Source organism: Coptis chinensis, chromosome 8 (genome assembly GCF_015680905.1).
Source record: "Coptis chinensis isolate HL-2020 chromosome 8, ASM1568090v1, whole genome shotgun sequence".
In the NCBI taxonomy this organism is placed as follows: domain Eukaryota; kingdom Viridiplantae; phylum Streptophyta; class Magnoliopsida; order Ranunculales; family Ranunculaceae; genus Coptis; species Coptis chinensis.
The window spans coordinates 63,685,979-63,758,067 of NC_141463.1; the positions used below are offsets into that span (position 1 = coordinate 63,685,979).

At 37.5% G+C, this 72,089-nt stretch overlaps 2 protein-coding genes, 1 long non-coding RNA gene and 1 pseudogene across 3 annotated transcripts in view; all 4 read right to left on the minus strand.

Moving 5' to 3' along the window:
- Positions 1-38,708: 38,708 nt before the first annotated feature.
- Positions 38,709-41,912, minus strand: LOC147482383 (uncharacterized). The gene is made up of 8 exons (XR_015204413.1): positions 41,785-41,912; positions 41,179-41,310; positions 40,812-41,091; positions 40,642-40,731; positions 40,102-40,553; positions 39,698-40,016; positions 39,352-39,574; positions 38,709-38,963 (listed from the first exon to the last, which is right to left on the minus strand). It is a non-coding gene; the product is annotated as an uncharacterized LOC147482383 (long non-coding RNA).
- A 6,813-nt stretch (positions 41,913-48,725) lies between these two features.
- Positions 48,726-59,199, minus strand: LOC147482384 (pentatricopeptide repeat-containing protein At3g09040, mitochondrial-like; annotated as a pseudogene).
- A 4,514-nt stretch (positions 59,200-63,713) lies between these two features.
- LOC147482385 (uncharacterized) lies at positions 63,714-64,986 on the minus strand. The gene is made up of 4 exons (XM_086579300.1): positions 64,722-64,986; positions 64,415-64,611; positions 64,154-64,321; positions 63,714-64,064 (listed from the first exon to the last, which is right to left on the minus strand). The coding sequence occupies exons 1-4, from the start codon at positions 64,984-64,986 to the stop codon at positions 63,714-63,716; spliced, it is 981 nt and encodes a 326-aa protein (XP_086435426.1).
- A 2,473-nt stretch (positions 64,987-67,459) lies between these two features.
- LOC147482386 (uncharacterized) overlaps positions 67,460-72,089 on the minus strand; it is a 5,320-nt gene continuing 690 nt past the window's right edge. The window contains exons 2-4 of the mRNA XM_086577138.1: positions 69,548-69,686; positions 68,817-68,950; positions 67,460-68,706 (exon numbers count right to left, since the gene is read on the minus strand). Coding sequence (XP_086433264.1) covers positions 67,620-68,706; positions 68,817-68,950; positions 69,548-69,686 — 1,360 coding nt within the window. The 3' untranslated portion in view covers positions 67,460-67,619. The remainder of the gene's footprint in view (positions 68,707-68,816; positions 68,951-69,547; positions 69,687-72,089) is intronic.

The window sequence follows — 72,089 nt, forward strand, 5'->3', positions numbered from 1 at the left end:
AAAGAGATAAGAATTTTTTTGACACAAACAAACACAGTCATCGTAGGACTCAATCTCTTCATTCATAAAAAAAACATTCTCTCTCACAACAAGGAACTACGTTAAAACTTGATCCCTAGATAATATATCTTGGGTACGTAGGTAGCCATTATCTTGGTTCGGTTTCATCTCCCCCAACATCAAATTCCTCTGTTTCTTAGTGCATTCTTTACAATTGCTCTCGTTGTGTTGAAGCAGGTTATTGCCAAAATATTTACTTTTACCTGTAATCACCTGCCGAATTATGAAGACACATTTCCCACAGTTTTCAGCCACTTTTAACGATTGGGTTAAGGTAGATTCCATATGTCCTGTGAACAAAATCATTCGTTCATTAAGGTTTTGGGCATGGTGTGGACGCGTGGACGCTCTTTGATAACCCGAAAAAACTCAATTAGATTACTCTAACCTTATTCTTACGGTATCAATGATTTATTTCCTACTCTCACATATATATTCATGCAATATATAGAGTACGGAATCGTTCCACTCTTAACTCTCAAGACTTAAACAAATTCAACTAATCAAACCCAAAGAACAATGGTGAGAGTGATGTGTTATATGAAATATCTATTCTATGATTATACTACGGATTCAATTTATACTAACAAGATATAATAATTAAACTACAGAAATACTAACTAGACTCTATGATAAGGAATTAGGGGGATTGAATCCGCTTTAACTCTACTTAATCTACTAACAAAGAACTGTCGCACTCAAATTGAAATGTTATCGCATAACAATTGGTAAATCTAATCCCTAACTATTCATGGCAATCTCTACCAAATAATAACTAGCATGTGAAGTATTAAACCCATTCTCATGGTGAACTAATTACTTCTAGAATTGAATAGATTATGAGGGCCTAATTCTACTAACAAAATCAAGTCTTCATCAAGGCTTCCTCAACCCTCTAATGGAGGGTTAGCCTAGAGTCATTAAACTATCATTTCTCATGAAATCTAAACAAGACATAATATAAAGATTTGAACTTTACTTGTTTAAACTCAATTCAAACTACTCATGCAATAATTGAATTAAACTAATAATGACAAGTAATTGAATCTAAGGATTTAAGCTAATAAGTAAAGAAATTGAACAAGATTATCAAGAACACTAATTTATTTATCTAATGAAATCAATAACAATAATTTAATACTGAATTTAAGGCAAGAATAAAAACTAATTAATTAATCTAAAACTAGATCTAGAACTAAGGTTTAATGGCTACTTTTCTTATTCTAACCTAATTTATTTTCTAACCTAACTATCTACCATTAACAAAGAGCTAAGCTTTTGTTTTATACATCCAGATCCAAAATCGTGCATGGGCTTGGAGCCATGTTTTGGGCCAGAGAATCAGGCCCAAAACCCAATTCTTTCAGTCCAAAAAGGCCTCTTCAGCTGCAGTTGACTTCGACAGACTTTTCGTCCACTTTTTCTCCTCTGATTGGGCCAAGGCTTAAACCATTAGAAAGCTCTTTCCGAGCCGGTCGTTTTGACGTAAGGTAGGCCCAATTCCGAGGTCTGAGTCCAAAGATATGGTCTTCGGAAGTTATGTTGACTTTGTGCACTGTTTCTGCCTGCGTGGACTTTGACTTTTCATCTTTTGACCGGGCTTTACAGAGGCTTTGTCTTCTTGAATCTTGGCCTTTAATCACAAAACTCCTTAGCATCCGACCTTTGCTTCTTTATCTCGCTAAAGTGGCACATTTCTGCACATAATGGACTTTGAAGCCCTAATATATAAAACACGTAATCGGTATTAACTCTTACTTATTATTCACATAATTGGTCTAAAAAATGCGATTGTTAAGGGGTTAAAACTACAGTTTTGGGCTCTTATCAAACCACCCCCAAACAGCATTTTGCTTGTCCTCAAGCAAATATGAGAAATTAGAATAAGTGACCAAAAATGGAGTTCTATCTACTCTCGTTTCGCTGAGTGCGATTGCATTGACCATATGCAACAAGGCCTTAAACCACTAGGAATTCCCTAGTGGGCGAGTTATAACCTCGTGAGAGTTTTTCGATGAAGGTACTCACAAACTTCATCTATACTACAACGACTAAGAAATAAAACTATTGTTTCCTCATTCATGTCTCAACTATCTATACATCTCACTAGCAAATGAATAAGAATAACCAAGTCAAAAACCTAAACTAATATATTCATAATAATCAATCATCTATGATACAAATATAGATACTATGAGTAATACTATGAAATGCCTAGCGGGTTAAGTTTAGAAAACTTCGAATAAGCGTCTTTAAGTAGGTCCTCACATAAATGTCAAGACAAAAATCACTCGATTTTTCCGCTCAAGTTTTCGCTACTCCGGTGTCTTGGTGGGCACACTTTACCTTACAATCTCAAAGACAAATAAGGGAAGCCGGAGTCGATCAAACACATCTGCCACTTACTATCACACTAACCTATTCCTAATTGAGCTAGAGGTCTTTTATTAGGTGTTGGGGGATTAGGAGATGGTTTAAGAAGGAAGGAAATGGATATTCAAAAGGACAAGTCCGAGATAATAGAGTCTTCATATTATGTAACTTAGAAAACCTTCTTATTTTCTTTTGCTTCTATACTTTGTTTCCATCCTTAGCCATATTTTTCTTTTTTTCTTTTCTTTGGCTTTTGACTCCCTTTTATTCTATTTTTGGAGTTTTATTTATTTCTATTTTTTTTTCTTTTCCTTGGATGGAAACTTCTTTTCTTTTAAAGCATCTAACTAATTTTTTGTTTACACGGGTTTTCTCTTCTTCTTTCTTCACTCATTCTATTCTCGGACTTATTCTAAATTGGGTAGGTTGATTTTTTTTTTTTTTATTTTGTTTTGTTTTTGTAACGAGGGTAAAGGAATTGTGGTTTATGGAAGGCTAAAGAAAGGCTCGGAGGGGACTAGCGGAAAATAATTCATAGGTTTGAATTTACGGCTATATCGATCCAAAGAGGGCCTAAATTCTCGCTTAGGATATGGCATAGTGATCAAGCAAGTGGGGCGTGTGATTTCTCTATCCGGATTTTACTTCTCCCTTGTGTCATTTCTTAAATGTTTAATTTCATATAAGGCTTTAGGCTATATTCTCCACGAGGATTTGTAGAATAAGTACTCTAGCCTAGATTTTAGAAACTTACTTGCTAACAATCATAGATACTCATGTAATATATTTATAGATAGATGCAAAGATTATTACCTACATATTAACCTAAGTTTCTAACAATTATTCTGATGCAAAAGCTATGTGAGACATCTAGATTGTTAAGAGCATAGAGAAAGAAAACAATACCAATATTCCTAAGTGTATAGCATAAACTTATTTATTTATATTTTTGAAATTTTTAACTTGAAAACAAATGCATATTATACATTTCTATATCCTAACAGATGCCTTAATTACACGTGTTTCTATGCCCCCCAAACAAGAAGCATGCTTTGTCCTCAAAGCATTTAAATAAAGAGGGTAGAAAAATACCATGGAAACGCGTGAAATTCTGGAACATCTGCAAAACAAGGTTAGAACATACTAATATAGGAAATACAAAAACTGACGCAACTCTATAAGAGTTACACCCATTATGGGGTTAGCAGAATTAAATTGCTTGGGACATAAGCAGACACTAACTGAAATTAAAAACTTACCTCCACTCCAGCGTTTACTCGTCATCCTCCTCTTCTATAAAGAAGTGAGGTTCCTTCGCGTTCAGCCATGCCATGATAATTTGCCAAGCTTGCCGCCATTTATCATCTACGGATGCTAACCTGTTAAACGCCACTTGGTCGGATGGGGTGTAAGGTGCAACCTGATGAGGTTGTATCCTCCACCCTTGCCAAGTCATTGCACGGAAAGATCGAATAATAGAATTGGTGGGTCTCACAATGTCGACTCCAACCCAAATTGGTGAAACGGGCACAAAAACAGGGAAGAAACATAGTATAATACGGCAAACTAATATAGGCATAAGAAGATACTTATGCCTCATGCTATGGGCTCGTGCTAAACTAGACATCAAGGTTCTGGGAAGGTCATGGCACATACGTCCGCGGGCTAAAAGCAAGGAAGACGCTGCAAGTGGCATCATTCACAGAAAAGAAAAAAAACAACATTCCCCTAAAATGTTTAGCATGATCCAAAACATAACAGTTCCAATGTTCATGGACAGGCTACCAAGGGCGACGTTATATTCCCCTTGGTCCTCGATACGGAAAATGCCTGCCCCATAAGCCTCATGCAAAAAGTCATAAGTGTAGATATGCATATTATCTACCCAATAGCATCATGGGTAATGTATTTCAGCGGGCATGGCAAGTCCAAGAACAAATGCTAGCAAGAACCATAAAAGGTTCCCACCTACGTGTGTGATCACCTCGCGAAACCAAGCACCATAAGTAGTGCTTTGAAACAAATCTTCGAAAGACTGTTCCGGTATCAATGTAGGAGATGTCATCTCAAAATTACGCTCTGGAATAGCTATGAATGATCTGGAAACTACCCGTGAAAACTGGAATTTTTCTGGTCCAGGAAGTCGAGGCCTTGAAAGTCGCTCGATAGAAAAAGCGGCTCAAGTTTTTAAATTCCAGTGTTTGGCGGTCGCTTCGGCTTGGCGCGGGCGCTCTAGGTCCGATAGATGAGGGTCGGCGCTCGGCAAAACTTGAAGCTCTAGGTCCGATCCGATGATGAGGTCGGTCGGCTCGGTATGAGGGCGGGTCGCTAGATTCGACTAAATTTTCCGAAAATGTGAAGGGCGCAGCGGCGAATTTCGATGGATGCGAAGAGGCCCCCTTCTGAAGAATGAAACCGGAGTTTAGATGAAAAAGAAAGTAAAACTTGGAGTGCATGGTGCGGGATGATGGTGGAATGTATTGTGGTTTGTTAGTGTAGAAAGAAGGGAGTTTAAATAGGTTTTGAATTGTTAAAACGAATCGGTAGGTTACCAAAAAGCTTTAAGGCAATTTCCGGAAACAATAAAATTTCCGAACCCGAAAACGGAAACAACTCATATTCTTGATTCTATAACAACCCTAATATCTTTCATATTGGATTTAGACTAGTAACTTCTAAACTCTCTTAGATTTCATCCTACCACCACATCTAATCATAGGTATGCCAATTCACGACAATATTCTCAACCTTCACTCCAAAACAAACTCTAAAATGGAGGATCTTCTACAAATCATGATATAATAAATAATACCACCCCAAACAATTCGGGAAGGTGGGATTAACAATAAAATCCATGCACAATTTGAAAAGAACCACATTATATTAAAATTAAAATTCAAACAACATTTAACTACCAAATTCAAAGTTAACTACTGAATTTAACAACGTAACATCCTATCTACTAAAAATAATAAAAACAACATCAAAACAACAAACAAGAAGAAATCTAGCTACTCTTCAAGAGAGCGAGGTGGGGGTAAGAATAAAATTTGAGTGATCAAGCATGGAAAAACCAAACACCCCCCAAACAAATTTTTGAAAACAGGTTTGTAAAAATTTGTTTTAAAACGTGGGTCTTTTAAAGACGATTCGAGACTTAATGTGGGGTCATTTTACGTCGATTCCCCTAGGCTGTGCACACCCCCAAACAAGCATGAAAACCGGGTGGCACAAAGTGGATGATCGTGGTCAACTATAAACAAATAGTCGGAAGAGTTGGGGGTCTAGCCATAAAAACATGATACTAAATGCACCCCAAACAATAATGTTGTATAATTGGAAGCAAACATGTAAGCGAAGGAATGAAAACTTATGCATCCTATCAAAGAACATATGCAAACCATCATGTTGTAATTGTTTTAAATAGTTGGAATGACCAAAAAGATGAATTAAGCGATACTTTAGGGTGAGAAGGGAATGAAGTGTGGATCATGATGTCTTTCATGAAGCTCGGATAAGGAAAAATAAGACAAACTAGGTTTCTCACTACACTCGGTCGAGCTTGTCTCTCAATTACGAATGGTGTACTCATGGCATTGTGTGCTAGGCAAACACTCTTCATTGTGAGGGTTGAAAAAATTATAGATGGTCTCTCGAGGCAATTGGCTCAAGGGGCAAAATCGAGGTTCCTTTTAAATGGTGGGTGAATGGATGGCTTAGTTGTTGTAGATGGTTGGATTATAGGAGGTGGTAACTTCAGTGGATGGTGGTTGGTTGGTGGTTCATTGGGTGGTGGATCCTCACATGCTCTTAAGAACTCTACATCTGGCTTAGGTGAATCCACAAGGTTATGGTTTGTGGCTTTATCTTTAAGATTTTCTCTATTTCTTCCATTGTTATTTCCTCACCGCCAAACCTGAATTGAGATTCACATTGCTCTAAAGATGTAACTTCCTCGTTTTTCTTGCACATTAACTTGTTCATGCCTTAGATTTGAATTGTTAATCTCCATGTCCTCACCCTTTTCCTCTAAAACACTACAAGTATCCTCAATGGCCTCATTCGAATGTGTCGAGACATCATCCGCCGAGTCGCGGTTTGCAAACTCAAAGGCCCGGACATGCCAACAACGGGAGGGTCCATATTACGGGAATGTCAATAGTTATCAAATTCTTCCTTCGTCACATCTTTATAAATATCTTCTAAAGTGTAATCATTATATTCATCGTCGAGGTGGATCGATGGGAAGTTCCTCGGAGACATCGCTCAAGTTTGAGTGGTCATCCGAAACTAGTCCTAAAGAGTCGCTACAAGAATTTCCTCATCCAGTGGGGTGTGGAGTTAATATCATGGTTAATGGGAGGGTCTTTGGAAGGTAATGGTTCATGAAATGTAGGGTAGGTGTGAACTAGGTTGGTAGCTTAGTTATGGGAATAGTGTTGATCTCGGGATGGTAGAAATGTCCGGCGCAGTGAACCTAGTATCTTTAGGTTTTCGTTTATTTCTTGAATTATTAATTTGTTTTGGGCCATCATTTCATCGAATGTTGTTAGCTGAGGTGAAGCTTGGTGGTGTGGGTCTGTTGGTATGGTGTTTGATAGTCATAGTTATTGGCGTTTGAGTGACTCGGTTGATGTCGTCTTGTGATGGGTTAGGTTGAAATTTGAATGGTGGTTGATTGTTATTGGTGGAATTACATGAATAGTTTGGATGACTAGGAAACTTTTGATTGTATGAGTCACTATAAAAATTTGAAAATTGAGGCTCATAATTATTATTATATCCTATAGTAGGCTCGGACTCTTGATATGATGGGCATTGAGAAGCCCAATGGTCGACTACCACAACATGAACATGGTGAAGGGTTCCCATAATAATTACAAGATTGCTCTTGATATGATGGGCATTGAGAAGTCCAATGATCGGGACTACCACAACATGAACATGGTGAAGGGTTCCCATAATAATTACAAGATTGCTCTTGATATGATGGGCATTGAGAAGCCCAATGGTCGGGACTACCACAAGTATGAACATGGTGAAGGGTTTGCATAATTATCATATGATTGTTGGTCTACATATTGATATGCCATATTGGTTTTCAAATATATTATAGAGGCAATTAATATGCAACCACAATTCTAAGCATACATTTCTAGATAGGCGTGTGGTATTTCGTTTAAAGAAAACAAGCCTGATTATACTAGAATTAAAACTCCTCCTACGAGAAGAAACAAGGAGTGAAAGAAGGAGTACTGAATGCCTCCTTGCTTCTTTACTTAATAGCGTCTTGTATCACGCGATTTCAGTGTATTTAACAAGTTAGAAACACTAAATAACTTTAAGGAATAAAAATATGCATTTACCTATGAAAATTGGGCTGTTCGGATGAATTTTCCTTGTAGGGCGCGGGTTGGGCGCAGGCGCAAAGGTAAAAGTTGAAATTACAGTGAATAAGGGCGGGTCGCGCTTCAACATGGCGCGGGCGCGCTCCAGGGTTTTCAAGTTTTAGGCCTTTTATCGTACTCCAAAAAATCTGAAATTTTTACAGTAATTTGCTAAGACGTCTATCAAGTAGCCTGTAAAATTTCAGATCGATTGGAGCTGTGAAAGTCCCTCTACAGCCCTTCAAAGTTTGCGAAACGGTTTTTGGACACAATACAAACAACCGAATGGTTAACCCATCAAAACAAATCCAAAAATTTCCAAATTTTTACTGGAGACTCCTGACAGATTCTAGTTGTTCTTGTAAAAACTTTAGAGCAATTGGATGTCTACAACCTCTCCTTATTGGATGGTGTTCCAGATATTAAGTGTTTGCAACACTGCAGAAACACACTGGAAACACTCTACTATTTAGGAGGTCAAAACAAATCAAAAACTCATCAAATTTTTACTACAAACTCCTGGATTAGGATAGATACTCCTGTAAAAATTATAGAATTTTTAGAACTCCCTAAGTAACCTTACTCGTCTGTTTTTCAAGAACATACGGTGTGAAAACTGAAATGCAGCACTGTAAAGATCGTATTTGTTTCACAAGGTAAACCAACTTTGAAAAATCTGAAAATATTCTAGTAAATCAACAACACATTAAATATTATGTATGAATATTTTCAGAATTTTCGAAAATTTAGAAATACCTTCACCGCAGTATTTTTCTCTGTGAATCCGCAGCCCCTATGCCTGAAACAGTGAACAGTTCCGAAAATTCAAGGAATAAGAATGAAAAATTAAAAGGGTGGGTGGGTAGAGAATGGGGGATTGCCCCTTAGATTCAAGCAATTGAATTCTTGTCTTGAACGAGATTAACCCGGCAGCGGCGCCATTTGATAACCCGAAAAAACTCAATTAGATTACTCTAACCTTATTCTTACGGTATCAATGATTTATTTCCTACTCTCACATATATATTCATGCAATATATAGAGTACGGAATCGTTCCACTCTTAACTCTCAAGACTTAAACAAATTCAACTAATCAAACCCAAAGAACAATGGTGAGAGTGATGTGTTATATGAAATATCTATTCTATGATTATACTACGGATTCAATTTATACTAACAAGATATAATAATTAAACTACAAAAAATACTAACTAGACTCTATGATAAGGAATTAGGGGGGATTGAATCACTTTAACTCTACTTAATCTACTAACAAAGAACTGTCGCACTCCAAATTGAAATGTTATCGCATAACAATTGGTAAATCTAATCCCTAACTATTCATGGCAATCTCTACCAAATAATAACTAGCATGTGAAGTATTAAACCCATTCTCATGGTGAACTAATTACTTCTAGAATTGAATAGATTATGAGGGGGCTAATTCTACGCTAACAAAATCAAGTCTTCATCAAGGCTTCCTCAACCCCTCTAATGGAGGGTTAGCCTAGAGTCATTAAACTATCATTTCTCATGAAATCTAAACAAGACATAATATAAAGATTTGAACTTTACTTGTTTAAACTCAATTCGAAACTACTCATGCAATAATTGAATTAAACTAATAATGACAAGTAATTGAATCTAAGGATTTAAGCTAATAAGTAAAGAAATTGAACAAGATTATCAAGAACACTAATTTATTTATCTAATGAAATCAATAACAATAATTTAATACTGAATTTAAGGCAAGAATAAAAACTAATTAATTAATCTAAAACTAGATCTAGAACTAAGGTTTAATGGCTACTTTTCTTATTCTAACCTAATTTATTTTCTAACCTAACTATCTACCATTAACAAAGAACTAAGCTTTTGTTTTTATACATCCAGATCCAAAAATCGTGCATGGGCTTGGAGCCATGTTTTGGGCCAGAGAATCAGGCCCAAAACCCAATTCTTTCAGTCCAAAAAGGCCTCTTCAGCTGCAGTTGACTTCGACAGACTTTTCGTCCACTTTTTCTCCTCTGATTGGGCCAAGGCTTGAACCATTAGAAAGCTCTTTCCGAGCTGGTCGTTTTGACGTAAGGTAGGCCCAATTCCGAGGTCTGAGTCCAAAGATATGGTCTTTGGAAGTTATGTTGACTTTGTGCACTGTTTCTGCCTGCGTGGACTTTGACTTTTCATCTTTTGACCGGGCTTTACAGAGGCTTTGTCTTCTTGAATCTTGGCCTTTAATCACAAAACTCCTTAGCAACCGACCTTTGCTTCTTTATCTCGCTAAAGTGGCACATTTCTGCACATAATGGACTTTGAAGCCTGAAATGTATAAAAACACGTAATCAGTATTAACTCTTACTTATTATTCACATAATTGGTCTAAAAGTACGATTGTTAAGGGGTTAAAACTACAGTTTTGGGCTCTTATCACTCTTCATGGTACTTGCAGAATGTTCATTACTTCCCAGACGATGATGATATGTTGGAAAATTTGAACGAATCCAGAGCGACACAATGGAGCACCATTTGGCAAGTCATTATCTATTGGCGCAATGCTAAGGAAATACATTTCACCCTAGATGAAGATAGAATGTATGTGCCCTTTATTTTTAATTAGGGCACTGTGAATATGTATATAACTGTGTATAGTTGTATTGGTGTGCTCTCGTCATTTTCTTTTTGTATCATATATATATATTATGTTAGAATAACTTTCTGTTGCAAATGTCCAACCCTATTTTTGCTCATGGCTCTCAGGTAACTTCTTTCTTCATTTTTTGATACTTTGAGGACTAAGCATCATTTGTTTTAGTGGTGCTTGGAACTTGTAGCAAAAATTAGGCAATTTTTAGGCTGTCTATAGCTTTATTTTCTTTCTAAATAAATGTACTTAGTGACAAAGTCTTGTTTCCTTTTCTGTGATAAAAATTGTCTAGAAATCTCACATTAGCAATCGAATTAGGATTTGTTCTTAGAAACTTATGATAATATGTACGCAATATTTTTACATCTTTTCATGAGCATTCATGCACTGAGTGTCATTGACTGTACATAACAGTAAGTTTCTGGAACCCATGGCTAGACTACTTAAATTACCAATCCTATAAGAATCTAACCAAAAAGCCTCGATATGTGTGATATATGAGTGATGACACAGAGGAGTATTTTTTCCGAATAGAGAAAATCATGCGTCTACTTACTTGATCACTATCCAAATCCTAGACGAGAATTTAGGCCTTCTTTGGATCGACATAGTGATCAGCTCCCAAATGTGTGTTTTATTACCATTATATTACTGTATTACAACCCATCTTACGTTTAACAAAAAGACAACTCATAGCTTTTATTGTCTTTTTCAGGTTATGGAATATTTCATATCACTTATCATAAAAGCTACGTCTTAGCACTAAAAGGAGCCTTAATCCCTCTTATTATGAAGACCAGAAGCTGCTATGGAAAAGTGCTGAAAAAAGTCAAAGTCAACGGTCAAAGTCAAAGCCCTCAACTTAGAAGACCAGAGATGGAGGCCCTTATCTCAAAATATGACATTCTCCCAAAACCTACCTTGGTTAAGAAAAATCAAAAAACAAAAGAAAAAGCAAAAGTGAAGTGTGAGGTATCTAATTTGTAATGGAGAAGGGCAAATCTGTAAAAGGCAAAAGTAGGGGTATATAATCCAAAAGTTAGGGAAAGAGAAAGCATCCATTGTTTTGGGATCCAAACCATTTGGTTTGTTTAATTTCTTGTCCATTTTTTCAATTCAATTCTTTACTTTATTGTTCTTCATTTCCTTTTAATTAAAACTTGTTATTTTCCTTTGTTCTTATTTCAATCTTCAATCTTATCTTGTTGTTCTTATTTCAATCTTCAATCAATATTTCTTTCAATGTTTTCATGTCATTTCAATACCAACAACTAAAGCCTTTATGTTTTCATTAGCTTAAAACCAATCTAATCTATACCAAGAGTCTACCTTTCTTCTTCACAAGTCCCACACTCAAACTCTAAACAATTAGGATGAACCTCACTTCTAAACAAACTCTTTTGAAGTTACCACCACTGATTACAACTTCAAATGGCACCGCTGCTGGGGATTGAAGGAGCAAGAGTGCTTGGTTGAGAATCTAAGAAAGCATCATTCTCATCTTTCCATTTCTATTTTTTTTTTCAATTTTTTGTCATTTTATTTTGTTGTTTTTTAGTACTGATCTACTTTCTTGCAAATCAGGGTACGGGACCAACAAGCTAGAAAGGAGCTGAAGATACAGCCGAAGGACGACCCAACTTCACCGGTGATGGCGAGTGACCACGAGCTTGTTAGGGGCGACCGCCTAGTCACCTCCACACACGTGGGTTCCATTTTTTGGCAGCTCAGTTGGTTTTTGATGAATAGTTACACTTTGAGACCAGATTTTGTAATAGAATAGGATAAATCAGTGGAACTTAATTGTTTGTAATAGTTAGAGATAAAAACAAAAACAAAAAAAATTAGAAAAAATTGGTTTTTGATTGATTCCTTATGATAAACATAAGTTAAACTTGGTTTAAGTTATATACTTACAAAGGGATTAGAGTTTTAATTGCCTTGGGAAGTTCAAGTGTGTGAGGCAAGTTGTGAATCATAACTCACACACTTTGAATCAACTTAGTAATCAACACTCTAAGTCCATTTGACTCTAGTTAATCTAGAGTATCAATCTAAAACTAGTTAATCTATTAGATTAGTATAATATTAGTTTAGTTTTAAGTTTGGGCCCTTGAAGGCAAAGTTGTATAAATTATCAAAAACCCAACTTGTGGGCTTTTTAAGTGGGCCTTTATTGTAACTTAAAACAGGATAAAGCTCGAAAGGTTGGGCCTGATTCTCAGATCACGCGCCAACCGACGTCGCCTTCTCTTCAAGCAGCGTGTAGGCACGGCTTGAGAGGTAAATTATAAACCTCCTTGAAGCCCAAGTAAGAGGATACCTTCTGCGTTCAAGCATGCTTACGTAATTATTTGAAATTTAATTTCCGCACTGTAATTTACATTCGCGCATAAGGCTGAACCCGAGCCACATAACAACCATTGGGAAGTCATTCCCCAATATAGGTAAATTGGACGTTGCTTGAAGCCTTAGACCAAAAAAAAATGAATTAAAATCAATCAACTAGAGCACAAAGTAGTCACACTCCTCCAGAAAATGACAAAAATATAGCCATGAGGATTTAGAGTAATCAGTTACCAGATTCCGATGGACCAACTACCTTCCTCACTCTCCTCCCCCAGATTCATCGTGAGTGAGATTCTTGGTAGCACACCACTTGGTGAAGTGACTGCCTACTTTTCTGAGACGTGTAGTAGAGTCATCCTAGTCTCGCGCCCAATTGTTCCTCTGAATAGGGCATAGTAAAATATATACCAAAAGCAAAGTTTTCAAAAGTCCATACTTGCAAAAATGAATTTCGAATTCTTGAGCATACATTGCACCGTTTGCACATGTTATGATAGTTTTGTGGTCTTGCTAAAAGTGTATGATAATGCGTTCAGGCACTTCTAGTATTAGCAAGAATAAAACTTACTCACGTAGGAGAGCTCGACGCCCTAAACAATCTCCTGTTTCTAGTCCTCCATCTCATAAGATGGCTAACGAAGTAGTGCAAGCTGAATAGCCTCTCTCCAACTTCTACACACCGTTGCAAGATGGGCGTCCATCTTGTATACGACTCACACCACTCACTAGTGATTTTCGCATTCCACTGAATGTATTCAATCTTCTGCCCATCTTCCACGGGTTAGAACACGAGTTACCATACAAGCATCTACGCCAGATACATGAAGTATGTAATACTTTTCATCATTGGGGCGTCACCGATGATCAGGTTAAGCTATGAGTGTTTTCTTTCACTCTAGCTGGTAAGACTCATGCTTGGCTTCTTTTATAGAAGGCTGACTCTTTCGATACATGGGAAAAGGTTGTGTTCTCCTTCATGAAGAAGTACTTTCCACTGAAGAAAACAAAAGAGATAAGAAGCAAGATACAGTTATTCAGACAGAGTCCGAGTGAGACATATTCCGAAGCATGGGATAGATTCTCTGACCTACTCCATTCATGTCCTCGCCATAAACTAGAAAAATCCACTCTTGTCCAATTATGTTTCTTCAAAGGCTTTCTCCTAGAACACAAAGTAACCCTCGACATCATGAGTAATGGTAATTTCTTGGATAGAGGTGCAACTAAAGTCTTAACCTTTCTTGAAAACCAAGCTGAAAAGAGTACCCATTGGGGCAACATAAACAATTCCAGAATAGCCCAACCCAGTACATCTAAGGCTAGTGGTATTTTTGAGGTGAAATTAGATCCACAAATCAAAACCTTAATTGAAACCCTCACAAGAAAGATAGATGCCCTCATAACCAAATAAAAAGAACAAACCACTCATCATGTCATGAACATAAATACCTCACCATGCAATTTCTGTCTAAGCTTAAATGATATAGATGCCACTTGTCACTTGATCACAAACCTATCATCATTTCAGCCAGAAGAAGTATGTGCTTTCAATGTACCAAATGTACCGTACGTGGAGACAACATCCAAACTTCGCATGGACCAACATTCCACAAAACCAAACACCACCAGGTTTCAACAAACCAACAAATATATTCAAGCAAGGACAAGGACAAGGTACTTATAACAATTAGAACATAGCATTGGTTTCATCCCAGTTTAACCAGAACTATCAAAACCCACCTATCAATAACCAAAGAGACCTAGTTTCCGTTACACCATCAACTAGTGTCCAAATAGATATGCCTACCGAAATAATGCTATCTGTCATGCAATAGCAAACCCAAATCCTAGCATCCATGCAACAATCTTTGAACTTGTTAGCCCAAGATAAAACCCAGAAAAGTGTGTTTCCAGGTCAAGTTATTCCTAATCCTAAACCAACAAACACAGCCTTTGAAGCAACAAGTGACGTGAACGAAGCTAGAGCGCTAAAAACTCTTTCTTAAATATCCCATCTGCGAGGATTGACCCCTCTTTTTCGATGTATTCCTTTCCCATTCCATTCTATCTTTTGCTTTAATGGGATACATCAATAAGGTAACCGGACCTCTCCACTTGGAGGGTGTGGTTGTAACTTCCGGAGCCTTAGTCCATAGTATATCCTGCATATTCTTTGTAAAACATTTTGTACTCGTCGTTGGAGTAAGTGTGAACCTATGGAGCAAGTATACAAATTTTCTTTTCTTTATTTTACACTTCTTTTTCAAAAATGTTTGTTTTCTTTGTGATATTAATGATAGATTCTCAATACATTAATAGTTAAGTAATTTTTCAAAATGGGCAATGGATTTTACATATACCAACCCCTAGAACAATGCAATCTAGGGGTGGTTTGAGATTAGCTTTGCTTACTAAGGATCGCCTATATCGCCAAGTTATTCACCCAGGTCAGGACATTCCATGTCTTAGGCAGTAAATCCTCCAACTCGCGTAGCTAAAGCTCTGTCTGTCTAGATTGGACTTGCCATAGAGCCGACACGAAAGTTGCCTAAGATTATCTGTTAAGATTTATTTTCAAGTAGTAGCATCTAGAATCACAGCTTTTGAGTACGAGTTTCTTCAAATATCTCTCCATAGTTTTCAAAACCGGAGGATATTAATGTATAATTTAATCTTCTTGGCAAAACCTCTATATGGATAGAGATATATTTTGAGTGAGAAAACCAACTAAAAAAAAACAAGACGTCTCCAAACGAGAATTAAACAAATAGAGCAACCCAAAGTGATATTGTTCTCTGTTTAATTCTATATTTTGTCTCCACCTCTCTATTTTGTCTCGAGAATCTGATGTTAAAAGACTAAAAAAAAATTCAAATTTTCAAAATTTTCCTTTCTTAAAAATCTTTCCCCTCTCGTTTAAATATTTTCTCCTTTTAAATCTCTCTCGTTTCTAAAAAGCTTTTCAAAAATGTCGTATGTAGCAAAGAAACCCTCCACCTAGCAAGACTAGATGGATCAGTTTCAATGATCGTGTGCAAGCACTTCCTAGAGAGTTGCAACTTAAGATATGGACACATATACCGAAAATTGATAAATGTAAAAACAGTAGTTTTACCTACTCTTAACTAATTATTCTATGAATAAGTAAAACTAAAGCTATTTTACGCTATATGATCAAAGTTATCTACTCTCGATTATCATGCAATATGTGGAGTAGATAATTCATTCCACTTTTAGTTTATTTAGAAGTAAGTTTCGCTAGTTTAATCGATTCTAACAAAATTAATGAGAGTAATGGATTGTGATTATACTAATATGGTAATTGAACTAATTAAATTGTTCTAACTTATACTAAGGCAATTAAATACTAAGATGTGAATATGGAGAAGAGATTAGGGGGATCTGATTCCACTTTGATTGATTCCTAATATGCTAGTGTAAATTATTACAATCCTAACTAATAAAGATTAAGTAATTGATCCCTAATTATTCATGGCAATCTCTACCAACTAATAATTAGCATGTGAGGAAATTCAACCCATTCTCATGGCGAATCAACTAACCTACTAGAGTAAAACTCTTAAAAAGCAATAATCCTAACTAATACATCAAGTCTTCATCAAGCTTCATCAAACCCCTCTAATGGAGGTTTAGCTAGAAGTCATTAGACTATCATTATTAGAAGAATAAGAAGAAGACATAATGAAGAACAATAACTTGGCTTTTATTAATCTAATGGAAGAGAGTCTAAGACTTAAAACTATATTAAAGACTAAGTATTGAATAATCAACTAACTTAAAATTAATGAAAGAGTTATATGAATTAAATTCTAGGTAGCTAAGAGTTATGCCTTAGTCCTCTTTATATAAGAGAGGGCTCGGTTTACAATTTCGTACATGGGCTTTGGAGCCATATTTTGGGCCCTGAAATCAAGCCTAAAACCTAATTACTTAAGTCCAAAAAGGGTTTCTCTGCTGGAAATTACTAAAATAGCCTTTTTGTCCACTTTTTCTCCTCTGATTGGGTCAAGTCCTAGACCATTAGAAATCTATTTCCAAGCCAATTGTTTTTACATATAATAGGCCAATTCCAAGGTCTGAGTCCAAAGATACGACTTGCGGAAATTATATTGACTTTTATGCTCTATTTTTGCCCGCGTTGACTTTGACTTTTCAGCTTTGATCGGGCTTTAAAAAGGTTTTTTCTCCTTGAATCTTGGCCTTAGTCATAGAACTTCTTAGCAACCAACCTTTGCTCCTTTATCTCGCAAAAGTGACATATTTCTTCTCATATTCGACTCCAATACCTGAAATACACAAAAACACGTAAACAGTGATAACTCTTATTTATTATACACATAATTGGTCTAAATGTAATGATATTAAGGGGTTAAAACTACAATTTTGGGCTCTTATCAAACCACCCCCAAATAGCATTTTGCTTGTCCTCAAGGAAATATGAGAAATTAAACTAAGTGACCAAAAATTGTGTTCTAACTAATCTCGTTTCGCCGAGTGCGATTGCATTGACCATATACAATAAGGCCTTAAACCACTAAGAATTCCCTAGTGGACGAGTTATAGCCTCGTGAGAGTTTTCTAGAGAAGATACTCACAAACTTCATCTATACTATAACGACTAAGAAATAAAATTACTGTTTCCTACTTTATTCTCAGATATCTATACATCTCACTAGCAATGAGTACAGAATAACCAATTGAAAATCTAAGCTAATACGTGCATAATAATCAATCATCTACTGATAAACATATATATAATGAACTATGCTATGAAATGCAATAACAGATCCGTTTTTGAAACTTTGGAATATCGTCCTTAAGTAGGTCCTTACATATATGTCAAGACAAAAACACTCTGATTTTTTCACTCAAGTTTCGCTCACTCCAGTGCGCAGTGGGCACACTTTACCTTACAATCTCAATGACACACAAGGAAGTCGAAGTTGATCAAACATATCTGCCACTTACTATCACACTAACTTATTCCTACTTGAGCTAGAGGTGTTGCGGGGATTAGGTGATGGTTTAAGAAGGAAGGAAATGGATATTCAAAAAGGACAAATCTAAGATAATAGAGTCTTCATATTATGTAACTAGAGAAAACCTTGTTCTTACTTTGCTTCTACACTTTGTTTCCATCCTTAGCCATTTTTTTCTTTTTCTTTTGGCTTTTGACTCCATTGATTATGTTTTTGAAGTTTTAACTTTTTATTTTATTTAATTACTTTTTATTTTATTTTTTTCTTTGGATGGAAACTTTCTTTTCTTTTCTTATTTGAAGCAACTAACAAATTCTTGGTTTCACAGGTCTTTCTCTTTTCTATTCTTCATTTCATCTCTATTCTCAGACTCATTCAAAAATGGGTAGGCTGATTTTTATTTTTATTTTGTTTTGTAAAAGGGTAAAAAATTTGCGGTATATAAAAGGCTAAAGAAAGGCTCAAAGGGGCGACTAACGGAAAATAATTTCATAAGGTTTGAATTTCTAGCTATATCGATCCAAAAAGGGCCTAAATTCTCGCTTAGGATATGGTATAGTGATCAAGCAAGTGGACGTGTGATTTCTCTATTCAGAATTTACTTCTCCCTTGTGTCATTTCTCAAATATTTCACTCATATAAGGCTTTATGCTATATTCTCACAGGATTTGTAGAATAAATACTTTAGCCTAGATTTCAGAAACTTACTGCCAATACAAACATAGATGCTCATGCAATATATTTATGGAAAGATGCAATCATTATTACCTACATATTAACCTAAATTTCTAAAAACTATTCTAATTTAAAAGCTAACATGAAACTTCTAGATTAATATCATCATGGAGAAAGAAACAATACCAATATTCCTACGTTTATAGCATAAACTTTTTATTTATATTTTTGAATTTTTTTACTAGAAAATAAGTGCATATTATACATGTATTATCCTAATATGTGCTTTAAATTACGCGTGTTTCTATGTCACCCCCAAACAAAAATATATTTTGTCCTCAAAGTATAGAAATAAGAAGGGTAGGAAATACCATGGAAACGCGTGAAAAGTTAAGAACACCTGCAAAACAAATTTAGAACATACTAATATAGATAATAAAATCATATGCAACTCTATATGAGTTCCACCCGTTATAGGGATAACAAAAATTAAATTGCTTGGGACATAAGCAGACACTAACAAAAAATATAAAAATAAAATAAAACTGACCTTATATCTAGCATTTACGCGTTGGCCTCCTCTTCTATGAAGAATTGAGATTCCTTGGCATCCTGCCACACCATGATAATTTGACAGGCCTCACGCCATTTGTCATCTACAATTGCTAACTTGTTAAGCGCCACTTGGTCGGATGGGGTGTAAAGGGCAACCCAATTAGGTTGTAGCCTCCACCCCTGCCAAGTCATTGCACGGAATGAGCGTATAATGTAGTTGGTGGGTCTCATAATGTCGACCCCAACCCAATCTGTGAAACGGGCACAAAACGTACCCAGGAAAGAAACATAGCATTATTCAACAAACTAAGATAGGCATAAGAAGATACTTATGCCTCATACTATGGGCTTGTGCTAAACTAGAAACTAAGGTTCGGGGAATGTCATAGAGTATACGTCCCGTAGGTAGAGCAAGGAAGATGTTACAAGTGGCGTCATTCGCAGAAGAAAAACGTCATTCCCCTAAGATATTTAGCATTATAAAGAACGTAACATTGCCCACGTTAAGGGACAAACTACCAAGGGATACGTTATATTGCCCTTGGTCCTCGACACGAAAAATCTCTGCCTCATAGGTCTCATGCAAAAACTCATAGTTGTAGACATACATATTATCTACCCAATAGCCCCATGAGTTTTGGATTTCAGCAGGCATAGACAGTCCAAGAGCAAAAACCAACAAGAACTTGGTTAAGTCCATTGTTTCATTGCCAATAGTGACAGAGAACACTTGTTCTCCATCCGGTCTTTCAAAGAACTTACAATGCTCATAAAAATAAGTTGTAAGTGTAGGAGAATATAGTTCATCAGAGCTTACCATTAGAGGCTGCCATCCTGCCTGTATAATCACGTCGCAGAACCAAGATCCATACGTGTCACTCGCGAACAAATCTTCCAAGGACATCTCCAGTATGATCTGAGGAGACTTCATATCAAACAAACACACTCTAGAATTCCTGGAAGTAACTGCAGAAGATCCCACAAATCAGAACTTGCATTGTGATGAGGTGAAGGCATGGGTACACTTCAGATAGCCTATACAAAGGCGCAGGCGCGCTCTAGTTTGGCAAGATTTCCAGTACTTTGGGGCGCTTTGAGTATAGGCACAATAAAGGCGCGCTCTGAGTATAGGCACAATAAGGGGTGTGCGTGCTTCATGTATGAGAAGTGCTATGAAGTGAAAGTGCAAGGAAAAATGAGAGGTGCAACGTGAGAGGTGTGATGTTAAGTTGAGAGTGAACCCTGTATTTATAGAGGACTATTTTCTAAGTTCCACAAGTTGCCCAAATAGTTAAGGCAACATGATGGAAAAAGAACTTTTCTAAATCCAAAATAGAAACAGACAAGATCCATACTCCAAAACCAAACCAATAGCTTTTTGGCTGGAATTAAAATAGCAATCATCTAATTACGACTCCTTGAGATTGCACCAAACAACACTAGCTAATTCTAGCTACACCAATTTAGCAACATACTCACATAAACCGATCACTATCAAGTAGGCAATAATATTTCGAAAAAAAAAATACGTGGATATGATTAGAGGCATTTCTAAATAAATAAGTCCACCCCCAAACAAGTTGGAAGGGTGGGATTCACGATACAAAACATAGCATATGTCGGAATTTAAAACAACTTCAAATATAAAATAACAAATACAAAATTCAATATTAACTACTTAACTAAACAATTTGGAATCAAAATCTACTAAAAATAGGGAAAATAATCTTAACACAACAATAATACAATAAAACTAGCCATGAGACGAAGATGGGCCAGAGTTATCCGTCCTGCGCTGACGACAATCATGCCTCCCAGATTCATCAGAAGAAGAACCCTCGTGAGGTGGCAAGCGTCGTAGAACTTCTACTTGAAATCTTTGTTGTTGCTCCATAAATGTATTCATGGTTTCCCCGTGCTCATTATCACACTGGACGAGAATCTCCATGTTAGCGTAGAGATCCTTATAACCATCAGCTAGCAACTAAAACTTGGTCTGAAGCTCGACTTGGTTACGGATAATGTTACCCTGCCTCGTCTGAATCTCCTCATACTGAGTATGGATAGTTCGTAGTCCACGATGTAGTAAGGAGACACGGGCTACATCCGTAGTAGCCCTTTCCCAAACTCCGGCATCAAAACATGACGTGTCATCCTCCTCCTCCTCATCTGATTCCCTCTCAGCAGCCAAAACATCAGGCACATTCCACCTTTTCTTAATACATTCCTTCTAAATACGTGCAGTCGCATGCACCTTCAATTTGATCCTATCAGTCTTCGGAACACAGCCCCATAGCATCATAATCTTAGTAATCAATGTAGGTAAAGGCGTGGTATATACACCAACTGATCTAATCTCACTTAGCAAAAAGTCGAGGACACAAAAATCATACCTCTTCTTCTTAAGGATCCAGAGAACATGTAGGCAATTCGTATTAACGTCACTCACTTTCATGGAGCCAATAATATTCCTACCAACTCACTGAGCGACAGCCAACTGGTTCTTTCTCAGAGACAACTATCGAACACAATGCGAGCCAGCATTGTACTGTCCTTCCAATACGGTCTCAGTCATCAAAGGACCAATCCCACCAAACTGAGATTCCTTCAGTGTGTGTACGAGTGGCCTTTGCCTAATGCCAAGAATCTCAGACAACACAGCTCTATCCAACTCTCTCCTACTATCACCCACCTTCATAAAAACCCGACGACTCTCAGTCTACTTCTTCTTATAAAAATTATATACAAAATTGGTGTGATAAAAATCATTTGTCGAATACCACAACTTTTGCCACTTCCGACTAATCATCTCATTACCGTAAAAGGGTGAGAATTTATTAAAATCAAAAACTTGTTATGGAAGAATCTTGGGTTATGTTGGAGCCATGGTTTGGATTTCAAAAATTGGGGTTAATGTAAAGAGGGGTTTAGTGAAAGGATCACTCGATCGAGATTTGAGTGTAGGTTGTGTGGTGGTTAAGGTGTGCACGCTTCAGCTTGTCTTGGTTGATTTGTTCGTGAGTTTAGGTTTGATGGAGGCGTGGAGAAGAAAGAAGAAAATGCGTTGGGGTTTAAAAGGGTGTCACGTGCGGGGGACGTCACCACGTAGGGTTTAGTTTGTTGGGCCTAAGCCCAAAACAATACAGATAATACATATCTTGTCTCATGCCTTGAATATCTTAAAACTGAAATACCCGATTCGTTAACGGCCCGATTTTTGCGAATGACCTATGAAAACGATCATCAAAGAGAGTATAATCAAATGATCTATAAAAAAAACTCAAATCTAACCGTGGCTGATATATAAGAAAATGGAAACGCCTCGAAGTGCGTGAATGACATAAGTTATGTGATCAAAAGAAATCTAAATTCATAAATAGTGTCAACCCGAATCAAAATATGACTAAACGGCATAAACAACAAGAATAGGAAGTTGAGTGATCAAGAATGGAAAGACCAAACACCCCACTTTCAAACAAATTTTTGAAAACAGGGTTTAGAAAATTTGTTTAAACACATAGGTCTTTTAAAGTCAGATTACCGAGACTTGCTAGATTACTATTTTTATGGTTTTAATATTTTTTTATTTTTTATGAATAAGTTTAATATAAAGGAAAACAATAAAGCAATAAAAACATAAAGCACTCCATAGAGAAACATGACTAAAAAACTGAGCAAACATGCAAGAGTGGAAAGCATAAATTATGTTAAACGTGGACTTAGGATCCGGTACTTACAGCCACACACTCCAAAGGGAGGGCCCGGTTACCTGAATGGTGCACTCACCAATATATGAAAATAAAAGGAAGTACACCAAATATCAAAGGTCAGTCCTCATACACAGGGTCCTGTAAAAGGACCTCCTCCACTACTGAGGACATTAACTCGTGAAAATGTTTAAAATGTTAATCATTAACTTGAAAGATATTGTTGTCCTTGGGATTTACCAAGGTGATTGCCCCGTAAAAGGTGACTTCAGTAACCATAAAAAGACCAGACCAACGGGTTTTTAACTTCCCAGTGAAAATATGCAAATGGGAGTTGTAAAGCAAGATCTTTTGACCAACCACAAACTCTTTACGCAAAATTTGTTTATCATGAACACGTTTCATGTTAGCTTTATAATCCTTCGCGAGATCATAAGAATCGCTACGAATTTTTTCAAGCTCATTTAATTGTAATTTGCACTTGACACCTGCCTCATCCATATTGAAGTTAAGGCTCTTTATAGCCCACATAGCACGGTGCTCCAATTCAACGAGCAAGTGACAGGAAAAAGATAAATAAAACCGTAGGAAACAGGAAAAGGACCCATGAAATCAATGCCCCAGACATCAAAAATTTCTACCACCATAATGGGATGTAAATGCATCATATTACGTTTAGTGATACGCCCAAGTTGTTGGCAGCGAACACACGTCTTGCAGTTAACCTGGGCATCTTTAAAAAGGGTAGGCCAATAAAAACCACATTACAAAACTTTAGCTGCCGTTTTCATACCACTAAAATGGCCACCACACTCTTTGTCATGGCAGAAGGATAAAACCTCATTATATTCCCACTGAGGGATACAACAACAAATAATCTGATCCACACAATACTTAAAAAGGTAGGGCTCATCCCAATAGTATAGCTTAACTCTGGCCAAAAACTTCTTACGTTCATTTCTTGACCAAACATCAGGAATAATATCAGAAGCTAAATAATTCACAATGTCGGCATACCAAGGTGTAGAAAAAATATAATAAAGATGTTCATCAGGAAAAGAATCAGGTATCGACTCAGAATCACTATCACTGTCGTTTGTTAGTCTAGATAAGTGATTGGCAACTACATTTTCGACCCCTCGTTTATCCTTAATTTCTAGGGTAAACTCTTGTAGGAGAAGAATCCATCGGATCACTCTCTGTTTAGCATCCTTCTTGGCGAGAAGGTACCTAAGAGCTGCGTGGTCAGTGTAGACTAAGGTCTTAAAGCCAACCAAATAAGGTCGGAACTTATCTAAAGCATAAACCACAACTAAAAATTCATTTTCAATAGTAATGTAATTTCATTGAGCATCGTTTAAAGTCTTACTAGCATAATAAATAACAATGGACTTATCATCTAGTTTCTGGCCTAACACAGCACCAACAGCATAATCGCTAGCGTCGCACATAAGCTTGAAAGGTTTAGACCAATCAGGAAGCTGTATAATCGGTGCAGATGTTAAAGCGGCTTTTAAAGTTTCAAAAGCATATTTGCAGTCATAATTAAAATCAAATATGGCATCTTTTAAAAGCAGATTAGTTAAAGGCCTAGCTAATTTTGAAAAATCCTTGATAAAACGCCTATGATACCATGCATGGCCTAAAAAGGCTCTAATGTCACAAACAGCCCGTGGTATGGGTAGAGACGCTATTTTATCTAATTTGGCCTTATCTACTTCTATGTCGTCACTAGATACAATATGACCTAGCAGGATTCCTTTTTTAACCATAAAATGACATTTTTCCCAATTCAAAACTAGATTCTTCTCCTCACACCGTGTCAACACCTTAGAGAGGTTAGACAGGCAGTCACTGAAAGAGTCTCCATAGATAGAAAAATCATTCATGAAAACTTCCATAAAGCGCTCCACCATGTCACTAAATATATGAAGCATACACCGCTGGAAGGTACTAGGAGCATTATAAAGGCCGAAAGGCAATCGTTTATAGGCATATGTTCCAAAAGGACATGTGAAGGTAGTCTTGTCTTGGTCATCAAGATCGATAATGATCTGAAAATAGCCATAATAGCTATCTAAAAAATAATAATAAGTATGACCAGCTAGACGTTCAAGCATCTGATCTATAAAAGGTAAAGGAAAGTGATCCTTTCGTGTCATGGTGTTAAAGCGTCTGTAATCAATACAAATCCTCCATTTCATAGGAACTCGTGTGGAAACATATTCACCCGCAGCATTACGAACAACGGTAATCCCCAATTTTTTAGGGACTACGTGAATAAGACTAACCCATTCGCTATCGGAGATGGGATATATGATACCCGTATCGAGTAACCGTAAGACTTCTTCCCTTACCACTTCTTTCATGGCAGGGTTCAAGCGACGCTGAGGTTCGCGTGAAGTCTTTGCATTATCACCAAATGTATGTGATGCGTGCATACACCATGGCATTGACTTTTGGCAAGAAATCCAATTGGGTAAGCTTCCAAAATTTTGCACTCATTGCATAATGGTTGGCCACCTAACTGCTGAATGTCGAAGACTCCAATTAGAAAAAGGGAAGGACCAAGTTCCAAGCCAAGAGAATGCAAATGCCCCAGCTGGCTCAGCACATGTACTCTCTAAAAGCCAGTAGCGCAGAATTAAAAGACGAAATCGTGTGGCCGAATGAAGACCACGAGGAAATACAACAACACTAGAAGATGTTACGGAAACACCAGCAGCCACAGAAGTATTGGTGGAAATGCCCATTCCACAAAGTATATCTCGAACTCCAGGTGCCTGTGTAGTGGAAAGAAATACCCCAAGTTCACAAGGGACTGCCCTAGAGGAGACTATTCCTCCACTGACTGTAGCGGTTTTGGAAACTCTCCCAGACCCAATAACAGATATTGTAGCTATTCCAAGGCAGGCCGGCCCACATAGTGAATCCCCCTCAAACTTGCAATGCTTTGGTCCAATTTGTCTCCGACAACTCCACTGTATTGCACGAAGAATCGATCCAACTCCTAGAAATGGCAATGGAAACTAACTTTCCTATCGCTATAGGGGAAGAAATTCTTTATGCTACGGATCATAATCGATTCTCTGCTCTTAAAGAGGATTCTCAAAGCGTTCTTGATTCAAGTGAAATGTCTGAAGAAGAAACAGAGCACTTTCAAGATGAAGTTTTATTGTTTTCAAACCTACTCCTCTCCCCTCCTCCAAGTACACCTTCGGGTGTTGTCACAAGGGCAGGCAAAAGGAATGGCCAAGTTCCCAAGTCCTTTGGTGCTATCCCCAATCAAAGGATAGCACCTGAGGATAGTATCTCAGCAAAGTATGAAGCTTGGTAGTTCTTCCAAGCAGCCGAACAACATCAAACGAAGGGAACAGCTCAAGGGGTCGAAGAACAAACGTCACTGATGACTACACCTATCTATGTGTGGAATGTGAGAGGAGCCAATGATGACCAAAAGGCAAAAGAAATCAATAAAGTTATAATAGACAAGAAGCTGAGTGCGTATTGTTTGCTTGAAACGAAAGTTCGGCAACACCAGTACGAGCGCATTCACAATATGTGTTGCCCACTCTGGGAACATATGAATAATTATAGCAAAGATCCCTCAGGGCGAATCTGGATATGTTAGGACCCATATAAAATGTATTTTGCTAAGCTTATGGAGTCTGATCAATATATTCATTGTAAGGTTACTCATTTACCAAACAATGAAGTGTACTTTCTCACTGTAGTCTACACAAGAAATGCCAAAGTTGAAAGACTGAAGTTGTGGCAGGACATTAGATCTCTCCACAGCTCTATCAATCTGCCTTGGAATGTAGTCGGTGACTTTAATAACATTACTAATGCAGAGGAGAGAAGAGGGGGGGCGCCCATGCATCCGAGAGAAGCAAGTGACTTTATTGAATGTTTAGAAGCTTGTGGCCTGTCAGATTTATCTTTTAATGGCTTCTTTTTCGCATGGAGTAATAAGGTGGATGGACCTGGCAGGATTATGACAAAAATAAACCGAAGCTTGGTAAATAGTCTATGGTTGGCTCAGTATCCATCATCTAAGGCAGAATTCCTCCCACACGGCATTTCTGATCATTCCCCTATTCTCATAGAGTGAAAAGTGCCAAGCAGGAAAACTGGCCCATTTAGATTCAAAAGTTACTAGGTGGAGCAACCGGAATTTCATGCTATCCTAGAAAAGGTGTGGCAAATTCTTGTTTATTCCAATCCCATGTATATTCTTATGCAGAAGCTAAAGCTTTTGAAGGAAAGGCTCAAGCCTTGGGCACGGAAGAATTTTTCTGACCTCCATGGTAGAATTATAAGAGCTAGGGAGGAGCTATATGATATCCAGAAGCTTTTGCAAGATTCCCTTTTCAATTCACACCTTGGCCAAAGTGAAAAATCTGCTCTTAAAAAGTACCAGACTCTTGCTAGTGCGGAAGCTTTTGAGATTCAGCTTAAGGAAAAGGGTGACTAGATGTTGGAAGGTGACAAGTGCACTGCCTATTTCTTCAATATCCTTAAAGAAAAAAGAGCTAGAAGTGGCATCTGATCTCTCCAAGATGATTAAGGAGACACAGTCCAAGGACAAGAAGACATTATTAAGATGATTGTCGAGTTCTATAAATGGATGCTTGGCACAAAAGGGGAGGAGATCTCTAGTCTAGTTTTCTTCCAAATCTTACCAGTCAAGACCACAGTCAATGCTTCATTTCCTTGGACTCTGAGGTGACAGAAGATGAAATAAAGCAAGCACTCTTTGAGATGGAGGACAATAAAGCACCTGGCCCAGATGGATATACTCCTTTTTTCTTTAAGAAATGTTGGGCTACTATTGGTCTTGATTTTATTTTGGCAGCTCAAAATGCTTTTAGATTTTGTAAACTCCCCAGAGGGGTCAATGCAACCCTTCTTTGTCTAGTTCCCAAAATAATTAACCCATCCCAGACAGAAGATTTTATTGCCTTATGTAACACTATATATAAGTGCATGTCTAAAGTTCTTACAAATAGACTGAAATTGGTGATTAATGATTTGGTTTATCCTAATCAATCAGCTTTTATCCCTTGCAGGACCATACAGGATAACATCTTACTTTCTCATGAGCTTCTACGAGGGTATGATAGGAAACATGGCGCTCCGCGGTGCTCTATCAAAGTAGACATCCGGAAAGCTTTTGATATGGTTAGCTGGGATACTATACAAGTTATTTTGCATACCTTCAAGTTTCCCCCCCTTATGTGCAAATGGATCCAGATGTGTGTTTTCTCTCCTTCTTATTCAGTGATGATCAATGGAGCCGCGGAAGGATTCTTCCCTGGTGCCCGAGGCTTGAGACAAGGAGATCCTTTATCTCCGTATCTGTTTGTTTTGGTTATGGAAATTCTCAGCTGTATTCTCTTCAGAAGCATCAATGAGAAACAAATCCAGTTTCACCCTAAATGCAAGAGAGTGAAACTATCACACCTTATCTTCGCAGACGATGTCCTTCTCTTTTGTAAAGGGGATAACAACTCTATACTTGCGGTTAAAGAATGCCTCCTGGAGTTTGGAAGGGCAACTGGACTACACATCAATACTCACAAGACCACCATACTTACTGGTACCCTTAACCATCAAGATGCTCAATCACTTGCTTCTATATTAGGAGTTGAATTGGTAAAACCCCCTGTCAAGTACTTGGGCCTTCCTCTGATCTCGGGAAGATTTGGCATAAGAGAATGCCAACCTTTAATTGAACGAGTCACCCAAAAGGTTACAAATTGGAAAGCCCAACAACTCTCTCATGCAGTAAAAGCCATGTTGATCACGTCAGTTCTTCTATCCTTCCATATATATTGGGCTAGAACGTTCATTCTGCCTAAAATGGTTCTGGATCAAGTTGAGAAAATTTGTGCACGTTTTCTATGATCCTCTATTGGATTGTAGAAAGCCTTTCATCATGCTAGCTGGTATACCATGAGTAAACCAAAATATGAAAGAGGACTTGGATTTGTAAATCTTCAAAGATAGAACCGGGGAGCCTACTACAAATTAGTCTTCAAAGTAGCAATCAAAGAGGAAACTATATGGGTGGATTGCACTTGGAAACACCACATAAAACAACAATTGTTCTGGACTATGACAACTCCGAAGGACTGTTCTTGGTCTTGGAGAAAAATCCTAGATGCCCGAAAGGATGCTAAGAAGCTCATCAAGTATATGATCGCTAATGGTGAGAATACGCTGCTCTGGCATGATATCTGGTGTGGCAGCTCTCCTTTCCTGTTTAATGTCGATGCCTTGTCAGCGTGGCAGTTTCCTATGGATGCCAAGGTTAGTTATTTGTTAGATAATGGTAATTGGAATTACCTCCTCATGCTGTCTTCTAATCTCAAGACTGAAATTCTCACTACCAGCATCTATAGAAATCTCCTACAAGACAAGATAGTGTGGACTCCCCACCAGAGTGGTCTCTATACCTCTAGTAGTGCCTACACCATTCTCAGCCCAGCTGGAAACAAAGTGAGGTAGTATAACTTTGTGTGGGGAAAATGGGTTCTACCAAGGCATTCCTTCACATGTTGGCAGCTCTTCTCTAACACTATACCTACCCAAGACCGTCTGGTGCGAAGAAAAGTCATTTCTCACTCTACATGCTGCTTATGTAATAGCAGTAGAGAACACTCTAAGCATCTTTTCTTTGAGTGCCCTTACTCCTAGCAGACCATATCCAAGATTAAAGAGCTACTCTGTATCTCTACTGATGCTAGATCTTCTAATCGAGAATGGTCATCCATCATCAGGCTTTGCAAAAGGCATGAATTAGGGGAAGTGTACAAAGTTTACTTATGCGCTGCTGGGGACGCCATCTGGAAAGAGAGAAACAGGCAACACTTTCAAGGCTCTAGCAGGAATGCATTGGAGCTGTTCTACAAACTGGAACGAGACCTCAAAAACTACCTAGTAGTCCTAAAACCACAGGTAAAGGATTCTTTGGATGCCCGAGCTCTGGGTACCAGAATAGGGCTCAACCTGCAGTTCAAGTTCCCTGTGTCTACTGGCTGCTCTTGGGATCCACCACTCAAAAATAGAGTTAAGCTCAATACTGATGGAAGCTTAAGCAGTAATGGTGCTGGACATGGAGGGGCAATACGAGACAGCCAAGGTCAAGTGGTTGCGGCTTTCACAGGAAAAGGCGGAATGCAATCAGTGCTATTCCCAGAACTTTTAGCTATTGACGTCGGGTTAAAAAGATGCATCCATGAGAGGATTCTAAAAGTGGAAGTTGCGTCAGATTTGCTGAGGGCAATAAATGCTATTAATAAGTAAGAGAAGCCCCCTTGGTACTGCCTGGACTTAGTCACTACCATCCAAAATATAAGTCTCCTCTTTGAGTACATCTCCTTCAGTCATGTGGTACGAGAGACGAATAGGGCAGCAGACTATTTGGCTATTATTAGCCCATCACAGGATGCACATAATGTAATTTCTTTTTTCTTTGTCCCCCGATCAGCCCCTTCATAGTATTGTGGAGGAGGATTCCCAAGGAACAACCTATGTAAGAGTTTCTTAAGCAATACAACAGGTGAGGGCCTGCCAATCCCTAGCTTAACAAAAAAAAAAAAAAAAACTTAAGCACAGGGGTGGGAGGAATGGATAAAAAGGATTTTGGAGGGTCCTCGTCTTGAGTAGTGAAGACTTGTTTAGGTAAGAGGTCTTCAAACTCGGAAGATAGATCAACATAAGGATCTAAGATAGGAGTAGACTCGAAAAGGGCGTTGACTTCCTCTAAGTAAGAGTCATCGTCGAAGTCGGAACTACCAAAGGAAAGGAATTGGTGCATCTGATTTTCTGGAAATATATTGTTGAAATAATCTTGAGCTAAGCTCTCAATCATGCTAACTTCCCCATCCATAGATGAATCGGGTAACTGTTTCATCATTTTGAAACATTTACCTCAACAGAAAGATGGCCAAAGGACATGGACATCGAATCATCGCGACAGTTTATGAGTGCGTTGGCAGTAACCAAGAAGGGACGCCCTAAAATGATAGGAACATATTCATTAGTGACTTCTGTGTCTTGGATAACGAAGTCTGCTGGGTAGTAAAAATCTTGAACTTTGACGAGCACGTTTTCAACAACACCCTTAGGATACTTAATAGAACGGTCAGCTAATTGCAACGTCATTTTAGTTTGTTGCATCTCTTGGAGACCTATTTGTTTATATAGATAGTAAGGGAGTAAGTTAACACTCGCCCCCAGGTCTAATAGAGCAGTCATCGTGTGGGTATCTCCCAAGGTGCATTGTACAGTAGGACGACCAGGGTCCTTGTACTTAACGATTCCATTATGTTCAAATAGAGTTGGAAACTGTTTAGTTAAAAAGGCGTCTTTTGGTATATTTGTTTTCCGTCTAGTAGTGCACAACTCTTTCAGAAACTTAGCATGTTGTGGTAACTTTTTAATAGCGTCAAGAAAAGGTAGGTTTATAGTTAGATTTTTAAAAACTTCCCTAATCTCATCAAAATTGGTATCCTTGTGTAACATGGCTAGTCTCTGGGGAAACGGTGGGTTCTCTCTATATTTAGCATATAGATCAATAGGAGTTTTAACCCTGGCCGCTTTTCTCTTGGGTTAAGGTTCGACTGGTACCTCTACAGGAGTAAGATCTTCAGTTACGACTTCGGTATCTAGTAAATTATTAGGTGTAATGACCACTGGTGGGGTAACAACTGGCATAGTTACGGCGTTATCAACCACTCTGCCATAACGGAGAGTGGTGATGGCATTTAACTCACCTATATTTATATTTTCATTACTAGTATTACCGGTTACTTCAAAGACTGTGTTTGGCATTTTAGGATTAGATATAGCTTGACCTGGAAACACACATTTTGGTTGGGCTTTCTCTTGGGCTAACTGTTGTATGGAATGATTAATAGATTGTAAAATCTGTTGGTTAGCCTGCATGTAGGCTTCGAAACGATCCGGTTGTGAAGGTGTAGTGGCCACAGGTGGTGTGACTGGAACTATCTCACGTTGATTATTAACGGGTGGGTTGTGATAGTTATTATTAACTGGAACGATACCTCTATTAGCATTATAATTATTGTTATAATTATTATAATTACCTTGTCCTTGTCTTTGTGGAGCTTGGTTGTAATTGTTCGCTGGCCTAACATTTTGATTATTAAACCCTGGAGGTGTAACTTGTTGATTATTTTTCCAACTGAAGTTGGGGTGTTGTCTCCAAGGTTGGTTAGGTTGGTTATTTATGAAACAAACATTATCCGGCTATACTGGTGGTTGTTCATAGAGGAGAGGACAATAGGAGTCGGAATGCTCAAGGCTGTAACAGAAATTACATGGAAGAATGTTGACATTCATGACTGGAGTAGGCTTATGTTGAATAGAAATGGCTTCTTCCTTTTTAGTGAGAGATTTGATTAGAATTCTAAGCTCGGGATCAAATTTAACCTCAAACATACTGGCAGCCTTGACTGTGGAAGAAGAATTACTGGACCGGGGGATGTCATTGACCCCCCAGTTATTTTGACGCTTAGATTGATCTTCTAAAAACCTATAAGCCTCTGAGGCACCTTTACTAAGGAAACTCATCCCAGTCATTATGTCAAGAACCTCTTTATGGTGATGTAAAAACCCTTTGAAAAAGGCACGAACAAGCATGTCTTTCGCAAAGTTATGATGTGGACACTCGATAAGAAGATCAATGAAACGGTTCCACACCTCTAAAAAGGATTCATGAGGATTCTGGCGGAAGAAATGAAACTTTTGAAGCATTTCATGTCTTCAGAGGTGGGTAAAACTGTTCCATGAACAATTGAACGAGGTTGGCCTATGAGTCCACAGAATTAGGTGATTAGGCAGTTAACCAAGATGATGCCTTATCGGCTAGGGTGAAAGGAAACACCCTAAGTTTAATTTGTTCCGAACCTACGATAGGATGATGAAATATGGAAAGAACTTGTTCAATCCTACGCATATGCTGATAAGGCTTCTCGTGGTCTAAACCATGAAAAACCGGTAACAAATTAAATATATTCGGGGGAATTCGAAAATCCCCCACTGGGTCTACAAGAACGATGCAAGACTTAGGGCTATTGTTAAGGACCTTATAAAAGTCAGAGAGAGGACTCTCTGTTTCTTCAGCCATTAATGCAGGTGTAGTGTGTGGTATTCTAGATAGGCATGTGCGTTGACGCTTATGATAAATAACAGAAGATGGTTTACTAGTACTAGACCTTAATCTCATGCAAGGCTAAGGCCAATATGAATATAAACCACTAACAGCAGTCAAAACAACCCTTATATGCTAGAATTAAAAACTCCTCTGACAGAATAGGCCATGAGTGGAAGAAGGAGTACCTGAATGCCTCCTTGCTATGCATTTGAATAGCGTCTTGTATACGCAATCTTAGTGTATTTACGAAGTTGGAAACACTGAATAACTTGAACGAAGAGAGATGGAACTAACCTGCGAAAAATTAGGCTTTCGTCAGAAGGGGTGCGGGTGGGCTTGGAAACAAGCTTACAAAGGCGCGGGCACACTCTTGCTTGACACGAATTCCAGTAACTTGAGGGCGTGCGCGCTCACAAAATAGAGTACCTAGGGCGCGGGCGCACTCAAGGTAGAATTTTGAAAAAAATTATATTCTGGACCAAATAAACACAGTTAGAACCAAACAAGGGTGGGTGGGTTTAATGGGGTTTTGGTAGGATCGAAAATACAAAGGGAAACGAATCTAAAATTAACTAAGATGGCAACGACGCCATTTGATAAATGTAAAAACAATAGTTTTACCTACTCTTAACTAATTATGCTATGAATAAGTAAAACTAAAACTATTTTACCCTATATGATCAAAGTTATCTACTCTCGATTATCATGCAATATGTGGAGTAGAGAATTTGTTCCACTCTTAGTTTATTTAGACGTAAGTTTCCCTAGTTTAATCGATTCTAATAAAATTAATGAGAGTAATGGGTTGTGATTATACTAATATGGTAATTGAACTAATTAAATTGTTCTAACTTATACTAAGGCAATTAAATACTAAGATGTGAATATGGAGAAGGGATTAGGGGGATTTGATTCCACTTTGATTGATTCCTAATATGCTAGTGTAGATTATTGCAATCCTAACCAATAAAAATTAAGTAATTGATCTCTAATTATTCATGGCAATCTCTACCAACTAATAATTAGCATGTGAGGAAGTTTAACCCATTCTCATGGCAAATCAACTAACCTACTATAGTGAAACTCTTAAAAAGCAATAATCCTAACTAACACATCAAGTCTTCATCAAACCCCTCTAATGGAAGTTTCGCTAGAAGTCATTAGACTATCATTAATAGAAGAATAATAAGAAGACATAATGAAGAACAATAACTTGGCTTTTATTAATCTAATGGAAGAGAGTCTAAGACTTAAAACTATGTTAAAGACTAAGTATTGAATAATCAACTAACTTAAAACTAATGAAAAAGTTATATGAATTAAATCCTATGTAGATAAGAGTTATGCCTTAGTCCTCTTTATATAAGAGAGTGCTAGGTTTACAATTTCGTGCATGGGCTTTGGAGCCATATTTTGGGCCCTGAAATCAAGCTCAAAACTTAATTACTTAAGTCCAAAAAGGGTTTCTCTACTGGAAATTACTACAACAGCCTTTTTGTCCACTTCTGCTCCTCTGATTAGGTCAAGGCTTAAACCATTAGAAATCTCTTTCTGAGCCAGTTGTTTTGACATATAATAGGCCCAATTCCGAGGTCTAAGTCTCAAAGATACGGCCTGCGGAAATTTTGTTGACTTTTATGCTCTATTTCTGCTCACGTTGACTTTGACCAGGCTTTAAAAAGGCTTTTTCTCCTTGAATCTTAGCCTTTAGTGATAGAACTTCTTAGCAACTAACTTTTGCTCCTTTATCTCGCAAAAGTGACATATTTCTTCTCATATTCGACTCCAATACCTGAAATACACAAAAACACATAAACAGTACTAACTCTTTTTATTATACACATATTTGGTCTAAATATAATGATATTAAGGGGTTAAAACTACAGTTTTGGGCTCTTATCAAAAATCATTCCTGGTTTAGATAAGAGTTCATACGCACGTAAGATACGAGCTATGAGAGAAGGCTGGTGCTCAAATTGTCAAACATCAACTTTCCCCTTTTTCAACCTCATAGTAAAAATTCAGTTTTTACGGTTTTCATGTGCCAGCCACCTACTCATCGAGCACAGCTGAGGAGAGTAATCCAGCCGTCTGGTTGGGATTGACTCAAGTTTTCAAAAACTTCTAAGTCTTGGGGATCTGATTTAAAATGACCCACCTTTTTAAAATTTCAGTCAAACTTATTCAAAACCCAAAAAAATTAATTAAAAGTTTTCCTTCTGCTATTTGTACATATTTCCCTATAATTCCTTTACAGTTCTTTCCATCATATGTTTTTCATCCACCGTTAGATATAAGTGTACCCTATCCGTTACGTTGCATTTTTCATGCTGATCATTTTGGTACCTCACAGGTCAAGATCGGACCCGTAACAAAGCATAGATCGGCTCTTGAAGTTGGCAAGGCACTGAGGACAAGATCAGAATTTCCTGATTTCATTTGGGCTTGGCCCAAAATTTCAATTTCATTAAAGAGGCATGTGTCATCCACCCATTTAACCCATCCGACTGCCCAACTTCCCTTCTTCTTCCTCATAAAATCCCCAACCCTAGCCGCCCCCACCAGCTCGTGATCGCCCCTATCCAACTCGCGACCGTGACCTCACCACAACACACCACCATTCCAAATTTTTACAGTCTGCCCCATTTTCAACCCCCTTTCCAACTCAAAACCCCAACTTTATCAATCCCTACTCTAAATGGCTCGAGTTCTTAAAATCGTGCCGAAGCAAAATTTTCAAAACCTCTTTAATTCCGATCTATTTGAAGTGCACTTCAAGGCTGAAATTAGAAGAAGAGAATGGGAACTCTTGGTTTTGTTGGAAGGTGCGGCTTATTCTCCCTCTCTAACTCTTTCGTTTTATAACTGCATGCTTAGAAAGGAGGATGACTGCATCACGGTTGTCAAGGATGGCCGCTCGCTGGAGCTCACCAAGGAGGTGGTGAGTGGAGTTCTAAGGATTCCTCTGAAGGCTTATATATGTTTAGATGGAACAATCCCCAGACGGTAAGACCATCAACGTGATGATGTTAGAGACACTTCTCGAGGCGGCGAAAAATCCCAAGTCTTACTACGCATTTCAGAGTCCGCTATGAAGGAACCAGTTGGCAGTATCTAATTGGACAGCCTACAACCTGCTAGGCTCAGCCAAGCCTTCAAATATAGGTAAGGTGATGCTTCATCTTTTATAGATTCTTCAAGAGCAGAAGAACAGCTTTTGCATTGTCTCTTTTATCCTTGAGCAACTCTACAAACCGAAGAAGTCAACTACCCCTCTATAAGTGCTGGTCACTAGGATCATGCAGCATTGGGGGTTCGAGCCCATAGACGCCCTAGTTGAGGTCAAGGACGCTACCACAGGTCCTATCTATGCCGACTGCATCCAGAAGTTACGGCTTCCACACTGGCCGAGCACGCCGCAAGCACGCCTCGACCGAAAGGTGGATTACTTCGCTGAAGATGCCACTCGACAGTTCACTCAACCCATGGACGGAATTCACTTCCTCCATGGAGGTCAGAGGATTCTACATTCGTATCTCCACCAGCTCAGGGAAACTCAAAGGAACATTATAGCGGAACAGCGGACCATCAGAGAGGAGCAGCGACGTTTTCAGAACAGTGTCACTAGAACACTGCAGAGCATCAGAGACGCGCTCTCACATAGTGATGATAGACATGCTAGGTCCTGACGTCAGCAAGGAGAAGGATCTTCTAGACGTCGAGACGAGTCACGCACGGACTCTGACTAGGATTCTCCCTAGTGTTCATATAGTTGAATTTCTTTTTTTCTATTTCTTTTTTTACGTGTATGACGTAGTATAAGTTTAATTATATGCTTAATATTATTTGCTTGTTTTATTTTGCTTTTCTTGTGGAATTTGGTATATAAGTAGAAAGTAAAACAGATACATCATGCCAAAAAAATTCCATTTTTCTTTCATGCATTTCATATATGTTTTCAAAAAAATACAAAAATCCAAAAAGATTTTATAGTAGATTGAATAAATATCCTTAGTATAATAAACCATGTATTTCTCGTTTTATATCAAACAACCTACGCCCCAAACTTATTTGGGGGTGGCGTATTTTCATCATGAAGAACAGAATACAAGTGTATCACCATTTTTGCTCATGTGTCTATGGTAATCTCTTTCCTTATCTCTTCATACTTTGAGGACAAAGCATAGTTCAATTTGGGGGTGGTATAGTAACATTTTGCAAAAACTATGCATTTTCTATATATTAGATATAATAGTATATTTCTTCCTTTCTAAATTTTTTTTGAAAAAGACCAAAAATATTTTTCCGTTTAGTATTAAAAAGTCTTGTTTCCTTTTTCTATGATAAATAAAAAGTTTAGAAGTCTCACTATAGCAATAGAGTAAGGATTTGTTCTTCGTACTTAGACTAATAGACGTACAATAGTTTCTGTATGTTTTCATGAATGACATGCATCAACATTTGTTTGTATATAGTAGTGAGTTTCTGAAGCCAAGGTTAGAATAATTAAGTTCCATATCCTGTGAGAATCTAGCCAAAAGCCTCATCTGAATGATTATTGAGTGATAACACAAAGGATGTCCGGATAGAAAGACCACACGTCCACTTGCTTGATCACTACACCATATCCTAATAGAGAATTTAGGCCCTTCTTGGATCAATATAGCCAAATAAACGTTCAAAACCCAAAAATATAGTTTTTCCTCTAGTTACCCCTCTTGAGCATTCAACCTTTTCTAAAAGCCTTTTATTCTTCACTAAAAATTCCTAACCCATTACAACACACAATAAAAAGCTTACCCAGCTGACAAGTTGAGAACTGGATGGATATCAGAAAAAGAGAAGAGAAGACCTTGTACAAAAACAGAACAGTTATTTGCTTCAAAAAGAAAATAACAGAAAGAGAAGAAAAGAAAGACCCATGAAAAACCAAAAATCCAAAATATTCAAATGAGTCAAAAAAATCGAATCTCTTAAAAGTTCAAAATCAAAAGGAGCCGATATCATAAACAAAAGGAAACAAAAGCAAAGTTAGAACTCCCAAAATTTAAAATCATATGGAGTCACAAAGCCAAAGGGCTAAATGAATGTATCACAATTCGGAAGTAAAAGAACAAAACGAGGTTCTTCTCTAGTTACAAGTATCTTGAAGACCCAGTTTTTCAACTTATCAAATTTTGTTTTTCCCTTCCTTTTTCTTTCTAAATCATCACCCTAGCCCTGTAACTCTTAATAAAATACATCTAGCTCGATTAGGAATAAGATGGTGTGATAGTAAGTGGCAAGCGTGATCAATCGACCCCGATTTCTTTGGACGCACTACACCAAAAACAACATTTATTAATGGTTATATCTATTACTTATATTTTTACTAACGGTTATATCCGTTAGTTCTAGGGCGTCACTGTCACTTAGGCCAAATTTAGTAACGGTTATATCCGTTACTAAAATTCTTTGTAACAGATAGCCAATTGTTGATAGACCCAATTAAATTTGTAATTACTAACGAATATAAGTGTTAGTCAAGTTTGCGCGCTTCAGCTTATAGCGGGAAAAGAATTTTGTATGTAACGGATATATCCGTTAGTAATGGATGTGTCACTTGCTATTTACTAACTATTGTTTGTAACGGAAATATCCGTTAGTAATGTGTAACCACTTAAAAAAAAATCCTAGGTCAACTAATGTCCACCCTGCATATCTAATTCTAGCAAATATGATATAAATATCACATTCCACAAACTTAATCAACAAATGAATAACAAAAAACAAAACCACCAATCAATTAAATATTATTATAAAAATATAGTCATTAATCTAAATCCCAATTTACAAATCAAACTTACATAGAACAGATCGAATTCACCTAACCTAATTTTGGGATGTCTAATATCTTGTCATAGAAGATCACATTTATGACCCAACTCATATATGTGCATGCTCACGTCAAAGTTGGTCAGAACATTAATCCCACTATTCAATTGCTAAAATGTTGTAAACACGAGCAACAACCTTTTCTTGAGTACCTGCAACAAATAAGAAATCAATTAAGTCACATGCAATTAAAGGAATAGAGCTAAGCAATTCACAAGTGATTAACAAGTAAATTACCAACTTCCATGCACTAATACAAACCTAACCCCCTAAGTAAGTCAACAAGTAAAAGGGATACTACAAAATTCTTGGGAGCTCCTTCGAGTCCAGGGTGCATTATGTGGTGACCTGTAATACCTATTTCCATGTCTCTCAAAGTCAAAGACATTGTTAAAATTTCCAATTCATTGAGTGAAATGACCCGTAACCATATTTATTACAAAAGTAGAAGCGGAACACCAAAAAATAACTAAATACTAATATTGGTGAATTCTTGGCATTTTTTTAACTAAAGATATTATGAATGGAAAAGCACAACACCTCGTTGAATTCTCGGAACATCCATTTTGACAAGTTGGACCACCTTCTTGATGATGTTGTGCTCGGATGATTATAGAATTGTTCGGCATGCCTTAGAAAGAGATATACCAGCACGAATATGAAAATAAACGATGATAGTAGGAGCATCCCCAGGCCTACTGCCATAAGCCTCTTCTTTAACAAAGAAGGATTAGAAATAAAGCTCGCCTTGACAAAAAAGTTTCTAAAATAAAAACATAAGCACACAAAATCAGAAACAGTAACAAGTCTTCACCTAAGAACTGAATACCCAGATAAATAACACACATTCAAGCCTATATTTCTAAGGACTGAAATTTAAGTATACCTGTCAAACATGTTTTGCAATATGCACCAATTCAAAGTCCATTCAAGAGTCTTGTTTAGCAATAAATGATTTTTTCCCATTTCAACCAGAATTAACTGCAAGACCAGTACCCGGGACCCATTTAGAGATGGAAAAAGAAAGCACGCCCTTGTTAAGCATTCTGATCAAGTAATTCTCTTTGCGCATTATTCGCATGACTACATCATGTGCAGAGAGATCTTTCACCACACAAAGTTGTTGTGACCTTTGTACCTGAACAACCTTTTCAAGAATGGATGCCCATGGGGTGGTTTGAACTTCACTATCCGTAACGTGAAGACTGCAGTAAAACAAAGGCAAATAATCATAAAATTGTCCAAATATTTTCTCAAGGATCAAGGAATTAGATCGAAAGTTCAAGATACCTGTTATAATAGAAATGACGAATCTCCAAGGTGTCCTTCAATTGCACAAAAAACCTCAAAAAGCAGGAGACCCAATACACGGAAAATAATCCAAGATACCCAATAATGATACATTTAGCAGGTGTTAAAAGAGTGAATGGGTGAAGATGTAGTGCCTCCTTTGCCAGATCACATGGCTTAGTCCCTGACTCAACTGGTTCATGAATGATGAGAAACTGCATGTTGAAGGGGAAGTAGCATGAACATTATTGCTCAAGGTCTTATCCAGCCTTTGCTTTTTTCTCAGCTCCTTTTCCTCCTCATTGGAAGATCTTCTTTTCAATTTATGTGTCGATTTTTCTGTTTTGTCATCTACAGCAGAATTTTCAAGCTTACTTCGGGATGGGGGACTATAACCTTCATCGTCATCGTAATCATCATCATCATAGTATACCAATCTGCCAGGTATTGGTCTAAAAAGAGAGGTAAAAGCTTATGAATATTCCAAACGACCCATGAAGAGGAACACTGAATACGATTTTTTTTATGAAGTTATAATACCTTAAGCTGAATCTGGTTCCGTTAGATACGGGTTGAGCTTCATGCTTTCTGATGTGTGAGGACTGAGCAGACGTACTATCCTCTTCATCACTGACAAAATAACCAAGTTCAACACATCAGTGAGAGGTAAATGCTTTATCACAACACTCATCATGCATTTAGGTACAAACCTGTCCTCATTAAAGTAATCTTCCTCTTCTTTCTCAAGAGCACGTTCATCAATTCACTTTCTTGGGTCCATGGCATTGACAGAGCCTCTTACTTCGCTGTTTTCACGGTACTGATGAAAGGAAAACTTGTCAGAACTTCTGGTATTAAAGAGTTTTCGAGAGAGAGAGAGACCTGCTCATATTTAGCTTTTAATGCATTAATACTTGTAAAGTTATCAAATTTAACTAATTGATTCCAAAACGTATCAATTAAAAATGCAACCAAGGTTTTGAGATTCTCCTGCAAAATAATAAAAAGAAAAATATTAAGTATGCATCAAAAAATACTTGTACTAAAGGATAAGAATGGTATAAGCGAGATAAGCACCTTTCAGATATATTCAAAAAGTTCCAAGACTGCAGAATTGAGCAAATTGTATCTATTACCATTACGAACAAAAGCATCCACTAACAGTTTAAGAAGATTGTTCTTAACAATGTGAAGCAAAAGCTGCTCATCCTGAAAATCAATAATGCAATTATTCTTCAATTAGACACTTGAAACCTATTCTAGTTCCATAAATAAAGAAAGGCAGAGTTAAATCAACATGTAATCTTTAATTGATATCACAACAAACAAAATCATTACGAATAGCTAACATCCTATGAATAAATGGTAATCATCAATAGAATGATAGTGGGTCAGGATGATGCGGTAATAATGAGAAAGCATGATGTGTCAGACCTACAAGCACCAGCAAGATTTACATCCACTTCTCAAATATGGAAAATTAGATATCAAGAAATACAGAGACTGTGATTGTCAGAAAACAAATGGTTTTCGGATTCTTTAAGGTCAAAACAAAAACACTCACATGTTAAGAAAGCATAGCAGTTCACAGATAATAATAAAAAGAAAAACAGTTAGAATGATAATAATAAAAACTTCAAATTAAAATAGCTAATGGAAATAAGAAGGGAAAAAAAAACTAACCAGGGGCTTACGCATCCCCCGGCTGACTACTAATTGCTCCAAGTATCTCGTCATCTCTATCCATGTTGCCATCTGCACCAGAAACTTAAATACACGAAAGGCCTTGATTTTTTTACAACAAGGCAAGTCAAGACATAAAACCAATAAAAAGAATTAAGATTATAAGTCATGATAACACTAACAGTTCCAAGTCATGGTAACCACAACCACAACCACAAAAAAGTTTAACGTCATTTGAGTATGTAAGGAAATAAGTGCCCACTGCACTTGAGAGAACGAACCTTGAGTGAATCTATCAAAGAGTTGTGATTGTAACACACTCATGTGAGAACTCACCTTAAGAACGCTCTCCAAAAGCCTCGAAAACAACTCTGTTTTTGCATTTCATTGCTCATGTTTTGAACATTTATCTTTAGATGATTAAATAAGTATACATATGTTATTCTAAGTTCAAAGGAGCTTGTCCTTATTCACCGCTAATGAGATGTATGAACTTATGAGAATAAATAAGGAAACAAGACCCATTTGTACTAAATAGAAGAAGTTTGTGAGTACCTTCACTGGAAAACTCTCACGAGACTTAAGCTCGTCCACTAGGGAATTCCTAGTGGTTTAAGGCTTTGTTGCATATGGTCAATGCAATCGCACTCTGCGAAACAAAATTAGTATAACTTATAATAAATCACTCATTTGAGAACAAGCAAGATGCTATTTAGGGGTGGTGATCAGCTCCCAAATGTGCATTTTATTACCCTTATATTACTGCATTACAGCCCATCTTACGCTTAACAAAAAGACAACTTATAGCTTTTATTGCATTTTTCAGGTTATGGAGTATTTCAAACCACTTATCATAAAAGCCACATCTTAGCACCAAAGAGAGCCTTAATCACGCTTATTATGAAGACCAGAAGCTGCTATGGAAAAGTGTTGAAAAAGTCAAAGTCAACGGTCAAAGTCGAAGGTCAAGGTCAAAGGTCAAAGGTCAAAGCCCTCAACTTAGAAGACCAGAAATGGACGCCCTTATCTCAAAATATGACATTCTCCCAAAACCTATATTGGACGAGAAGAAATCAAAAAGCAAAAGCAAAAGTGAAGTGTGAGGTGTCTACTTTGTAATGGAGAAGGGCAAATCTGTAAAAAGCAAAAGTATGGGTATATAATCCAAAAGTTAGGGAAAGAGAAAGCATCCATTGTTTTAGGATCCAAACTATTTGGTTTGTTTAATTTATTGTCTAGTTTTTCAATTCAAGTCTTTATTTTATTGTTCTTCATTTCCTTTTAATTAAAACTTGTTATTTTCCTTTGTTCTATTTCAATCTTCAATCTTATCTTATTGTTCTTATTTCAATCTTCAATTAATCTTTCTTTCAATGTTTTCATGTCATTTCAATACCAACAACTAAAGCTTTCATGTTTTCATTAGCTTAAAACCAATCTAATCTATACTAAGAGTCTATATTTCTTCTTCATAACTCCCACACTAAAACTCTAAATAATTTAGGATGAACCTCACTTCTAAACAAACTCTTTTGAAGTTACCACCACTGATTACAACTTCACATAACCAAAAATTCATACATGTTACAAATTTTTCCGCTAGTCGCCCCACTGAACCTTTCATCAAACCTTTCATTTTCACCAACAATTCCTTACTCATCTATTAACCCCAAATAAAATAAACTCACCTAAATGATGAGTATGAGAAATAGGATGAAATGTGGAAAAATGAAGCGAAAGACATGTCCCAAATCAAAATTAGTTACTTGCTTCAATTCAGAAAGAAAAAGAAAAGAAAAATATAAATATGTTTCCAAAAATCAAAAGAAAAATAAAAGTTAGAACTCCCCAAAATCACCAAAATCAAATCAAAAGGAATCCAAAAGCTTAAAAGAGCTAAGTATGGAAACTCGTCTTAGAAGCAGGAAAAGAAAATAAGGATTTCTCTCACGTCAATATCTCGAAGACTTTATTCTCTCATACTTATCATTTTTTTTATTTTCCATTCTATTTTCTTCTACACCACCACCTAAGCCCCGTAATACCTAATAAAAGACATTTAGCTCAACTAGGAGTAGGATGGTGTGATAATAAGTAGTATATGTGATTTCTCGACCTCAGCTCCTCTGACTGTCATTGAGATGTGATGAAATATATGTGTGTCACTACACACTGGAGTTAGCAAAACCTGAGTGGAAAAATTATAAGCGAATTTGTGTTTTGACACATACCTGTGAGAACCTATGTAGCGACGCTTTCCAAAGAATCCAGAAACGGCTCTGTTTGTACATACCATTGAAAACTTCATTGCATATATGTTCATATGTAGATGTTTTAATTATTGCATGCATATTAACTTGAGTTTCAAAGGAATTAAACCTCGTTCCCCGCTAGTGAGATTTATAAATATCTTAGATTAATTAAGGGAACAAGCCTTTGTCACTGAGTCGTTGTAGTATAAATGAAGTTTGTGAGTATCTTCTCTGGAAAACTCTCACGAGGCTATAACTCGTCTACTAGAGAATTTCTAGCGGTTTAAGGCCTTGTTGCATACGGTCAATACGACCGCACTCTGCGAAACGAGAACTAGTGTAGGACTACACATTTTTTGCAACTTATCTGTTTTAATGTCTCTTATTTACTTAAGGACAAACAAAATGTTGTTTGAGAGTGGTGTGATAAACACCCAAAACTGTAATATAAAACCCCGTAGAGACATAACAATTTGGTTAATTATGTATTTAATAATCATAAATTAATTGTATTTTCGTGTTTTTACAGGTTTTCGCAATGAAAGTAAAAATAAGGATAAAACCAGTATTTAAGCACGGAATAGTGTGTCTACATAAAGTATTCCGATTTAGCCCATGCAGAGCTCCATGAAGCCTCACTAAAGCCCGAGACTCAAACAGGACATTTCCGGGTCAGAACAGGGTTAACGTGCCAAAAAGCATCAAACTTCCGACAAGCATATCTTATGAACCTGGACTCTAATTCCGGCAAGTGAACCAGCATCAGAATTATTAGTGCGACAAACTCTATCTAATGTCAAATTTTGCAAAATATCAACTGTCGAACTCGCCACTTGACAGAGTACGTGGGCCCACTATGCGAACACATAGAAATTAGTTGCTCATGACCAAGCCCACATGGCAAGCTATCATCATGTATGCCCTCGTGAAATAAACTCTCAAAATCAAACTCTCAAGTCAAAAAATTCATTATTGCACTTAAGACTTTTGTGCACACTTAAGTCTTGATTAGGTAAGAAGCAAAATTCTTGATTAGAACCAAAAAATCAAAACTATGCATTAATGATATGGTTGTGTTTTGAAAATCAAATAGAGAATTGAATGAGATACTTGATTCACGTGGGTGAGGAGAAAAAGGAAGCATTCTCTTATGCTTGAAAAGGAAGAGCCTTCAAGGACTCACAAGTTTTTACTTTCAAGTTTTTTTTTTCTTTTTCCCTTTACTCCATTAGAGAAGTTTCAATTTCTTTCCAAGCTTTCATGTTTTTCTAGTTTGTTTTGTAAGTCTAAACCTGGTAAAAGTTTTCATTCCCAATTACTAATAATTTTCTTTTTTCTGTAAATTAGAATCTTCTCTCCTTTTTTTTTTTTTTTTTTTAATTCTTCAAATTAAATCTCTACAGATTCTATTGATCATGAGCTAAAACCCTCCCTGGTAGAGGGTTAATGATGCTCATGTAAAGATCAAACTTCGTGTAAGGAGACCTGGATCATTGCTTAGGAACATAGGTTGTATGTGACATCCTGTCACAAAATGACAGTGATCGACCAAATTTGGAGTCTTAAGCTCTAGATAAGGTCGCGTGCGCGACCTAGGTGACATTGGGTCTAGTTGCGCGCGCAACCTTCTTGTGAATCCAGGTTTTGAAACTTGAGCGACTGGTCTAGAATAGAACCAGGAATTGAAATGGTATTTCAGAGATGAAATATTAGTTTAATTTCTCATGCTAGCAAGATGGGCTTAGAGATGAGTGCGTGTTGTTAGGGATCGACGCTCTAATCCATTTTGGGTTTGTCTATGAACCCAAAACAGATTAGAGACAGCATAATGCGCAAGTCTTCTTAACTATGGAACTAGGTTTATTTGAGCTCTCCACCCTTCTTTCTCTCTCTCTTTTGTATTAAGTAAATCGGATTTTTGTAAGTTTTAGTAACTTGAACTTCAAGCAACATAGTAGGGTAGTGAAAATAATCACCAATCAAATCCTTCTCACAAGTTCCCTAGTGTAGTCATTCCAGTTAAGTATATCAAGTGTTATAGTCTTTAGGTTTGGGACGAAACCCTTGCTCAAAGTGTATTCCAACGTGCACATGAGCGAGGTACTTGAATAAATTTTGTTTGACTGTGTATGTGATTGGAATCATATATCTACGCAAAGGCCAAAGATCAATCATATGAAAGAAGGTAGTTTATAATTCAAGTTCCTCAAGTATTCTAGGGAAGATTGTGGCGATGTGACTTGGTTCTACTCTGACAAAAAAATAGACAACCAAGTATGTAATCTATGCAAGGAAGAATTCCCAATCTGTGAAGGTTGTGGCTTATGCAAGGGCCGCCATCTTTCAACTATTTGTGAGAATAGTGAGAAAAGTGGTGAGAATAGTGAGAAGAGTGTGAGATGAGAGAAACTGTTGTTCTGTATGTGACAGGCGTGTGAGATGTGCCTAATTAGTGTTATTTTTATCAAATATTGTACGAAGAAATAATAATTTAGTAAGTAGAACTGCATTACATAGCACCTGTCATAACAAGTATATTAGCACTGTCATTACATAATGTCAATACACAAAAACTAAGCATTCAAGCAGTTCAATACAATCATAGCACTAGCACTCCTAAACCATAGCACTGTCATCCAAAATGGCTCCCAAAAAAGCATGACTATCCACAAAATAACAAAAAAAAAAAAAGCACAAATGTATTCACTAGATCTGAGTCAAAGACTGACTTAAGCAAGGTGTACCTACTGAATTCGTTGGGGTGCTTGGTGTATCAACACCATCATCGATATCAATTCCAAGCCAATATTGAAACCACTATTGTTCCTCCCTCCCCTTGGTGCACGTCCTCCTATTGCTCTCCTTGTTGCTCTTCCTCCTTTTCTAGCTAGTGGCACTTGGTGTTGCTCTGCATCATCCACATTGTTTAGACCTTGTTGCTGAGCATTGTTCTGTTGTTGTGGAGCATGGTTTTGCTGCTCTGGACCATAGTGTTGTTGTGGAGTATGGTTCTGCTTAGGGCAGGGAATCGGGTCGGGTTTGACTCGAATCCAACCCGACCCAAATCCGAATAGTTCGGGTTTGGGTCGATTTTCATATTCATTTATTTATTTGGGTCGGGTTCGAATTCAGGTTCGGGTTCGGATATAATTTTTAGGTTTTTTTGAATTTTTAGTGTTATCCGGTCGGGTTCAGGTCGGGTTCGGATTGAAATTTTCGGTTTGATTCAGATTCGAGTTTGGGTTCGAATATTGTCAAACTATTCAGGTTGGGATTCGGATATAGCCATATCCGACCTGTTCCCTACCCTAGTTTTGCTATTGCTGAGGTTGATGCCATTGCTACTGACCATGGTTCTCTTGCTCCATTTCTTTGGCAAAGCAAATATAAAAATTTATAAACAAGTAAGTTGAAACATTTATATAATAAAGACATTTTTATTCATAGACAAAGACATGGACTCCAACATCTATCACACAAAAGGAAAACCCTAAACAAAGACAAACACAGAAGCATAGACCTTTAACAAAGACATCACCCAAGACCTAATAGAACACATTACACCATAATTTTTTCTTATATATTCTTATTTTTCTTTCCCTTATCCTTCGTCTTATTCTTCAGATTTCTTTCTCTTATCCTTCGTCTTATTCTTCAGAGAAATCTGCAAAGCCTTAAAGCTCTCAGCACACATTAATGCTTGCACTACCTCTCTAGTTTGTGCTTAAGTTTAACTGTTACTTCTCTCCCCAGTTTATGCTTAAGTTGAAATAAGCATGACTGGAATCACAGTCCAAATATTTAATAAATGAGTTGAAAACATTTAGAATACAAATAAAATTGCACTTGGAATGTGCAGCATTATTGAATGCAAACAAAAGTCAATGTATGTGCTTCAATCAATGTGCTCTAGTCAAAACACAACATAATTGAATACAAACAAAAAACAACACATGATTGTATGACTATAAGAGACGAGCCACAAGCTGAACTTCCATGAAAATGATCTCATAGTGGAGGTCATTGTCACAGAAGTGGCCTTCTCAGCACAAATCCTCTTCAGTTAATGTGATCTCCAAAATCCAACTATGTTCTACATTTGTGAATAAGTACTCTCTACCCCTGACATATTTTCAAGTGGTTGCTTCATATTCTTTTCCTACACAACGATGTAATTAATAAGCATCCCTGCTTGGTATATAGGAAAACATTTCAAAGTAAATCACTATTTGGTGGCATGCATAAAACAGCTATATATAACACAATGCATCAAATCTTTTTCTACAGCCTTTGATTTTAGTATTAACTTGGACTTGCACCATATATAACACTGCAAAGGCCAACATACCAAAACACCATGGCCTTCAAGAGCATCCGACAACACCAAAATGGAAAGTAAAGAACACACTGAAAGCATATGGCATTGTGGATTTTAATATTCCTGAACCCACTTCAATGTGGAGCTGCATTCAAAATGTCCAATAAGCTTGCCTATTAGGAAACAAAAAAACAATGATAGAGTACGGTGTACAAAATAGAAGTTACCGTTAAGATGTAGCAGAAACCCCTGCAGCCTCAGATATGATTAGTCCTCGTTTGGTCATCATCTTGAAGCCCAATGAGTCAAAGCACACTAGGTGTTGCTCCTGGATGTTGACCCAAGAAAGCTTTATGTCTACAGCGTTTCTATCAGTCTTCACCATACAAAATGGAATCATGTTTCTTCGTAAGAATGGTCAAATCTTTCAACAATGCATGGATTTCACCCGCACTAGGATGAAATTTGTCCCCTGCAACAAATGAATTAGTCTTCTCTCCCACTACAATCCAGTTGCAGCCAGGCAACTTAGTTACTCGATTTTCTCTCATTGACTTCCTAACCATGTTTACCCCGTCCCAGTTCTCCAATGCAACATATATATTAGAGAGTAATATATAGGGCGAAGAATTTTGAGGTTCCAACTGCATGAGCTTCTCAGTTGCATGTTGTCCCCGTATTTCGTCCCCATGTAATCATCTGCAAGATGATAGGAATGAAGCCCAAACCATGGCATCAGGTTCAAATGCTAGATCATCAATAAATTCTTCTGCTTCTTTGAGAAGCCCACCCCAACCAAGTAGATCAATCATGCAGGTATAATGATCGAATTTTAGCTGAATCCCATGATAATTTTTCATCTTATTGAAGTATTCAAGGCCTTTTGATACCATTCCTGCTTAACTGTAGGCTGTCATAACACCTAGGAATGTGACTTCATCAGGTTCTATGCAGGCATGCCTCATCTGGTCAAAGATCCTAAGAGAATCGTCAACATAGCCATTCTTTGCAAATCCAACAATCATTGAATTCCAGGAAATAACATCTTTTTTACAATCCATTTCTTCAAAAACTTGAACAGAACTTCCCACATCCCCACACTTTGAATACATGTCTACAAGAGCACTACATGTGTACTCATCCAAGTTAAAGCCAGTACAAACAACAAGACAATGCACCTGTCTTCCCTCTTTCAACACAGCCAAACCAACACAAGCACTAAGAACACTAACAAAAGTGGCTTGATCAGGCAGGGCGTAATCCATTGGCATTGATCTAAAGAAACATAAAGCTTCCCAAGTGTGACTATTCTGAGCAAGTCCTGAAATAAAAGCAGTCCACAACACCCTGCTCCTATGATTTTGATACTCCATAAACAGGTTATTCGCATCTTCAATGCTATCGGAGGGAGCCGCCCAAAAATTCATCATCATCAGAACACCAGACTTCAGTGTATAACAGTGGACCTGCTTTCCCAAATTCATCTTTAAAGATCCACTACATGCAACCAAAATGCTTGCAAAGGTGAACTTTGATGGCTTCAATCCCTCTTCCAACAACTCTTGAAACAGATTCATTGCTTCCTTGGTATTGTTGTTCTGAACATACCCTGCAATCAGAGCATTCCTAGATACCACAGTCTTTTCGGGCATCCTAGCAAGTACCTTACACGCATTCTCCATGGACCCACACTTAGCATACATGTCAACCAGGGAACTTCTGGCATATACATTCACGTCAAAGCCGGATTTGACCGAGTAGCAATACACCTCTTTTCCATGCTCAAGAGCATGAAGATTTGCACAAGCGCTGAGTATACTTGACAAAGATACTTCATCAGGTACAGTCTTAGTAATATTCATCCTTCTAAACATATTTAAAGCCTCATCCTCTTCTTCTTCATGCACATAACCAACTATAATAGCATTCCAAGAAATATTATCTCAATCTTGGATAAGTTCAAATAGACGTCGCTCGCATCTTTTAGATCACCAGATTTAGCATACATGTCAACCATCGCATTTCCCACGTATAAGTTACATTCCAGATTGTTCTTTATTAGAAATGAGTGCAGTTGTTCCACAAAGATCTAAACATTCCAAGCAAGCACATGCACTGAGAATGCTAGTATATGTATACCCATCGGGTTGGAAGCCAAAAGCCCTCATTTTAGAGAACATTTGCAATACTTGTACATGATGCCCATTCTGTGCACAACCTCCAAGCATCGCATTCCACAGCACGATATTCTTCTTGTCTAATGCATAGAAAACATTACTCGCAGATTCCATGATCTGACACTTGGAATACATATTTATCAATGAACTTCCCACGTAAACATTAGATTCTAATCCCAGCCTAATTGCTTTAGAATGAACCTGTTGTCCCTCATTGATGGTTTTTAGATTAGCAATGGCACTCAACACACTTCCCAACGTGGAACGCGTATGTTTCACAACTGATACTCGTATAAATCGATAACACTCAATAGCTTCCCCTACGTAGCCACTTTGAGCATGGCCAGAAATCATCACATTCCATGCAACAACATTGGGTTCAGGCATTTTACTAAACAGAGAAGTGGCCTCATCTAGTCTTCCTAGACCAACACAAGCATTAATAACAGCAACAAATGCTACCTGATCAGGCGTATCGCCTACCTCCTGCATATCACTAAACAATTTAACAGCTTCCTCAGGCAAACCAATCCGAACATATCTAGCAATCATAGATGTCCAGGAAGTATCAAGGTAATCAGCTCCATCAAATACTCGCCTCGCATCATTTACACAGTCACATTTAAAATACATATCTGTGTGTGCATATTTTAGCAAATAGATATGTAACACGTGGCAGTATCTTCTTAAGGCTTGGATATAGTCTTGGTGTGGGTAGAAAGTACCATAACATACCTAAAGTCCAAATCCTCTTACTTCCTAGGTTCGGAAGTGAGACAAAAAGAAGAGGTTCGTGGGCTTTGAAACTAGTTGGAGTAGTGGGTTCGTATAACCAACTCCTAACTATGAACTCCAAATCCGAAACTCAACTACTAGGTTCGGAACAGGTTCGTAGGCTTTGGAACTAGTTGGAGTAGTAGGTTCGTATAACCCACTCCTAACTATGAACTCCAAATCCGGAGCTCAACTACTAGGCTCGGAGCTCTAACTACTACTCCGAACCTAAACATGTTTTTCTGTTGTTTAAGTCAATAAAGGAGACCTATTTGACTTGGGAAACATGGGGCTTCTAGAAGAGTCAAGATGAGACTTAACAAGAAACGGTCTCCTAGTTAAACACTAATTGGGAAACCTCATCTATTCATCAAGATGATACTTAACAAGAGACGGTTTCCTAGTTAAACACTAATTGGGAAATCTCATCTATTCTTATAAATAGAATAGTTGAACTACGCTTTGAGTTTGATTCCTATACACAGGATACGTAGGCAGCCATTAAAGAACGTGGTTCAACTCATCATCTTCTACATCTCTTCTTCTTCTCGATTTAATACTTCTAGTTGTTCTTTGATCATCAACAAAATATTTGTGTTTCTAGATTAGGAAAAATCATCACACAATTGGCGCCGTCTGTGGGAAAACCATACAGAATTGATTTGATTTCTTGGTCGAAATTTTTTCGGTTCTAGGTTCTCCTACCCACCAATTTTTCTTGGGTTTGTTGTTCTTTAAAAAAAAAATCTTATCTTCACTTTGATTCAAAATCATAGTTACTACAAGAGCCAATGTGAATCAAAGTAACGAGGGGAATAACGAGATCAATAACCCACATGTTACTTCTCAAAGACAATATGAACGTAGAGGAGATCATCGTTTTGAATAGGGGCGTGAAGAAGATGAGCCTAACAATGATACTCCCCAATCTGTCATAACCAACCAAGCCATCATGAATGCTGTGATGGCCGAACGTGGTCGACAAGAGGCTCGTTTGCGTTTTTTACAAGACTACTACCACATACAGGAGGGTCGTTCACCCCCAAGAGTAGTGCTGCCTATTGATGGAAACTCGAGGGGGGCAGTTCCGGCCACCAAGTCTTGACCATAGTGAGGGTTACGTCCCTACGCCTTATATCCCTTACTTCGTTGGGTATCATAGTGACCAACCAAATTCGGATTATAATCTGAAATTGGATCCAACTCGACACTCGAGTTCACACGAAACTGACTTCTCTTGGTATTCAAGTTCTAAAGGTACGAAGGATGGACGTCCGAATGTGTTTTCCCGAAATCCACAACTATCAAGGTAACCCTCAGTACGAAGAAGACTTTCAGTTCTAAGGGAACCTTCATTGCCTCAGAATCCCTCAGTTCCCCGATCCAGTTTTGCAAACTCCTCCACTCGATCTTGGGATCCGGAACCACGTTATCATCGAGATGAGAACTACGAGAGTCCAGGTCCGAGGTATAACAACGAGAGAACTCAAATTCATTAACCGACTACTCTTACATAGCTCAAGGCGCAAATACTGGAGGAATTGAAAGGTTCGAAACCAACTAAAATGGATGAGTCAGTTGTTCAGTCAGCAATCGAGGGAGACATTGGAACTCTTTTTTCACGACATGTTATGAGTGAATACATCCCCCATTATTATAAACCACCGAAGTTCTCTAAATTTAATGGCAAAGGAGATCCAGTCTCTCATGTGCTCATTTATCGTCAAGCAATGGTGGGTCTTTCTAAGAAAGATCATTATTTGTGCCGGTATTTTGCTTCAAGTTTGACAGACTCGGCACTCACCTAGTACACGAAGCTGCCCAAGGGCAGCATTCACGAGTTTAAGGTGTTATCCATCAATTTCATTGTGAAATTCAGTTGCAACCAACCCTACATTAAAACCGCTGATGCACTATTTGACATGAAAATCTGAAAGGACGAGCGTATTAGGGATTTCACCAAAAGATTTAACAAGGTGCAATTGCATATTGACAACGTCGATGAGACCCTCGCCATTGTGGCCTTTAGAAAGGGGTTAGATCCCACTTCTGGTTTATACATGTCCTTGAAGAAAGAGGAGCCTACGAACATGACAGAGTTGTATGCTCGGATCGATAAGTATGCAGAACTAGAATAAGACCAATTGGATAGGGAATCTTCTTATAAAAGAGTGATAACCAGTGTCACCTCCGTTCTTGTTGGTAGGAGCTCTGCTAGTCATTATAATGATAGGAAGTCCGAGGAACCACAGTCGGAGCACAAGTTAGTCGACAGGAATTCCTATCAAGATAAGTCCAAGAGACAGAAGACTAGTGACACGTTCGGAAGTAATAAATTACCCCCACAGGATAGGGACTTTACCACTTTAACTTATCCTTATGAGGACATCTTTGAAGTTAACCAGGAACAAGATGTTCATGAAAGATCCTCCAGCGGTGAATCTCGATGCTAACATGTACTGTTTCCAAGTAATGTTATACTACTCTTAGCTTCTAAGAGACAAAATTTTCACAAATTTGGATCTACTTCCACTATACTGGGGGCATGATCTATGCCAATCAATGCTCAATAAAAGTTATATTTATCTTTTCAAAGCATTATTTCTTTTATAATTTTTTGTTGGGATACTTTTTGGATGTTGGGTGAAAGATCCCATATGTTGGCCAAAGTTGTATCAGAACCTTTAAAAAGCTTTCTCGGGATAATGAGTGAAAGATCTCATGTGTTGTTCCTCGTGTGATGGAGAAAGTTTAACTTAGCTTGGATTTTATCCTCCTAAGAGCAATTCTAATGCCTTATGATTATAAGTGTCGGTTTATGCATTAGATACCATATCATTTAAGGACTTTACAGGAAATAGTACAGGGGCACACCCTACGTTCCTACAAAGTCTTATTTCTTAACAAAACTAAAGGTATTTACAGGAATTGACACAGGGGCAAACCCTATTTTCCTACAAAACCTTGTTTTTCTAAGATTTGAAATACGAATTTGTATAAAATATAATTCACACTTTTGTCATTTTTCCTCAACAGTCGAATGTGCAACCATCGTCTAAGAGAAAAATGGGGCATCTGTGTATACATATTTATGCAAATAAGGAGAAAATGACACCACTTCCTAGCTAGTCTGGAACTTCACGTTCGGAACTTGTCCAAGTTCGAAACTCCACTTCCTAGTTAGTTAGGAACTCCACGTTCGAAACTCTACTTCCTAGCAAGTCTGGAACTCCACGTTCGGAACTTGTCAAAGTTTGGAATTTCACTTCCTAGCTAGTCAGGAACTCCACGTTCAGAACTTGTCCAAGTTCAGAACTCCACTTCCTAGCTAGTCATCAACTCCATGTTCAGAACTTGTCCAAGTTCGGAACTCCACTTCCTAGCCAGTTAGGAACTCTACGTTCGGAACTCCACTTCCTAGCTAGTCTGGAACTTTACGTACGGAACTTGTCCAAGTTCGGAACACCACTTCCTAGCTTGCTTGGAACTCCATGTTCGGAACTTGCCTAAGTTCGGAACTCCACTTCCTAGCTAATAAAGAACACAGAAAGTCCAAGTTCGGTACTGCTCTGTCGAGTAACAAACCCGACATTGTTTTGTGGACTGAAGAATCTGGAACTGCATTGACCAATACTGAATCCGGAACTACCTCAACAATTTAGAACCCGAATCTGATTGGCGATGCAACCAAATTGGGAGGGCACAATCAATTGGTACAACCAAAATTGGTAGACCTTGTGATTGCCCATGAAATCACGACTCGGTTTCCAACGTCGGACATGAGTGTTTAGATCTGGAAGATGATAAAATGACCACTTCCAATGGAAAAGGCTAACTTGCTTTGGGCCGGTAGCAACTTTAAAGGAATTGGAAAGGTAAAGTTCACTTTTAATCTAAGGTGAACAAACTTCTATCGTATCCTAAAGAGTTGATTCATGCAAACAACAAGTAATGAAGTAAAAGAATTTCGTTACTTCACATCTCCTGACCAAGTATTTCCAATTCGGATAAGCTAGTTACTCGGCTTCACCTCCTATCTCATGACCAAGTATAATTAATTCGGATGAGTGATAATGGGCTTATGGCATGTCCTAATCTGCCCAGTCCGCTCATGGCTCAGTCCAGTCATATGACAAATTGATGGTGATTTACTCACTTCCTTTTGAATCCAATATGGTGGCTAAAAAAGGCTTCAGATGCTTGTCAATGGCGATCTTAAAGCTTTCAAGAAAATATTCAGTGCTTGTTTTCTTTTTTTCGACTGAATCGATGAACGACGTGGAAAAGAGATGATTTCACGAACACCTTGACGTTTAAGTGGTGGCTGCAAGCAAGAATGCTTGTAAAAGATGAAAAGTAAGGTTTACTTTTTTAAGATATTGTCAACGAAAAAGCAAATTGTAGATTTACGTTGGTAAAGGAGGCTATAACAGGAGATCTTTATTTTGTTTCCAATTAAACAATGACATACAAATAGAAAGAGAAAAGGAGTTCAGCAAGCAGGAAGCAAACAGACTACTTGAACAAGTATAACTCAACTCCAGATGAGTGATACGGGGCTTGACATGGGCTGATTTGTCCAAGACTCCTAGTTTGATTCATGGCGAGACTTGTGAACTCTGGGTTTCAAATTGTTTAGTTCCTGATGGAGTGAATCCAACTCCGGATGAATAATATTGGGCGTAAATATAAAAGAAGCCGAAGGGTATAAGGAAAAGGAAATAAGACCAAGTCCAGATGGATTAACAAGACATGTATTGGGCTTTGAGTGATTTCTCAACTCCGGGTCAAGTTCTAGTTTTGCAAGGCCCAGTTTCAGGTTGCACTTCCGAGTCACGGTGACTTAGTAAAATCTACCTAAGTCCGGGCCATGTGGCCATATTTGGTCCCTTAGATATTCCAGGTCCGGGTAAACGCGAGGCATGACAGGTCCGGCTTTCACGAAGTTTAGTTCCGAAATGTAATCCCAAGTCCGGATCATCACAAGGCATGGCATGACCGGTTTTCACCAAGTTCGGCCTAATATACAAGGTTCGGGGCATGGTCACGGCAGATCCGAATTTACAGTTCCTTGCGCAAAAGTAATGCAAAATTTTGCCAATATATTCCACAGAGAAAATCGAGGTGTAAGACGTCGCTTACATTTTTATCCAGCCTTTTTCCTTAAGGGTTTAATTCACAACCCATGAATAAAAAAGGGGGGCATCTGTGTGTGCATATTTTAGCAAATAGATATGTAACACGTGGCAGTATCTTCTTAAGGCTTGGATATAGTCTTGGTGTGGGTAGAAAGTACCATAACATACCTAAAGTCCAAATCCTCTTACTTCCTAGGTTCGGAAGTGAGACAAAAAGAAGAGGTTCGTGGGCTTTGAAACTAGTTGGAGTAGTGGGTTCGTATAACCAACTCCTAACTATGAACTCCAAATCCGAAACTCAACTACTAGGTTCGGAACAGGTTAAAGAGGCTTTGGAACTAGTTGGAGTAGTAGGTTAAGATAATAACCCACTCCCTAACTATGAACTCCAAATCCGAGCTCAACTACTAGGCTCGAGCTCTAACTACTACTCGAACCTAAACATGTTTTTCTGTTGTTTAAGTCAATAAAGGAGACCTATTTGACTTGGGAAACATGGGGCTTCTAGAAGAGTCAAGATGAGACTTAACAAGAAACGGTCTCCTAGTTAAACACTAATTGGGAAACCTCATCTATTCATCAAGATGATACTTAACAAGAGACGGTTTCCTAGTTAAACACTAATTGGGAAATCTCATCTATTCTTATAAATAGAATAGTTGAACTACGCTTTGAGTTTGATTCCTATACACAGGATACGTAGGCAGCCATTAAAGAACGTGGTTCAACTCATCATCTTCTACATCTCTTCTTCTTCTCGATTTAATACTTCTAGTTGTTCTTTGATCATCAACAAAATATTTGTGTTTCTAGATTAGGAAAAATCATCACACAATATCAATCAACGTACCTTCACAAAAAGAATCTGATACAAATCCCATCTTCATAACACAACGATGAACCCCATCTATCAATCTCCCACAAGCAGACAAAACCGAAGCAAACGTAAACTGATTCGGCCTCACACTCTCCTTCCCCATCAACCCAAAACTCCTTCTAATCTCTTCAACCAATCTACACCTCAAATACATGGAAAATATCGAGTTCCATGAGGTGATATTTCTATTATCAAGTCCATCAAAAGCTAGTAACGTGAAATGTGTATCACCACATTTAGCATATAAATCAACAATGGCATTGCCTAAATCCCCATTTAACCCAAACCCAAGTTTCACACTCTGCCCATGTATTATTTTACAGTGTTTTCTAGCTTGTGTTCTTCTTTGTGGAATTTCGTCGAGCAGTTTACGTGTTTGGAATAATTTACATTGTTGTAAACAAGATTTCAATAGATGGGAATATACGTCATTTTCCAAATGAAGAGTGAATGTTGAGTACAGCCACAAAAGTTAGTGTTAATATAGTGAATGTTGAGTTTCTATACTATAAAATAAAATCGATGTTGCGTTTGTTCTCCAAAATAAAATAAAATTGATGGTGTCGATATTGAACAGGATATATATAACTTAGTGTTAATATAGTGAATGTTGAGTTTGGTTAAGGTTTTGAGGCGGTACTTGGAACACATTACTTCTGTTTGAGTATTAAAAAGAGAGGGAAAAGGTTTTTATGGGCCTCAAATCCGGTATGGGCCTAGTTGGGCCCATTGTTAAATAGATAGGCCCAATTGCCCCGAATTAGGGCCGTTAATATATTTTCACAATGGTATTACACTTCACTAACAAATATAAATGGATCCAACTATTTCCAGGTCACTAAACATTAATTACTTCTTACTTGTGCCACCAAATGTGTTGTTGACAACAATTAGGAATTCCCAAACTCGTAACTCCACGTCTCCACAGTCCATACGTAACTACTTCACTATATTAACACTAGAAATATTGTTCTTCACTCATTAATTCGTTTACTTTCTTGGCATTGCACTCAGGGATGATCAACACATTGCTCCTTGATTTAGGTGGAGAACAATTGAAAACAACAAAAGAGAGCGTGGATTTCCTTATTTTATGACGAATGATTGTTTTTACCTCAAAAAGTTGACGTGTCAAAATTTGAGAAAAAATGTCTCATTGAGAGCATTCTCAAGTGCTCAATATTAATGGTATTTGATAGCAGTCAGCCCAAGCATTAGGCAACCCCGCATACCAAATTTAATGCCCAACATTTCCTGAATAAGAATGGCAAGCAACATGGAAGGCCTTCCATAACTTCAGCATTTTCAATGGCGGATTAACCAGCAAAACCACACATGTGGTTGGACTGAGCAACCAAAATTGAGTGTAGCAGCACTAGCCGGTGGTCTTACCCAGCTACAAGGGAGTGCTGGGACCGCAGCATGAACGACCAGAGGAATTTGAAGACCCAATCCGCCAAGAAGAGAGTGTACAACTGGAGTATCTTCAATAGTGCTGATTCTGGATTGAATGTAGTTCTTCATATCAACAACTGTATGTCAGACATTTTAAAGAGAAATGACATTTGAAATTGAAGGGAACTTAGTGTAACACATATGTAATGGGTTTGTTATATGTTCTAATTATCCTAGAGAATTCCAGCTAAAACTATTAGTCATTTTTATCGAATGGTTCACATTTACAGTTGTTGAAACCCTTCTCAAGAGAAGAAGGTATGAATCACCAAACCAAGGTTGCAAAGGAAAATAAGCAATAAAAACATTGTGTCCATTTCAATTTTACCTGCAGTATCTCCAGTTCCTCAAAACACATAAGGGTCTTGTACCAATGTAGACCTTTCTCTGCAGCAAGAAAACATGCTGAGGGATATAACCACATAGTTCATTCATGTAACTAAATAATCCTAAGCATTGGTCCACGGTGGACAAAGGATTAAAGATTAATTCACGATGATTAGAAACTATGAAATTTGTCATACTGTTTCGAAGAATTGTCCAATTTAGAGCTACTGAAATGAAGGCCTTATCTCTGTTATACTACATCCAAAATGTTTGGGAATGACTCAAATGATTCATGTTTCTTGATTCAAGTTCTGAAAAAGATATTCAGTTTTTTAGATTTCCACCCCCAGCAACTTTGCTAATTAGACTTCCACCCCCCAATTTGACAGCACGACCAAGTCAGCCCTCTTTGACTGGATGTTATCCAACTGGGGCATGTGTAATGTCCATTCTACCCTTAACCATATAAAATTATGAAAATACCCTTTGACCTTTGCAAGACCAAAACCAACCCAAATGCCACGTGTCCTCATCACATCCATTTAATCCAATGAACAGAAATTTTTCTCCTAAATGACATCTACTACCCCTGCCCACCTAAAATTACCAAACTAACCTCACTCAAGTTTCACTCAATTGACATGTGTCAACATCCTAACTAAAAGCATCAACGGTGGAGATTTACTCATGCAAAAATAGCCGTTTGGGTTGGACATTAGGCTCTAACCTTTATAAGTTCGCAAGAATTTTGAGCTCTAAGCAAAAGAATTGAACAGAGATTATCGGAAAAAAAAATAAAAAAATAAAAAAAAAAATTAAAAAATTAAAAAAAAAAAAAAAAAAAAAAAAAAAAAAAACAAAAACAAAAACAAAAACAAAAACAAAACAAAACAAAAGCAAGAAGAACTGAAGAAGAAGAACAGTGAAAATGGGAGGTGGTGGTAAAATTGTCTCGTCAAAAGTAACGTTGGAGAAGGTAGGTATTTCCAGTTTCAATTTGAGAAATGTGATTAGTTGTTTGTGATGGGTTAGTTTTAATTTTACTTTTTAAAACTGTTTTAAAAGTAAATGTTAACTTTGGTTAATTTTAGGATCTTAGTTGTTTCTCATGTGGAATGCTTGATCATTGGATTGATAGCTATCCCTGAAATGGCTCTCATTGCAAGAGATGCTCTGCTGGTCGTGTTGTGAGAACTTCACAATAACCTCATTCATTTGGTGAAAATTTTTTGAGTTGCCCAAACTGCAGGAGCTTTCAATAGATGAAGGATGCTCTGAAGGAGTCAATCAAGCAGCAGCCTTGTAAGTTGTTATCTGTAGATGGGGGGAGTTCTGATGGGGAGAGTTCATCTGTAGGGAGTTGTAAGGAGAAGTCGAAAGTTTCAATTCAAATAGAAGTGGATAATTTATGTGATGGGTTTGAGGCAAATGTGACTGTGAAAGGGAAAGGGAAAGGCAAGGGTGCTTTAAGTTTACAGTTAAGTGTGTATTTGGTTTAGGATTTGGTTAGCAACTTTATTTTATCAGTAATGATGTTGTTCAGGACTTTTGGATGTTGTAATTTGTAATCCCAGTTGTAATCTTGTTCTATCAGTAATGAAGTTTTAGTTTAATTTAATTTTTGAGTTTCATTAATTTGACAATGTTTGGTTCTGCTCGAATTTGTTTGAATTAATAGACATTTGAATTGTTTAATCTGTTAACTTGGGCAACCACAAATGAACACTCTGACAAACTGATGAAACTAACATAGAACACTCTGACAAATGAAACTACAATAACATAGCACTGCAACACTTGCACTTGGACTTGCAACACTACAACACTTACACTTGCACTTGCAACACTACAACACTTACACTTACACTTGCACTTGCACTTGCAACACTGAAAATAAACATAGCAACACAGGACACTTGGACTCTAAACATAGAACACACCATTCTAGTTTCAAACATAAACATCACTGCATAAACATAGAACACACCATGAGACAAGACATAGATCTTCAAACATAGAACTTCTTCTTGTTGCTAGACTTCTTTTTTCTCATGCAAACTCCAACTCCAGCTGCTTCTAGTGCCAAGACAATTTCTTTAGCTTGACGTGCAGGTGATTGTGATGGTCCTGGAAGTGGAGTTGTAACTCTTCCTGATCTCCTGAGAGGAGGAGGTGCTGCTGTTGTTTGTGGTGGTGGTGGTGTTGGTTGAGGTGGTGGTGCTGGTTGTGGTGGTGTTGGTTTTGGAGCAAATTTCAAAGCAAAACCCTTGGCTTGTGGTGGAGGAGCAAACCCTGGTTTTGGGGGAAAGTCAGGTGGTGGATATGCTTCTAGTTCCTCTTCACATAGACCAAAATAATCATCCAACTCTAAAAAGCACAAGCTATTGCAGTGCCTACGGACCTTGAGACTCAAGTTGCCATCGTTCTCTATCATCTCCAAGAACAACCTCCTATCTTTCTTATCTTTTAGCAAATACTTGATTTGCTCAAAAGATTGATCAATTTGTTTGCTATCTAACTAAAGTTTGCATAATAACCCTGCTTTCACCATTGTTGGAGTTGTTTGTTTTCTTTGCATTTTGTATAAGTTTTTTTGTCAGTACTGTTTTTTTGTTTGAGAAGAGACAGTAAGAGATGAGAGGCAGTACTGGATGAGAGATTTGATTGGTGATGTGATGTGTGCTTGGGGGGAGTGACTCTGCTTTTATAGAAAACAGATAAACAATGTTTTGATGATTCTCGAGGCATTGACTAGCCAGCCTAGTAAACACACAATATCAGTCTGATTCCATTCCATAAATGCAATTTACAAATTTGAAAAGGCACTAGAAAAGGCAAGATACGCCATTAACAGAAGTGATAATCCATTACAGCAATTTGTTTCCAAAATAACCAAAATAACCAAAAAGAAAACATACTAACTTACAAAAGTACATTACAGCAATTTGTTACAAGATCACTGTTCCAAAAGTAATATAGATAATTCCAAATTGTGGTCATGGATCAGCTACCCTGACCACCTTGAACCCTGGTCTAGGTTGTACGGGCTTGAGAAAAGGCTTCTCCACTGGCTTCACAGGTGGCTTCTGACAGTTGCTTGTGCCTTGTGCCTTCACAACTTGTGTAGCAGCATGTAACACACTTGCAATATTCTTTTTCCCCTCTCCTTGCTTTCTAATCAAGTCACCCATAGTATGTCTGTGCTCTGGTGCTTTGAAAAAGGTAGGTCCACTACTTTGGCTCTTCCTTGGGTGTTCATGTCTTGGTGGTGCCACTCTTACTGGTGAATTGCTTGGTGGTTCTAATATGGGCTCAGTTGGAGTATCATTTGCAAGAGCATCATTTGCAGGACCATCACTTCCACTTCTTAATGTCTTGTATTTTGCCTTTTTAATACCACTCTTAGTCTTCCTAATAATTTTTCTAGCAAAATTTACAACAAAACAAAACAAAATCCAATTTAAAACAAGTAAAATCACATGCAATCAAGTAACTAGCTAGTACAATGAAAACTTACTTTGCCCTGTCCATGATAGTGGACTCTCTTGTGACAGTTCTAGACCTTGTCCAACGTTTAGGTTTCAATCTTGGTGCTGCTTTTGGCTGACTACTTCCATTGCTTGCCATTTCTGATGCAGCAAGACCCTTACATGACCTTGCATTATGCCCTTCTCCTTTATATTTGCTGCAAGTCATTTTCCTCTTTTTTTGCACATGCCCATTTTCATTTTCATCCTCAGCTCTCATTCTCTCCTTTCTAGGCCTTCCAATACCCCTCACCAAAGGAGGTGGTTTCACATGCTTGGTTGGATCCTAACAAAATAGAACACTTTACAAATTTGTTTGAAGAACATTAAACAAGGCAAATATATAAATACTTATAGGTTTAGGCCAATCTTTCACATCTTTCATGGGTTTGACATTACTTATGTAAGCTAGCTTGTACTTTGACATCCAAAAGTAAGAGCTACAGTACTCAACCCACTCAACTCTCCTTGGTAAGAGCACTCTCACAGCACTCTCACACACAATCCCAGTCATCTATCATACCCTACATTCACAAGTGTGGTCCACAATATTGACAGCCCACCTATCACCATGGTAATTTTTCACCATGAAAAGATGTTCCAAAAAACCTTCAAATGTGTAGTTTGGACATTTTTCAATCATCTTGGCTATATGCTTATTCACTCTAGGGACCAATCCATTTTGATCCCATTCTTTACAAGCTTGTTTCCTCTTGTACCTCAAACTCATCAACAAAATGTGATATTTGTCAAGTAAACTAGTAATTGGAAGGTCTCTCAGCTCCAAGATCCAACTATTGAAAGACTCTGAGAAATTGCTGCATACCTGTTCAGCTTTAAGTTCCTCAGCAAAGTGAGACCTAGCCCATGTTTCATATTCCTCTTTTTGTAGCCGCTTCCATGCATCAATGTTTTCTTTCTTTATCACTTCCATCCACCTCTCAAAGTCTTCTTTTTTATATGCCTTTGATGCAGCCCAGGCAAGTTGTTCCATATAGTCACCCTTGAAAAGCTTTTTGAAGTTCTTATACATGTGTCTGAAACAGAACCTATGTTGTGCTCTAGGGAATATGCACTTCACAGTTTAAATCAAACCTTTTTGCCTGTCAGAAATAAAGGTAACAGGCCAAGGGTGTAATTCTAGTTTCTCAGCCATGATACTCAAAAAGTCACTCCATGACTGTTTACACTCAGATCTACAAATGTATATAGCCAACGGAAATAAACCATTATTTCCATCTAAAGCAACCATGCTAAGCACCTGCCCTCCATATTTCCCTTTCAGGAAACAACCATCCAACCCCACTAATGGCATACGCCCAACTGAAAAACCTTGAATACAAGCATCAAATGAAATACATACTCCTTCAAACTGAAGTGTGTCAGCATCTCTTGAGTATTTTGCAATAGTAGATAGACCATTACTCTCATGAATCTACAAACAAACAACAAACATGCAATCAAGTACAAAAATGGAACAGTTGAAATCACAAAGTGTAAACACTGCATTTATAAAGTATATACCATGTTACATAGCACTAGGACCATATTGTAGCTTTCCCCATAATCACCATAAATCTGTTGCAGAGACTTGAATCTTGCATTCCAAACTGTCCAATAACTTATATTGACATGAAAAACCCTCATGATTTCTTCTTTTATGAAAACAAGAGTCATGGTTTTGAAATGAACCTTGAACAAAACAATAGAAGAGTTACTACATTAGTACAATGTAAAACAATCAAATAACAGATAATTAGCTCCACACACTAATAATTAACTAACCTTCATTTGATCTTGAATTTTTCTAACTACCCAATTTGCATTGGCCATTCTGTTCAACATATCACAATCAGCCTGATAAGTATGCACTGGATTCAGTGTATTAAGTCTCATTGTGAATCCATCATCATCTCTCCTGAAATAAGCTACCCATGGACATTGTACCTTTTTCTGTCTTCCCCTAAACATACCGTACCACTCTAATTTTTAACTGGTCATTCTTGATTAAGTCACCAACAAACCTATTTGCTATACATAAATCTTTTATATCATCTTTCAAAATATCAATGTTAGGCCACTCCATTCCTACCTCCCAAACTGATCGATGGTTTGTTAAAAGATTGCTCACTTCCCTCACCTACATCAATAATATTGTCAGTTAGGCCAATGAAGTCAATGAAGTCCACTTTGTTTGCAATGACATGATCCTCCTCATCCTCAGAAGAATGTGTACTCCTATACCCCTCATCATCCTCAATCTCATCTATGGGTCTTGGTGGTGGTGGTGGAGGTGAAAAAGGTGTTTGTGCAGGTGAAATGGGTGTTGTGGTATCTTTAATATAGGATGGACTCATAGCTAGTAAATTCGTGGACGGCAAAAATTCGATACGACAATTATTCGCCTAAGATTCGAAATTTTCAACAATAATATTTTTAAATATTCGGTTCAATAAAACGCTAACGGTAAAAATACGATATACGTGTTTTAAACAGGTATAATACGAATGCATTCTTTTAAAATTTGGTTATATATTTTACATTTAAAACTTTGATATATAAGTACATGAGGTTTTTATTTTTATTTTTACAATTTTATTCATGAAAAAATAATACAAATGTCAAATTTTTTGGTAACAACTAAGACCCGGCCCATTTTTTTGAATTCGGAAAGCCTAGTAACCAACACTGTGCTCTTATGGAATTGCAAAGTGTTACCAAAAATGGGGAATAGCTAGAACCATAGCTAGAAAAAAAAAACGGAAAATTTGAAGTCGATGCCTGTCTAATGGCCATCAAAGATTTGACATTCAAATCCCATATAGCAAGGTGTACAATTCATGCGCTATTTCATTGTTAATTGTGTACATCAAAGTATCAAACTGGTAGTGTGTATTAGTTGGAACCATAACACTGTTGGTTACTAACACATTTAAGGCCCGTTTACAATTAGTGAGTTCCAAAGTTTACAATTAATACTAACACATTTATTTTTTGTTCCAATTAAGGTCCGCCCCTTTTTTTAAATTTCAAAAATCTTGACATTATAATTCGGCAATTATAACCCCGGCCCAACCAATTCGCAAATTAAATTGTATCATTCAAAAATTCACCGACTTATTCGTTTTATTCGCCAAATCTTATAATTTGCAAATAATTTGGCAAATTACTAGCTATGATGGACCTGAAATGTGAGGAGTAGATGCATTGCTTGTAGGTGGTGGTGGTGGTGGTGGTGGTGGAGGTGATATATTAACTTGTAGAGCTAAATTGGTAGATACTGATGGAGGTGCTATTGGTGGTAAATCATCATTCCAGTCATCTTCTTCCTCATAATCATCTAAAATGGTATAAAAATCATTAGTATACTTATTGTTCATGGTACTTCTTCTCCTTGTACTCTTTTTTTTTACATTCTTGCTAGGCTTCCTACACTTTGGAGTTGTAACTTGTGGAGTTGGCACAACCATAGTTTCCACCAACTCTGTAAGTTCACCTTCAAGTTCAACAAATACATGACTCCACCCCCTTATATCTTCCTCCATGTTAGCCCACATTCGCATCAAATCATTGTCATTCTTAACATATACTTTCTCACCATTAAAAATGTACAATATTTCAAACCCTACACTAATTGCTCTGTTTGGTTCGGTGTACCGACTTGCAAATGACAAATAGTTGCAAATGGCATGTGATTGTATTGCATCTGATTGCATTGCATCCAATTTACTTGTGTTTGGTAAACCCAAGACAAAAGGATGTAAAATTGGTTATATTATCCCACTACTTTTTTTCACATCTTATAAAGTTAGTTATATTATCCCACTATTTTTTTTCACATCTTAAATAAGAGAGCACCTCTATTGTGTTTGCATTTATTTACACAACTTTTTTGGCTGCAAGTGGATGTCATGGAAACTACTTGTATAGTGCATATAATTGCAACTTGTTGCATCAACCGCCTATATGCATTTTGCTACCAAACACTGTTTTGTGGGTGGTTACATGGAATTAGGTGCAATTGCATGTAAATACATCGAACCAAACAGAGCATAATATCAAATAAATAGTTCTCTTTAGATCATCTATTAAATCCATAAAATTTATCCTATTTCCGTCCACATTCTTCATCTTCTCCATAACACCACCTCGATAATTATCACGTGCATACAATGAACCATCAGGTACTTCTTGAAATGTCCCATGATAGTGAAGGATCAAGTTTCTTTTAGCCAAACAATCCCTTTCCATCTGTGTTTGATACAATCTGGAATATGTTAGCCAATTACTAATGTCACCCTACCAAGCGTACGACTCAATCTGTTATTCTGGTGAAATGCAATGAGGGCAACATCCTTCCTATCATAGAGTAGATTCCTCCCTACCCAAGAACAGTCATTAGGCATCTTCAAATGCCAAATATCTCTATCTTTTATCAAGTTCTTCTTCACCCAGTCTACCCGGTGTGTTCTTGTTGCTCAGAATTGCCAGATGTGTCTTAGGTTGGCTGCATAATTAGTTGTATTCAAATCTCTTATCCCCAATCCACCCTTTCCACTCATAGCCAATTGGTTTTGAGTTGATCGCTCCAAAGTTGAGCAGTTAGTGGTTCGGTAAGAAAGCAACATGTCAGACAAAAAGGAATGAGTGGGCCAAGGTTTCCAATCTAGTTGGGAAGTTTTCGCGCCCATGCAGATGTCTATACTCTATATACTCTATAGAATCTTGCTGGGAATTCTACATTGTAACTTTCTGTTTCGATAAAACCGAATTTTAATTATAAAAAAGGGATAACATTACCACGCCTTAAAGTCGAGTTGAAACCTAATGGAAAAAAATGCAGTCAAAGAACTTTACTACTACATCTGTTATTCTGAATTTATGTCCAATTCATTTATTCACTCGCAAATAACGACTTGAAATAAATAAAAAATAAAATAACACTAGGATAAGCACTCGCTATCTTCTGAACTAGTACTTATATGCAGTCCTATAAATGGAGGAACTTATTAGGCGATTTTGTCAAGTCAATGATTCCTTGACTGACCCAATTATTTAGTCTCTTCTTTGTACGGAAGCAACTTATCACACGGTCAGAAGAGGGCGGTGTTATAATGTCTATTACCTCAACCTTAGGTGGGGCAAGAGGGCTTTTAGCTGATGTTACTGGATACTGATCAGGTGATAGCACGTCCAAGTAACAACTTTTTTGAACTGTCTTCACAGGGGTGTCAACCAGAGAAAACTGTTGTCTACAATCTTCTTCTCTTTGAGTGGACTGGTCATCTGTCTGCATGTAACCAAACTCAGGAGAAAGAAGACCACCACGATCCTTGCCTTCACTTGTATCTACTGTCTCAACCAAACTAGAATTACTGGGAAACAGTGTGTTGACAGTCACTGGACTGTCGATGTGAGGAAACTGGACTCTAAAGTGGTCTTCTGTGCTAATGGATAAGTCATTTGGCTGTGTGCATCTGAACTTTGGTGAAAGAGGACCATTGGTGGATGATGGTTGATGTTCATTGACAGACAGAGGTGTCAACAACTGTTTCTTCCATGCTTGCCAGTGTTCATTACGGCACATCTCAGTCAACCCAAGGGTGTTAATATCTTTGCACTGTCGTGATGAGATATTAACCAGCCCCCTAAAATGTGTTTTGTCATTTGGCTTTATGTAGCTAAACTTAGGGGGGGAAAAACCACTGGCGAATGATGGTTGATGTTCATTGGGATATAAAGGTGTCACCAATTGTTGCATACGTGCTTGCCAGTGTTCATTACTGCGCATCTCAGTCAACCCAAGGGTGTTAATATATTTGCAATGCTGTGATGAGATATTAACCAGCCCCTCAAAATGTGTTTTGTTAGCTCCATTTTCTTCTTCACCTTCTTCTTCATCATCTTCATCATCCAGATCATCCATCTCGTCCATCTCATTAAAAATCCGGCCCCCTGTGTAGCATGGAAGTTCATCCATTGGACAAATTTGGACTTTCACTTGCTTTGGCAAACTTGGGCAACCGACAGCATCATTAATGTACTTTGTGGAGAGAAAATTCACCGTGAGATTCATGCTGGATAGTGAGAAGAAGAATGAAACTCTAAATCAATTCATTTTCTTAAGCAAACGAGTAGAGATGAGTCAAATAACAAACTCTGTAAAGCCTTCTACTAAATTTTTTACCTTTGCCACGGTGGAAGATTGAGCATCTTGTAAGCAAGCTTGATGTTATCTCCAATCCCAGGAAGCGATTCCAAACTCGAAGTTGGCTTTTTCACAACCAAGGACCCTGTTGGGTGTTGCCAGGCCCACTCAAACTGCAAAGTTTCATGTTACTTGAATAAGTTCTTTAGCACCTGCCAGTACACTAGTAAATGTTGAACGATAATCAAATGTGTGCACAACTTTCTCGACATGATGGTAAGTGTCCACAGTTTTGATCAAACCACGAATAAGCTGACCAACAGAATGTGTTTGCTCACAAACTCCAAGTAATTTAAGCAAGAAATCATTATAGGCAGCTGATGGGAGAATTTTTTTGGGGGGGGGGAAAACACTGCATTCCAATTCAGACAGGTTTTTCCAAAATATTAGTGCTGCTTTATGGCTACGACAAGTTCAGCACAAATTGTATAGAAGGTTTCAAAGTTTAACTTCCCATTAGGATGCAGGAAGTGAGGAAACCAAAGTTGTGTCCATTAAAACAAACTAGTCATGGAAGCCTTTGAGATACTTTAAATAAGTACTTAACATAAACAAAAAATCTTTGCAAATCAACAAACTGAAGGTTCATAACAGGCTGTTAGAGCAGAAAGGTTATTAAACCAATGCTGTATTTTTCACAATACTTTTCCAATTGGAAAAGATAAATTTACTAGAATATAAAGAAAGCATATACTGTTTGGGATATTTACCTTTAGTGCCGATACATTTGTCGGGAAGCCATAAATGCATAATATCATTTCCCAAGGGCGTTTTAATTGGGTACTTGATGCACCAGATGTAATTTCACCATTATGCTGCCTGATCCTGCGGCAAGGATTGATTGTGAACCTGTGGAATTTCCAATCAAGTATCCAGCTTAGCAAAGCAAAAGAGGGAAAAAACATATAAGTCATAGAACAAGGCGCTTCCAATTGAATGTCACAAAAGCACCTGTAAATATTTTGAATATATTTCAAGCCATATTTACTAGAAATCCCACTCTAAATACATTTCGGTGAAAAAGAAAAATGAAATAAAAAATTTTACGAAACATTTCTAGGTTCTTATGTCAAAGTGTATGCATGACCTCGCCCGCTTGGAATTTCATCCAAGTTTACATGATTCAGTACAATCAAGCTGACGACTAACTACATTTATAAGACAAAAATCAGAGCCTACACTTTATCAGCAGAGTTACAAAGGTAACTATAGTCCACCAAACAAGCAAGTTCACACATTCCATTTAAAGTTGGTGCTCGAGTTCTCAGCTAAATTTCTCAAATCACTCGCGCGTTCTCTTTATTTTCTCACTAAACCCAAGTCTTATGTCGAGTTAATACTAAAATAACCGAAGAAACATTATCTGCACAAGACAATTGGTATTTCCACTCGGCAAAGCCTCCTACCAATTGCAGTCTCAGCGGACTTAAAATCTGAAAGAGATATCTCATTCAATACTAGTTATTGCCCATGCTTACGCCACTCATGTTATTGTTGCGTGCCTTGAGCAAAGAAAAGAGTTGATTCGAGTAAATTTTTTCATTATGTATTACAGCTAAAGAGATAAATATCTCTTAGACAAAATAACCAAAATTGGGTGATATTGATGCCATTTACACTAAGCAACAAATAAAATTAATAAATCGATTAGGTACATTTCATTATTAGCCTTGGAAGTAAGTTACAAAATGCATAGTCATGCATCTGAACTTAAAAGGGATGGAGTGAGTAGTCCACCCTCGAATTATAGTGGTGGCCGGTAATTTCTGCTAAACAAACAAAAGCAAAAGCTGGAATATTATAGTTTTGCATTCTAAAGTAAAACCTTCTTATATCCTATTAAACACACTACACATAACCTAAAACATACTCATCCAAGTGGATGAGTTAATGTATCATTCTCGAATCAAATAGAAGCTTTGTAAATACAAAATCGTTTAGTTACCAACTCACCATTAAAAATATAAATAAATAAAAAGAATAACAGTAAACTACATTGTACATAAACCCCAAAAGAGAGCTAAGCAAAAGCATGTTAAATCTTTTTAAGCCTCGCAAGGGAAAGCAATTCAAAGGAACAAAACCAACCAAAAATCACAACCCTCAACCCCACCATAATGAATTCCATCAGACTAATAACTAGTCCAAGCTTAGGCTTGCAAATAAAGTACTAAGGAAACAAAATACGCCTCTTTAACAGAGCACAGAGCATCACTATGTTTTTTTTTTTTACAAAAGATATAAACATCCTGTGGTTTCAAGATGGACACATCTTTAATGTGCTGGATGGATCCATGGATGGACACATCATTTATTTGTACCAACCAGTAGCACTAATATTTTTAAAAAAGTGTGAGAACTATAAAAATAATAAAATTGCCTACTACTGAAAAAAGTACGTGCACTGAGCCACACCCCCGCTATGCATTTTGAGCTCACGAAAAAAGGGAGGTGCCTGTTATGCAATTTGCAACATTAAAGGATAAAGCCAATGAGCCATAGAACAATAGGAACTTAGAGGAAAGATATACGAAACTGAATAGAATAAGAAAATATAGAAAATTGACTAAGTATAAAACAAAACATAAGGCAATTTATCAGACATCATATCCTTGCTTCGGTGAACCCCCATGAATAAGAAGAAAGCAGTCTAACCTGACATTTACCTACCCATGCTACAGAATCGGGCTTTAATTTGTGGTCAAATTCATATTGCTCATCAGCATGAGAGAAAAAGGTTCCAAAAAATTAAGAAAAAAAAAACACTTTTACTTAGTCCCAGTTGTTCATGAAGGGTGTCAGTGTTCAATTCTGATCCATGCAGACATATAAGTTGATATAAAATTTCTTGACATATAAAATCTCTTATGAACTTCATTGCACAATTCTGTTCCTTTAAAGATTATCAGGTGTACTGCACCAAATACTTCACCCTGTGGACAATGTGTCTAAATTCCTAATGTAACAGTAGTTCCAAGGATTTTAGAAAAACCAAAAAACTGTGTTTGCAATGATAAAAGGGAACTATTGTTTTTCTATACCTTTTGCTCCACCAAATAAAGTACCCAAGTAATCTCTTTTTATATAGACTTCAACCACTCACTTTCTGGATGGGGAAGCTGACAGCTAACCAAACTCTAGTCAACTTACTGGCCATCTACATTTCCTAAATTTACTCTCAGGAGGAGGTCCCTTCGTATGTAATGAGCAATGCATCTACGAAAATGTGATCCTTCCAACTTTCCAAATGGC

Bases quoted from the DNA above. Each gene is read 5' to 3' on its own strand.
- LOC147482385 (XM_086579300.1), bottom strand. From the start codon at position 64,986: ATGAGTCCATCCTATATTAAAGATACCACAACACCCATTTCACCTGCA. The intron at 64,322-64,414 runs GTTAGTTAATTA...GTTTTGTTCAAG, and splicing joins AAATTCAAGATCAAATGAAG to GTTCATTTCAAAACCATGAC. The intron at 64,065-64,153 runs GTATATACTTTA...GTTTGTTTGTAG, and splicing joins TCCTAGTGCTATGTAACATG to ATTCATGAGAGTAATGGTCT.